At 48.2% G+C, this 72,089-nt stretch overlaps 1 protein-coding gene and 1 long non-coding RNA gene across 2 annotated transcripts; both read left to right on the forward strand.

The window, feature by feature from the left end:
* Positions 1–4,157: 4,157 nt before the first annotated feature.
* On the forward strand, positions 4,158–8,027 carry LOC140723746 (uncharacterized). Its single transcript, XR_012097955.1, has 3 exons — positions 4,158–4,246; positions 5,251–5,342; positions 7,786–8,027. It is a non-coding gene; the product is annotated as an uncharacterized lncRNA (long non-coding RNA).
* Positions 8,028–26,694: 18,667 nt separating this feature from the next.
* LOC140723750 (oxidized low-density lipoprotein receptor 1-like) lies at positions 26,695–41,906 on the forward strand. The gene is made up of 6 exons (XM_073038294.1): positions 26,695–26,804; positions 30,829–31,044; positions 33,985–34,127; positions 34,616–34,680; positions 40,955–41,048; positions 41,715–41,906. Exons 1-6 carry the CDS (start codon positions 26,696–26,698, stop codon positions 41,832–41,834), a joined length of 747 nt encoding a protein of 248 aa, XP_072894395.1. The 5' UTR covers position 26,695; the 3' UTR covers positions 41,835–41,906.
* Positions 41,907–72,089: the final 30,183 nt, after the last annotated feature.

Consider the following 72,089-nt stretch of genomic DNA (forward strand, 5'->3'; position numbering starts at 1 on the left):
GTAGGGGCCAGCGATTGGAATTATGATATTACAGTCATTAGCGGGAGGTGGTTGCAGGGCGGGCAGGACAGTTAGCTCAACATTCCGGATTTTGGTTGAGGAGGAAAGAATTCAAGGGAGATGGACGGCTTTAACTGTCACATCAGATACATTGACAAACACAGGGGAAGAGAGGATTAATGTGGCTGTTTCGCTCTGAGTCTGACTGACGGAGTCGTTGTGACAGAGCCTCGCGTTTGTTTGAACCACAACCAATCAGGGAAGCGGATTCATCAGCAAAGACTAAAACACATGAGACAGGACTCACTGTTGATGGATTTGTTTTCAATGTATTTATTGTTTCCTTCAATTAGAGCAGTAGGCCATGCCTGGCAGGAGAGTTGAATGCTCCTATTGCAGGACGTGGGACGACAGGGAGACCTCAGTGTCTCTGACGACTTCACCTGTGAGAAGTTCATCCCGATTGAGCTTCTCAGAATCGGCGTTAAGGGGTTGGAACTGGAACTGGATGAATCCAGGATCATTCAGGAAGCTGAGGGGTGATAGGGAGGACATATTGGGAGGAAGTTAGACCTAATGTACAGATCAGAGGAAATTGGGTGACAGTCAGGATGATGAAAGGGGTTGAACAGCTAGACCTAGGGTAGACTGCCCCCTGTGGCCAACCCCCTTAATAACAGGTCTACCAACTTGTATACTTTTGGATGGGGGAGGGGTGAAATGACCAAGTAGAAGGAAGTATCTCAGGTCAGGTCTCTGGCACTGGTTTTGGCTCTGTGATTCAGGAGTAAAGGGGGAGCGCGAGATGAGGAGAGGTGTGATGAGAGGGGGTCATTTGTTAGGGAATGAGAAAAGACTTTCTGTGTGTGATAGAGGGATTACTGGATGGTATTTTGCCTCCCGAGTGTCGGGGACACTACCACTCTGAGCGGGTCCTCAGCAATATATAAGTGGGAGGGTGAGCAGACGAAGTTCGTTACGTGCTGATGTGGCCAGAAATAGGAGGGCAACACCTACTAACACGTGGCTAAGGTGTCGAGGTATGAATGATGGCTTCTGATAGTTGGAACATTGGGTTCTCTTCTAAGGAAGGTGTGACCAGTGTATGAGGCCAGTTTCAATACAATCCCAGTTGAATTTTCATTCAATCTTACATGAACAGGCATAAATGCAGCCAGACGAAACAGCGTTACTCCAGGACCAAGGTGCGGAAACACCTATAATATATAAGGCTTAAAATAGGCCATAACGCAGCTTGAGTCCCGGGGTCCACAGAATGCGACCGAAATCTGGATTCGATACCAACAAAGGTAGTTTTCTGCCGAGCGAACACTAGAGGGCGGCACATACACCTGCCCGGCGTCTGCGCCACAGCGCCCCAACGTGGCGCAGCCCCTTCATTTTCTCCGCCACCGAGCAAATCTCACCGTTTCCACCTGGACTGGACTGGAACTCAGCGGGAATTTCTGTCATTAAAGAGGAGGAGGGGTGGGGATTGTATCAGAGATGCAGGGGCATGAAAAACAGAATGCCAAAACAAATAGCGGAGTGTTTGTTGAGGCAGATGTGAGTGTTTGTTGAGGCAGATGTGGTTAAGACCACAGACAAAGTGAGGAAAGCAAAGATTGAGCCTGCAGGGAGTCATGTTCTGAGCTGCCCCCTGTTTCAATGCAGGAAGTATTGTAGGAAAGACCAATGAGCTCAGGGCAAGTGTCAATGGCTGGAATTATGATAGTGTAGACATTAATGAGACTGCGTTGCAGGGCTGGCAGGAGCATCCGCTCAACATTCCCGGTATCGGGTGTATTAGTCGTGATGAAGCAGAAAGCATTCAAAGACGAGGGGAGGCTTTACTGGTCACATGGGATTCATTGACAAACTCAGGGAGAGAGGGGTTCATGTGCCTCTTTGACAGGGACGTTAATGTGCAGGGAACGCAGGGAGATGGTTGTTGTGCAGTCAGAAGTGACTTACACAATTGGTATATCACAGCATTGTGGGCCGAAGGGTCGATCTGTTAAGTGATTTTCGTTCACTGCTCTGCAAGAGGAGCAAAAGACAGATTTCAACTCATCGAGTGGGCAGACAATGGGGTGTGTTAAGTCACGGACTTTGACGATAGATTGTTAAACACGAAGTACTAGAACTTTACAAACAGCATAGGCAGTGAACGAGCCATACAGCTGTCACTGCGACACCTACACACCCCTCACCATGACATGGACACAGCCCGGACCGGACGCTAAGCGACTTCAAACCGTGACACCCACACGCATCTCGCCGTGATGATCTGCGTTACAGGGTTGGAACTGGAACTGGATGATGGAACGGGAATCATTCGGGAAGCTGAGGGGGTGACAGGGAGAACATATAGAGAGGTAATTTCACCCAGGGTGTAGGATACAGGAAACTGGGGTGACAGACTGGAAGGAGAAAGGGGTTAAACAGCCAGAAGCAGTGCAGAGACCACTAGTGGCCAACCCGCTCAATAACAGATAACCCCCTTGGATACATCTGGATAGGAGGAGTGATGTGCAAATGGCCAAGCAGGGGAAAGTCTCGCCGGTCAGGTCTCTGGCACTGAGTATGGTTCTGTGGCTCAGCAGGGAGGCGGGTGAAATCTGACGAGTTGTATCGATAGGGTTCTCATTGTTCGGGGGACGGAAAAAAGGTACTGTGGACGAGAACGAGATTCCTCGATGGTATGCGGTCGTTATCGTCACCAGTATATAGCAGCAAAAGGGACTCTGTTCTCCAAACTCATGTGTGTGCAGGTGTGTCCAAAATTAGAAAATTAGAAACACACACACACACACACACACACACACACACACACACACACACACACACACACACACACACACACACACACACACACACACACACACACACACACACACACACACACACACACACTTATGCAGCTTGAGACAGCTTGGGCATTTTTAATGTCACTGCATTCTAAAATTGTTCACAAAACAGATTGTATTCTGCCGAGCGAACACTGGGGGGGGGGGGGGGGCAGCACGGACTCCTGCCTAGAGGCCGCTCCACACCTTCCCCACCTTGCTCAGATCCTTCATCTCCTCTCCCATGAACAATTTTCTCAGTTTATACCTGAAGTGGAATCGAACTAATATCCCAGCGGTAAGGTTTGCCATTAGAAGGGGAGAGTGGTGGTATAAACTAGAGTTGCAAGGACATGTAAATAAGAACGCCATTACAGATAGTTGAGAGGTTGTTGGGACAGTTGTTGTCAAGACTTCTGAAAAAGTCAAGAAGCAAAAGGTTGAGCCTTCTGGGACTCATGTTCTGAGCTGCGTACGTTTCAATGCAGGAAGTTGTGTTTGAATGGCAGATGCGCTCAGGTCAGGGGACAACGTCTCTCTAAACCTGACACGGCAGATATTAGTGAGATTTGTTTGCAGGCGGGGCAGTACCGTTTGCATAAGCTATGAACCAGACACACAACCCTCGCTGTGACACGGAGATGTCCTTCAATGGGACACTGAAAGTGTTTCGGCCACAACCCACATCTGACATGAACACGCCCCTCATCGTGACACTGACACACTGACAGGCTCTGCACCACAGCAGGATCTCACCACTCAGCGATACCAACACAGAGTCAGGCACTGACCCGTAACACGAATACAGTCCTCCCCGTATGCATAACACCCTCCCTCTCCAAAACCGCTCCCCCATCCGTTAACCTACTCCTGCACTATTCGCAGTCACCGTCACACAGACTGCAGTACACCACTCCCGTCTCCGTCACCCATCCCTAGCCTGCAAGCAACCCCGTCTCCGTGACCCACATCCTCTCCTGCACACTTCGCCGTCTCCATCATCGCGTACGTACCAATCTCCCCATCTCCGTGATCCAGTCCACCCGCTAAACACCCCCATCTACGTCGCCCACCCCCACTCTCCTCCTACTCTGTGATATAGGCAATTGTGCGGAGTGTGAGGGAGAGATGACGGCTTGTATTTCACATCCCCCCGTACCATGGCTATCGATCGCCAGGATCTGAATCTCTCCACAACTCTGTATGCACAGGCCGGTCATGTGCTTCCACACCACTTGCATCAGTGCCTGCAAACTCACCACCCTTTCCCTGGCCTCCTCTCTCCTCCCCTTCCTTCCTCTAACGGCAGCACACAGTCCGCTCACACACACACACGCACCATCCCCGAGAGTCACACACGATTCAAGACTACTGGAAAGCCGAAATGCTGGGTATTGGTGAGTGGGGAGACCGGAGGAGGGAGAGAGCTGCGCACTTTTGCTGACTCCAGTAGGGTGTGCTGCGACGGTGCGGGAGGTACTTCACATGTCTGACCCCGGGAGTGTGATGGGATAATATTTAGGGAGCTTCGCTGGTTATCAGACCCAAGGACTGTGCATTTGGACGGTGTGGACGGAGCCTCACTCTGTGTCTGATACCGGACTGTGTGTTGAAACAATATGGAGGGAGTTGCACTCTGTGTATGATCCCGGGGGTGTGTGATGGATCGTTGCGGAGGGAGCGTTACTCAGTGTATGTTTTCAGGAGTGTGTGATCGGATTTTATGGAAGGATTCTCACTCTGTCTGTGACTCCTGGCCATGGGTCAGTGGATTTCGGCGTTTAAACAGACTCAGTTCAGAGATAGGGAGCAAGAAAATGGCGCCTCACACGTTCTGCTCCAACGGCTGAATCTGAACAACCTTTCTGTGGCCACACTCTCCTCCCCTTCCTTCCTCTTTTCACAGCACACCATTACTACTCTATGATTCTTTTTTTATTTGTAATATATATTTTTTTTATTTTTGGAAGGTCACTGTACAGAATAATAATGGATTACGTTTTCCTCCTTTTTGCTTTTGTATCTTACCCCTAAACAAACCTCCCCTCACCCGCCCTCCACGAACATACAATGACAGCTAATTTATTTACAATACAACACTTCACAAATACAAGTACCGACATTTCACAGCAATACCGCCACACTACTTCAAGACGAAGTCCCACACACATCTACAGCATCTCGCATGATCCAGAATACACTCATATTAAAATTCCTCAACCACCCTGTGAGGTAAACCATATGCTTTTAAAAGGGAAGCAACTTGCCAAGTACAATCAAATGCCCTCAACTAGTAGGTAATTCCTTAAGACTCCCAAAATATGACAAGAAGGGCCCCCATTTCGAATAGAACTTGCTCACCGACGCCCTCAGAGTGAATTTAATCTTTTTCTAATTTCAGAATAAAACGTTACGTCCTCTAACCAAGCAGCAGCAGATTGGGGAGTGGCAGATTTCCAGACCAGCAAGATTCTCCTACGGACCAAAAGCGATGTAAGTGAAATGATATCCGACTGGTTTGCATTTAAATCCAAAACATCAAATACAAATACAACTATAAGCGGGCAAGGTCTCGGTGTAACCACAAAACCTCAGTGATAATTTTAAAACCTAGTGCCCGGTAGCCATCAAGCCGAGGGCAAGATCAAAATGCATGCACTAAACCAGCCGGAGGGAAGGAACACCTGTCACAGACAGCGTCTGTCCCAGGATATATGTCAGCACGCCTGGCTTTACTTAAATGTACCGTGTAAAACTTTAAATTGTATGAGCCCGAGTCTAGCACAGGATGACGAGGAATGAACCCTATTCAGTGCTTTTGCCCAATATTCCTCAGCCAGATCCACACCAAGGTCATCCTCCCAGCTAGTCGTAGTTTTCTTTAGATTTTGAACACCCAAAGACATCAGCTGCGAGTATCGTACAGAGATCAACCCTTTATTATTAAAGCTATGAGTGAGTTTGTCCCACAACATAGCAGGTGGTAGATCAGGAAAAGAGGAAAAATTTTCCTTGGCAACGTGGAGAATCTGCAGGTATTGAAAAAAAAAATGATTATGCGGAAGGCCATATGTTCTGCACAGGTTATCAAAACTATTAAATATATTTTCAGTGCACAAATCCTTAATGCACATAAGACCATTCAAACCCCATTGTCTAAAAAGTGAATCGAGTGTGGAGGGAAGAAATAGATGGTTTCTATGAACGGGGCCCAAAACTGAACTGATGTGAACGTACAGTGGCAGCGAAATTGACTACACATTTTGAGGGTTGAGAGCACGACAGGGTCAGATGTGAATTGAGAGGATTTCAATGGGAATTTTCTATGACCCCTCTCCTAACACCTTGAAATAATGTAGTTGACTTAAGTGCAATAGAAAGAGGCTTAACTGCAATTGCAAAAAGATTCTGTGATTCTTAAGTGGGTGAGTGAGCGGCTCGACGTCCTGGTCCATATATGTTCCAATGAAATCGGTATGTATGGGGAGGTGGTTCTGCAGAGTGAGGTCAGGGATTTAGCTATTAAATTAAAGAACAGGACCACCACCCGTCCCAGTGTGTCCAGACACAGGAAGACCATACAGTTCAGCACGTGGCTCAAGCTGCGGTGCAGGTGGGAGGACTTGAAAATTCATTGTGTTTATTCCAAGGAACGTGAAATTTCTACAGAAGAGATAGAAGACGGTTTACACGTAAACTACAAAACACAGTCAGAACAGACAAGACAACTTGTCTAAGTGAGGCTTTATGGGTGGAAATATAGAAACATAGAAAACTTACAACACAATACATGCCCAGCCCACAAAGTTGCGCCCAACATGTCCCTACCTTAGAAATTACAAGGCTTGCACATAGCTCTCTATTTTTCTAAGCTCCATGCACCTATACAAAAGTCTCTTAAAAGTGAATATTGTATCCGCCTCCACCAGCATTGGCGGCAGCCCATCCCACACTCTCACCACTCTCTGCATCTAACACTTACCCCTGATATCTCCTCTGTACCTACTCCCCAGCACCTTAAACCCGTGTCCTCTTGTGGCAAACATTTCAACCCTGGAAAAAGCCTCTGATTATCCACACTATCAATGCCTCTCATCATCTTATACACCTCCATCAGGTGACCTCTAACCATCCGTCGCTCCAAGGAGAAAAGGTCGTGTTTACTCAACCTATTCTCATCGGGGATGCTCCCCAATCCAGTCAACATCTTTGTAAATCTCCTCTGCAGTCTTTCTATGGCTTCCATATCCTTTCTTCAGTGAGGAAACAACAACTGAGCGCAGTACTCGGCGCGGTCTGGCCAGTGTCCTATATAGCTGCAACATTACCTCTGTGCACCGAAATTCAGTTCCATGAATTAAACCCAATACACCATGCGCCTTCTTAACCACAGAGCCATCCTGCGCAGCTGCTTTGAGCGTCCTATGGACTCGGACGCAAAGATAATCGCCAAAGTCTCAGTAACCTCCTCCCTTATTTCCCAGAGTAGCCTTGGGTACGTCTCATCTGGTCCCGGCGACTTATCCAACCTGATGATTTCCAACAGCTCTAGCACATCCTTTTTCTTAATATCCACAATCTCAAGCTATTCAGTCTGTTGCAAGTCGTCACTACTATCACCAAGATCCTTTTCCATAGTGAATACTGAAGCAAAGTATTCATTAAGTACTTCTGCTACTTCCTGCGGTTACATCCACACCTTTCCACTGCCTCACTTGATACGTCCTATTCTTTCACGTCTTATCCTCCTGTTCCTCATGTACTTGTAGAATGCCTGGGGGTTTTCCTTAATCCTGCCACCAAAACTTTGCATGGCCACTTCTGGCTCTCATAATTTCCACCTTACGCTCCTTACAGTTTGCCTTATAATCTTCTAGATCTCTAACATTACCTTGCCCTCTGAAACATTTGTAAATTTCTCTTTTCTTTTTGACAGAGTTTCGCCTCTCTCTGATCACTTCCGAACGAGACTACCAGACTCTTGGGGAACAATATCTTGGGAGATGAACAGGACCAGGTGCCAATATCGACTAAAAGGCCTTGAGTTGTATCCGACCCTTGAATCCAGGACAATCGCGAATTCCCTTCGGGACCTCTGCCAGGCCACCTGTCTCAGGAATGCGTGCATCCTCAACCACAGCAGCTCTGTCCCCGAAAGCAAATTATTCTGCCGACGTTGACCAGCAGTAAAGGTGAGGTAAAATCCCACATTCCCCCTAATCTCAACTACAACAGCTCTGTCCCCAAAAGCAAATTAATCTGCCAACTGTTGACCAGCATGAAAAGTGAGTTAACATCCTTCATTACCCCGCTCCTAATCTCAAGTGAGTGAGAGAGAGAGAGAGAGAGAGAGAGAGAGAGAGAGAGAGAGAGAGAGGGAGAGAGGGAGAGAGAGAGAGAGGAGAGAGAGAGAGAGAGAGAGAGAGAGAGAGAGAGAGGAGAGAGAGAGGAGAGAGGAGAGAGAGAGGAGAGAGAGAGAGAGAGAGAGAGGAGGGAGAGGGGACAAGAACCACTGAACCGTCCGAACAAACAAGACTGGGGTCAGAGACAGTGTGAAACTCGGTGCACATTGTCCCATCACACAGCCACAGGGTCAGACCCAGATGGAAGATTCCTCCCCCTCACACACTCTTGGGGTCAGGCACAGAGTGAAACTTGCTCCATACCGTCCCATAACACACTCCCGGGGTCAGACAAGGTGAAGCTCCCTCCACAAACCGCTTGAACCCCATTCTCAAAGGAGAAAGAGAGAGACATACAGAGAGAGACAGAGAGAGGGAGAGAGACAAAGGGAGAGAGGAGAGAGAGAGAGAGAGAGAGAGAGAGGAGAGAGAGGAGGAGAGAGAGAGAGAGGAGAGGAGCGAGGAGAGAGAGAGAGAGAGAGAGGCTTGCTCAGTCTCGATCTGGTGGTGTGTCTTGGGTTGGTGTGGTGGTGGGGCGTCATACCTATTGTCTGACCCCGAAAGACTAATCTTCTGCAGATTATCGAGGATGCAACTATGAAAATGGACAGGGTTGTGTACCTGAACTTTCAGAAAGCCTTTGATAGGGTCCATAGGGATCAGTGGGCAAAATTAGAGCACATGGTATTGGGGGGTTGAGTACAAACATGGATAGAAAATTGGTTGGCTGACAGAAAACAAAGAGTAGGGATTAACAAGTCATTTTCGGAATGGCAGGTGGTGACTAGTGGGGTACCGCAAGGCTTGGTACTGGGACCGCAGCTATATTCAATAAACATTAATGATTCAGGTGAAGGGATTAAAAGTAGCATTAGCAAATTTGCAGATGACACAAAGCAGGGTGGCAGTGTGAAATATGAGGAGGATGTTAGGAGAATGCAGGGTGATTTGGACAGGTTGGTTGAGTGGGCAGATGCATGGCAGATGCAGTTTAACGTGGATAAATATGAGGTTATCCATTTTAATGGCAAGAACAGGAAGGCAGATTACTATCTGTATGGTGTCAAGTTAGGAAAAGGGGAAGTAAATCGAGATCCTAGGTGTCCTTGTTTATCAGACATTGAAAGTAAGCATTCAGGTACAGCAGAGAGTGAAGAAAGCTAATGGCATGTTGGCCTTCATACCCAAGAGGAATTGAGTAGAGGAGCAAAGAGATCCTTCTGCAGTTTGCCCAGGGCCCGGGTGAGAACACACCGAGAGTATTGTGTTCAGTTTTCGTCTCGAAATTGAGGAAGGACTTTCTTGCTATTGAGGGAGCGTAGGTTCACGAGGTTGATACCCGGGTTTGCGGGGACTGTCAGGTGTTGAAAGATTGGAGTGACTGGGATGGATACACAGGAAATTAGAAGGATGAGAGGGGATTTGATTGAAACATATAAGATTATTAAGGGATTGGACACGCTTGATGCGGGAAACATTTTCCCGTGATGGGGGAGTGCAGAACCAAAGGCCACAGTTTAAAAATAAGGAGTCGGCATTTAGAACGGAGTTGAGGAAAAACTTTTTCACCCAGCGAGTTGTGGATCTATGCAGTGCTCTGCCTCAGAAGGCAGTGTAGGCCAATTCTCTGGATGCTTTCAAGAAAGAGTTAAAATAGAAGTCTTAAAAATAGCTGAGGCAAGGGATATGGGAAGAAGGCAGGAACGAGGTACTGATTGTGGATGATCAGCCACGATCACAGTGAATGGCCGTGCTGTCTCGAAGGGACGAATGGCCTACTCCGGCACCTGTTGTCTATTGGACTATTGTCTGTTTCTAAAGGAATAGATTTATAGAGCAGGGATGTGATGTTGAGGCTCTATAAGGCACTGGTAATACTCACTTGGAGTACTGTGTTCAGTTTTAAACTCCTTATTTAAGAAAGGATGCGCTGGACGTTGGAGAGAGTTCAGAAAAAAATGACTAGAATGAGCCCGGGAATGAGAGGGTTAACGTATGAAGAACAGTTGATCGCTCTTGGGACTGTACTCCTGGAGTTTAGAAGAATGAGGGGGGACCTCACAGAAACATTTCGACTGTTGAAAGGCATGGACAGAGAGGATGTGGCAAAGTGGTTTCTCAAGGTGGGGGGGGGGGGGGTGTTCTTATTTTGTTTTTCAGCCAGAGGGGTGGTGAACCTCTGGAATTTGTTATCACGGGCGGCAGTGCAGGGCAAGCCATTGGGTGTATTTAAGGCAGAGATTGATAAGTATCTGAGTAGCCAGGGCATCAAAGGTTATGGTGAGAAGGCGGGGGAAGTGGGACGAAATGGATGAATGGATCAGATCATGTAAAATAAATCGCGGAGCAGACACGAAAGGCCGAATGGCCGACCTCTGCTACTTTGTCTTATGGTCTTATGGTCTTAAGTGCATCCAGCTGCAGCTTCTAACACTCCGCGTTGAGGAGTTAGAGATGGAACTGGATGAACTCAGGGTCATTCGGGAAGCCGAGGGTGTGATAGAGAGGACATATTTGGAGAAGGTTAACCTGCACTGTAATTCGAAAACAATCGAAAACATCACCCCGTATGCATAACACCCTCCTTCGGCAAAATGTCCTGCCCAACTCCGTCAAACTCTCTGTTTCCTGCACTACTCCCCGTCTCCAGTACACCACTCCCTTCTCCGTCAACCATCCCTGCGTTCCAAGAAACCCCGTCTCCGTGACCCAAAACCCCCTCCTGTACACTTCGCCGTCTCCATCATCCCGTACGTACATATACGCCCCTCTCCATCTCGGTGATACACTCCACCCGCTAAACGCTCCCCATCTACGTCGTCCCTCCACCCTCCTCCCACTCTGTGACACAGGCAATTTGTGCGGAGTATGATGGAGAGATGATGGCTGGTGTTTCACCTCCCACCGTCCCATGGATATCGATCGCCAGGATCTGAATCTCTCCACAACTCTGCATGCACAGGCCGGTCATGTGCTTCGCACCACTTGCATCAGTGTCGGCATTCTCACCACCCTTTCCCTGGCCTCCTCTCTCCTCCCCTTCCTTCCTCTAACGGCAGCACCAATCCGCTCACACACACACACCATCTCCGAGAGACTCACACAGTTCAAGACTACTGGAAAGTCGAAAATCTAGGTATTGGTGAGTGGGGAGAACGGAGGAGGGAGAGGGTTTCGTACTTTTGCTGACTCCGGTAGGGTGTGCTGTGATGGTGCGGGAGGTACTTCACATGTCTGACCCCGGGAGAGATATGGGATAATATTTAGAGAGCTTCGCTGGTTATCTGACCTTGGGAGTTTGTGTTGGGACGGTGTGGACGGAGCTTCACTCCGTGTAAGATTTCCGAGTGTCTGTTGGGACAATGTGGAGGGAGCTACACTCTGTGTTTGACCACGGCAGTGTGCCATGGATCGTTGCGGAGGGGAGCGTTAATCAGTGTATGTTTCCAGGAGTGTGCAATGGATTGTATGGAGGAATTCTTGCTCTGTCTCTGAGTACTAGTCGTGGGTCAATGGATTTCGGCGTTTAAGCAGACTCCAATCCTAGATAGGGAGCAAAATATGGTAACTCACATGTTCAGCTCCAACGGCTGCAATCTGAACACCCTTTCTGTGGCCACGAATCCTCCCCTTCCTTTCCCTTTTCTCAGCACACCATTCCTTCTCTATGATTCTTAAGTGAGTATGTGAGCAGCATATATGTACAAATGGGAAGCTGGTTTTGCAAAGTGAGGTCAGGGATTTAGCTATTAAATTAAAGGAGAGGACCACTACCCGCCCCAGTGTGCCCAGATATATGACAACCATACAGTTTAGCACGAGCTGTGGGTGGGAGGGCTCCGAAATTGGAATCATAGAATTTTTCTCCATGGAAGTTGGGATTTGTATAGAAGAGATGGAAACGGTTTACACATAAACTAGAGGAGAACTGATATCCCAGCGGGATGGTTTGTCAGGACTGTGCATGAGAGTTTTTTGGAGAGTTGCTGAACTTGAGTTGTGGACATTACTGAGAATTGGGGTGTAGGAGGGAGCAAGCAGGACAGCACGATCTTTCGGGTTTCCCTATTTTAGTCGTGAGAAAGAGGAAGAAATTGAAGGATGAGGGGTGACATTACTAGTTTGAGAAATTTATACTGCAGTGGACAGTCAGGGCAGGCGAGGAAAATTCGACTAAGTGAGGCTTTACGGGTGGAAATGATGAATAAGACATTTATGGCAATGTTGCAACATAGAACATAGAATAGAACGACCCATTACAGGCCCTTCAGCCCACAATGCTGTGCCGACCCTTAAACAATGCCCCCCCCCATATAAACCCTACCTTAAATTCTCCCATACACCTGTCTAGTTGTCTCTTAACTTTCACTAGTGTATCTGCCTGCACCACTGACTCAGGCAGTGCATTCCACGCACCAACCACTCAATGAGTGAAAAAAAATACCTTCCTCTAATATCCCCCTTGAACTTCCCACCCATTGCCTTAAAGCCATGTCCTCTTGTATTGAGCAGTGGTGCCCTGGGGAAGAGGCGCTGGCTGTCCACTCTGTGTATTCCTCTTAATATCTTGTGCAACTCTATTATGTCTCCTCTCATCCTCCTTCTCTCCAGAGAGTAAAACCATAGCTCCCTTAATCTCTGATCATAATGCATAGTCTCTTAACCAGGCAGCATCCTGGTAAATCTCCTCTGTACCCTTTCCAACGGTTCCACATCCTTCCTATAGTGCGGCGACCAGACTGGACTCTATAATCCAAGTGTGGCCTAACCAGGGTTTTATAGAGCTGCATCTCCACATCGCGACTCTAAAACTCTATCCCTCGACTTATGAAAGCCTACACCCCATAGGCTTTCTTATTTACCCTATCTATCTGTGAGGCAACTTTCAGGTATCTGTGGATACGTACCCACAGATCCCTCTGCTCCTCCCCACTACCAAGTATCCTCCCATTTGTACTCTGCCTTTGAGTTTGTCCTTCCAAATTATACCACCTCACATTTCCCCGAGGTGAACGTATCTGCCACTTTTCACTGGGAAATGAATAATCAAGCGTATACGTCCAATCGGAAGGACAGACAGGTGGGCAGAGGGGGCGGGGTGGCTCTGCTGGTGAGGATTGAAATTCAGTCCCTTGCAAGATGTTACATAGAAACAGGCGATGTAGCGTCAGTATGGATAGAACTGAGAAATTGTGGAGGGCAATTTGTCATCACCTTTGTTCCTGATGTTTCTTACATTGTCGTACACGCACTTTAGCCCTTCTACCTAACTACCTTTACAACCTTTATTCTGTTTCTCTTTCCTCAAATGCCAGATCTGGCTTTACTCCATGCACTGTACTTGCAGCTCTCGCATGACCTCTATCCTTCTCCACCTCACCATCTGCTGCGAACACTCTGGTTCCCATCCCCCTGCAAATCTAGTTTAAACCCCCTGGTGCAGTACTAGCAAACATTCGCGCAAGGATGTTAGCCCCCACCAGTTCAGGTGCAACCGGTCCCGTCGGTACAAGCCCCACCTTCCCTGGAACTGGGCCCAATAGTCCAGAAACATGAAGCCATCTTTCTTCCACAAACTCCTTAGCCACGTATTCAGCTGCATTAGTTCCTGTTTTTGGCCTTACTAGTACGTGGCACGGGTTGCAATACTGAGATTGCAACCATGGAGATACTGTCCTTCATCTTTGCACCCAACTCCCTAAACGGCCGCAGGGGTGATTTACTCATTCTGTCTATTCTCTTTCCCCCTGCTAACAGTCACACAGCTACCTGCCTCCTGACATTTCGGGGTAAATGTCTCCCTGTAACTCCTGTTTATTTCTGCCTTAGCCTCCCGAATGATCCGAAGTTTATCCAGCTCCAAGTCCAGTTCCATAACTCGGGTTGTCAGGAGCTGCAGCTGGATGCACCTTTTGCAGGGGTGGTCATCAGGCACATTTGTGCTCGCCCGGACTTCCCACATCCTGCTAACGGAGCACTCGACTGCCCTAACTGTTGCCTCCATTACCTACTCCTAAAATAATTAGATTAATTAAAGGAGATTACCCGGCGTTACCTCACTGGGAGCAAGCTAGTCCTCAGCATCTGCTCGGCAAAGCCTCTGGAGCCAATGCCTTCCTACCATGACTTCCTCCACTGCGTTCCCCGCTCCGTTAACCTGTTCGCTTTTTAAACTCTCCCGCTGCCTCACGGGCCGACATTCACGCGCTTGCGCAGTCGTGCCCCGTTCAAGCAGCCGAAGTCATGCTTTGGAGAGATGATGTGGTGGCCATTACAGAGACTTGGATGGCTCAGAAACAGGAATGGATACTTCAATTGCCGACCGTTAGATGTTTCAGAAAGGCAAAAGAGGTGCGGGCGTGGCACTGTTGATCAGAGATAGTGAAACAGCTGCAGGAAAGGTGGACGCCATTGAGGAATTATCTCGGAGATTCTTAGGGTGAAGATTGGGAGCAGGAAAGGTTCAATAACTTTACTGGGTGTTTTTTATATATATAGGCCGCCAAATTGTAACAAGAATATCGAGGAGCAGATAGGGAAACAAATCCTGTAAAGGTATGATAATAACAGAGTAGTCCCGATGGGAGATATGAATTTCCCAAATATCGATTGGCATTTCCCTAGAGCAAGAGGTTTAGATGGGTTGGAGTCTGTTAGGTGTGTTCAGGAAGGTTTCTGCACAGAATATGCAGATAAGCCTGCAGGACGAGAATCTTCTTGATTTGTTATTGGAAAATTAACCTGGTCAGGTGTTAGATCCCAGTGAGATCTCACTATGGAAAAGGATCTTGGTGATCGTTGTGATGACTTGCAGCAGACTGAAAAGCTTGAGCACGTAGATATTAAAAAAGTGGATGTGCTGGAGATTTTGGAAAGCATCATTTGGATAAGTCGTTGGGACCCAATGAGATGTACCCAAGGCTACTCTGGGAAGTAAGGGAGGAGGTTACTGAGACTTTGGCGATGATATCTTTGCATCATCAATGGGGACGGGCGAGGGTCCGGAGGATTGGTGGGTTGTGGACAATGTTCCTTTATTCTAGAAAGGGAGTAGATGCAGCCCAGGAAATTCCAGACCAGCGATTCCTATCTCAGTGGTTGGTAAGTTGATGGAGAAGATCCTAAGAGGCAGGATTTATGCACATTTGGGGAGCTATAATATGTTTAGCAACAGACAGCATAACTTTGTCAAGGGCAGGACGTGTCTTATGAGCTTGACAGGAGCCCATGGAATTACGGGAAAGTTACATACGTAGATAGAGCGTTGGCTGATTGGCAGGAAACAGAGAGGGTGAATAATGGGTTCAACAGGGCTCTGTGTTGTGGCCGCTACGTTTTACGTTGTATAGCACCGATTTGGATTAGGTAATAGATTGCTATCCGGCAAAGATTGCTCATGATTCAAAATGGGTGGAGGGGCAGGTAGTGTTGAGGAAACAGAGAGTCTGCAGAGAGATGGATAGATTGCGAGAACGGGAAAAGAAGTGGCAAATGAAATACAATGTTGGAAAGTGCACGGTCATGCACTTTGGTAGAAGAAAGCTTGCAGAGAGATTTAGGCCAGTTAGAAGAGGGTGCTGAACGATGGCAGATGGAGTTTAATGCTGATAAATTTGAGGAGCTACATTTTGGTAGGAATAATCCAAATAGGACAGACATGGGAAATGGTAGGGCATTTGAAGAATGCAGTAGAACAGAGTGATCTATGAATAATGGTGTATAGCTCCCTGAAGGTGGAATCTCATGTGGATAGGTTGGTGAAGAAAGCTTTTGGTATGATGACCTTTATAAATCAGACCATTGAGTATAGGAGTTGGGATGTAATGTTAAAATTGTACAAGGCATTGGTAAGGCCGAATTTGGAGTATTGTGTACAGTTCTGGTTACCGAATTATAGGAAAGGTATCAACAAAATAGAGAGAGTACAGAGAAGGTTTACTAGAATGTTACCTGGGTTTCAGCACCTAAGTTACAGGGAAAGGCTGATCAAGTTAGGTCTTTATTCTTTGGAGCGTAGAAGGTTGAGGGGGGACTTGATAGAGGTATTTAAAATTATGAGGGGGATAGATCGAGTTGACGTGGATAGGCTTTTTCCATTGAGAGTAGGGGAGATCCAAACAAGAGGAAATGAGTTGAAAGTTAAGGGGCAAACGTTTAAGGGTAACACGAGGGGAATTTCTTTACTCAGAGAGTGGTAGCTGTGTGGAAAGAGCTTCTAGTAGAAGTGGTAGAGGTAGGTTCGGTATTGTCATTTAAATTAAAATTCGATATGTATATAGACAGGAAAGGAAGGGAGGCTTATGGGCTGAGTGTGGGCCAGCGGGATAGGTGTGTGTAAGCGTCAGCACGGACTAGGCTTATGGCCTTTTTCTCTGCTGTAATTGTTATATGGTTATATGGTTAAATAAACGTGCAGAATATAATTTAAATAAGGAGAGAATTCAATATTCTGAGATTTAACTGGACTTGGGGGTCCTCGTGCTGGATACCCCTAATGTTAACCTTCAGGTTGAATCGGTGGTGATGAATGCGAATGCAATGTTGACATTTATTTCTAGAGGAATAGAGTACAGGATCAAGGATGCTATGTTGAAGCTCTATAAGGCACCGGTAAGACCTCACCTGGAGCACTGTGTGTAATTTTGGGCTCCTTATTTAAGAAAGGATGTTTGGACGTTGGAGAGGGTTCAGAGAGGATTCACTAGAATGATTCCGGGAATGAGAGGGTTAACATATGAGGAACGTTTGACCGCTTTGGACTGTACTCCTCGCAGTTTAAAAGAGTGAGGGGGGGAACTGATAGAAACATTTCTAATGTTAAAAGGCACGGACAGAGTTGATGTGGCAAAGTCGTTTCCCATGGTGGGGGAGTCCAGTACGAAAAGACATGACTTAAGGATTGAAGGGCGCCCATTCAGAACAGAGATGCGAAGATTTTATTTCATTATCCAGAGGGTGGTGAACCTGTGGAATTTGTTGCCACGGGCGGCAGTGGATTTCAAGTAATTGGGTGTATTTAAGGCAGAGATTGATAGTTATCTAAGTTGCCAGGGCATCAAAGGATAAGGTGAGAATGCGGGGGAGTGGGACTAAATGGGAGAATGGATCAGCTCATGATAAAATGGCGGAGCAGATTCGATGGGCCGGATGGCCGACTTCTGCTCCTTTGTCATATGGATGCAAAACTGGGCTGAGAAGTGGCAGATTGCGTTCAACCCAGGTAAGTGCGAGGTGGTTCATTTGTGTAGGTTTAATATAATGGCAGAATATATTACTAATGTTAAACCTTGCAGTGTGAACGATCAGAGGGATCTTGGAGTCCGAGTCCATCAGACACTCAGAGCGGCTGCGCAGTTTGACTCTGTGTTTAAGAATACGATGCAGTGGTAATCATCAACCGTGCAATTGAGTTTAAAAGCGAGAGGTAATGTTACAGCCCTATAGCAAACCGGTCAGACATTCCCCCCGCCCCCCTTTGGAGAACTGTTCTCAGTTCTGGTCAACACACTACAAGGATAATGTGGAATCTATAGAAATGGTGCAGAGGAGTTTTACAAGGATTTTGCCTGGGTTAGGGAGGGTGCCGTTTAGTAATAGTTTCAGTGAACTCGCAGTTCTCTCCTTGCAGCGACGGAGGATGTGAGGTGACCTGAAAGAGGTGTATAAATGATGGGAGGCATTGATCGTGTGGATAGTTAGAGACAACGCCACCAACATTACTCTCTTCGGGAAGGTTATTCACAGCTCCCTGTACATTATCATGCAAACCGCCATATAGCTGAACGCAATCGAACTGCTCAGAGAGGTGTTCGCGGGTTCCACATCATCCTCCAGTGTAGTCTGCAAACTGGACTTGTCAAAAGCCTTGTTAAATTCCATGAAAGTCACATCTACTATCCGTGCGTGATCTACCTTCCCCGGTCAAATCAGACCGACAACTCTCCCTGGGTCTCACGCCATCTGATAACTCCCTCCCCTTCGATGTTCCACGCTCCCAATCTCCTCCGCTGTTTCCCTCTCTCACCACTCCAGTTCATGTCCGTCTCTCCCAACCTTCCATCTCCCAGGGTGTCCACCATCTGGGATATTCTTAATGGACATGTCTATGTTTATTACACATACCAATGCAAAAAATAGCTCCTACACAATCAAATCAGCCGGTCATCTCTCCCTGGGTCGCACATCATTACTCCCGAAGGATTTACCCTGTTTTACCGATTTGGACTGTAAAAGAATCCATCCCGGGGTCAAACAGAAATAAAGACACAGACTTCGGTGTACGGTTAAACCTTGAATAGGTGATCACGTTGTCTTACGACTCCGCCAATGTCAGGTTATGTTTTAAATTTATACAGTGAATTTTGGGCAATAGCCAACAGCCAAAAATATTCAGTGAGCGATTTCAAGAAGCACTTGTTAGATATCAGACAGTCTACGAATGCTTCTGGTCGGTGTACAAAATTAGAACTGCACGTCTGCAGTCAGTTCCTCTTTTACCAAAACAGTGTTGGATAAAAGTTAACATTACCTCATTCTTGGTATGAAATGCTGCTAGCTTTTGTCAGCTTGCACAAGCAAGGCAGCCTCTGCATCTTATCCTGTGACCTTCATGAACTCAATCTTCAGCCAGTACAGCTTGGTAAAAGCATTTGCTTTTTTCACTTTCAGACAAAGTAACTTATCATGAGAACGTAGGATTTAGAAGCAAAATTAGACCATTTGTCTCATTTAGTCTGCTGCACCATTTCATAGTGCCTGATGCGATTTACCTCTCAGCCTCAATCCCCTCCCTTCTTCCAGTATTCCTTCAAGCCCTGACCAATCAAGAACCTCTGCCATAAATATAAAAAAAATGAAAGGTTTGGCCTCCACGGCCGCCGGTGGCAAATAAATCCACAGATTCACCACACTCTGGCTAAAGTAATTTCTACTTGTCTCTGTTCTAAAAGGACGCGCCGCTCTTCTAAGTCTTTGCCCTCTGGTCTTCGACTCCCCCACCATATAATCTATCCGCTCCACACCCACTCGATCAAGAAATTTAAAGATTCAATAGATTTCAATGGAGTCTCCCTTCTTCCTTCTAAATTCCAGTGAGTGCAGGCCTAGAGATATCTACCACTTCTCATATGACGCCCTTCAATCATGGAATCATGTTTGTGAACCTCGTTTGAACCCTCTCCACTTTGAGCAACATATTTCTAAGATACGAGGCCCAAAACTGTTCACAATACTCCACGTGAGGCCTCACCAGTGCTTTATAAAGTCTCAGCATCACATCTTTCCTTTTATATTCGAGTCGAAATGCTGACATGCATTTGCCCTCCTCACCACAGACTCAACCTGAGAAGGTTACATCATCGGCACAACATTGTGGGCTGAGGGGCCGGGAATGTGCTGTAGATTTCTATGTTCAACCTGCAAATTAAACTTTGGGGAATCCCCACAAGGACTTTAAAGTCCACTTGAATCTCTGATTTGTTTTGTGTTTTCTCTCCATTTATAAAATATTCAACCCTTTTAATTTGTCCTTAAGATTGACCAAACATCTTTCAACACAGCGGTACATCTGCCATTTCTTTGCCTTGTCTAAGCACTTCTGTAGCCCGTCTACTTCCTCAAAACTACCTGCCCCTCCACTTCCCCGCATACCGTCTGTAAACTGTGGAGCCATGTTCATGGAGCTACATACACGGACAGTAAGATCCCTTGCTCTTGGACACTGTCTTGTCTTTAATCGTGTTCTATATCTTTCTATTTGTCCGGGTTGAACTCATCTGCCATTTCTCCAACCATATCTGCAAGAGATTTCAGCAGAGCAGCAATTGCTTTCCTTTCTAGGAAAAGATGAGGAAGGTGCAGGACATGTGTATTCCAAAATGAAGAAGTTCTCAGTACTCAAGAAGAAGTCAACTTTGGCCGAAAAGGGAACTCAAAGCTCCTGTAAAAGCTAAAGAAAGGGCTTACAAGAAAATAAAAATTAGTGGGAATGCAATCATCGGTTCGGCTCGCGGCTTCATCCGGGTGATGGTAGCCCCCGGCCCGAGAAACTTACGAAATCTCCTTTGGGTGGATGTTGTACGATGTTTAGAAACAGTACACAATATGAGAATAAACGATTCAGCTTTAAATTTGTATTTTGACTATATGGTTAGTAAAGCAACATAAAAAATAAGGAAGGGGCACATTCTTATGAAACGGTCTAATAGTCCAAAGCTGGAGCTCACAGTGTCGTCCATCTGTTCCCTTCGACCTCTTCCGAGCTTAGGCGACCCTCGGATCCACTCTCCTCAGTCCGCTCCGTCCAGCGGTCATAGAAACATAGAAACTCAGAATGTCTAGATCACAGTACAGGCCCTTCGGCCGACAAACTGTGAGAACATGTCCTTACCTCCGAACCATCCAGCCTTTTTACAGAATGGACTTCCAAATTACCTGGGTTTGCCAATAGCTCTCTAATTCCCTGAGCTCCATGTACCTGTCCAGGAGACTGTTAAAAGTGGCTGTCGTATCGGGCTCCACCACCGTGTCCGGCAGCGCATTACGCGCACTCACCACTCTCTCCGAACAAAAATAAAAATACCCCTGACATCCCCTCTGTACCTACTTCTAAGCAGCTTTAAACTGTGCCCTCTCGTGCTATCCATTTCACCCCTGGGGGAAAAAAGGCCTCTGACTATCCACACGATCAATGCCATCATCATCTTATACACCTTATCAGGTCATCTCTCATTCTCCGTCGCTCTAAGGAAAAGATGGCCGTGTTTACTCAATTTATTCACATAGGGCAGACTCTGCAATCCAGGCAACATCCTTGTAAATCTCCTCTGTACCCTCTCCACGTCTTTCCTGTAGAGAGGCGACCAGAACTGAGCACAGTATTTCCGATGGGGTCTGACCAAGGTCCTTTATAGCTGCAACATTACCTCTCGGCTCCTAAACTCCATCTTACGCTTGATGAAGACCAATGCCCCATATGCTACCTTAACCAAAGAGACAACCTGCGCCGAAGCGTTGAGTGCCCTATGGACTCGGACCCCAAGATCCCTCCGATCCGCACACTGTCGAGAACATTACCATTACTACTATATTCTGTCATCTTATTTTGACCTACCAATATGAACAAACTCCCACTTACCTGGGTTGAACTCCATCTGCCACTTCTCAGCCGACTTTTGCATCCTATGAATGTCCTGCAGTAAGCTCTGACTGACGTCAAAATTGGGGGTATCAACAGCAGCCCCAACCATTCTATCATTCGCATTTTAAGAAACCACACTTCCACATTCTCATCCAGGTCATTTATAAAATCAGGAAGAGTAAGGGTCCCAGAACAGATCCCTGAGGAACTCCACTGTTCGCCGGCCTCCATGCAGAACATGACCCGTCCACAACCTCTCTTTTCCTTCTGTGGGCAAGTCAGTTCTGGATCCACAAAGCAATTCACCCTCGGGTCCCATGCCTCCTTACCTTCTCAATAAGCCTTTCATGGGTAACTTATCAAAATCTCGGTGAAATCAATATACACTACATCTACTGCGCCACCTTCATCAATTTTTCTCAGTCACATCCCGATAAATATTCAATCAGTCTCGGAAGGCACGACCTGCCTTTCACAAATCCTTATGGCTTACTGATCAGATTAATCACATTATGCCTCTACAAATGTTCATAAATCCAGCCTCTCAGGATCTTTTCCGTCAACTTACCAACCACTGAAGTACGATTCATTGGTCTGTAAGTTCCTGGGCTATCTCTACTCCCTTTCAAAAATAAAGGAACAACATCCGCAACCCTCCAGTCCTCCGGAATCTATCCCGTCCCCATTGACGGTACAAATATCATCGCCAGAGGCTCAGCAAACTCCTCGCTCGGATCGCACAGTAGCCTGGTCGTCCTTTCCCGGTGACCCATGCAACCTGATACTTTCTAAAAGCGACAGCATATCGTCTTTTTTATTATCTACATGGTCATGCTTTTCACTCCGCTCTATGTCACCCTGACAATCGGCAGAATCCTTTACCCTAGTGAATACTGAAGCAAAGTATTCCTTAAGTCTCTCTGCTATCTCCTCCGGCTCCATACACATTCTTTCACTTTCACACTTGATTCGTCCTAATCGCTCAAGACCTATCCAGTTGTTCTTCACATACTTATAGAATGTCCTGCGATTTACATTAATCCTATCCTCCAAAGCATTCTTATAATCCCTTCTGGCTCTCCTAATTTCTTTCTTAAGCTCCTTCCTGCTAGCTGTACAATCTTTTAGATCTTTGTCATCAAGTATTGTTTTGAACCTCTCGTAAAGCCTTATTTTCTTCTTCATTAGATGTATAGTAGCCTTTGCACGCCACGGTTCCTGTAGCATACCATCCTTTCCCTTTCTCATTGGAACGTACCTATGCAGAACTCTACGCAAATACGCCCTGAACAGGCAAGTGTGAGGCATTGCACTTTGGAAGGAAAAAACGAGTTAGAACTTACAAGGTAAATGGTAGGGAACTGAGAAATGCAGTAGAACAGAAGGATCCCGGAATGCAGATAGAAAATTTCCTAAAAGTGGCAACACATGTCGATAGGTTAGTATAGAGAGTTTTTGGTATGTAAAACTTTATAAATCAAAGTTTTGATATCGGGCCTTTATAAATCAATGTATTGAGTATCGGAGTTGGAATGTGATGATGATGTTGTATAAGACATTGGCGAGGCCGAATTTGGAGTGTTGTGTGCAGCATTCGTCACCGAATTACATCAACGATATTAAATAAGGTTGAAAAAGTGCAGAGAAGGTTTACAAGGATATTGCCGGGACTTGAGAAACAGAGTTACAGAGAAAGGTTGAATAGGTTAATACTTCATTCCGTGGAGCGTAGGGGAATGAGGGGAGACTTGATAGAGATGTATAAAATTATCATGGGTATAGATAGAGTGAATGCAAGCAGGCTTTTTCCACTGAGGCGAGGGGAGAAGAAAAACAGAGGGCATGGGTTAAGGGTGAAGGGGGGAAAATTCAAAGGGAACATTGGGGGGGACTTCTTCATACAGAGAGTGGTGGGAGTGCGGAATGAGCTGCCAGATGAAGTGGTAAATGCGGGCTCACTTTTAACATTTAAGAAAAACTTGGACAGGTACATGGATGAGAGGTGTATGGAGGGATGTGGCCCAGTTGCTGGTCAGAGGGACTAGGCAGAAAAATGGTTCGGCACAGCGAAGAAGAGCCAGAAGGCCTGTTTCTATGCTGTAATATTCTGTGGTTCTATGATTCTATTAGTCCCCCTCCAGTTCAGCTGCAACCCGTCCCGTCTGAACAGGTTCCAGATTCCCTGGAACAATGCCCAATTTTCCAGAAACATGAAGCCCTTCCTCCTACACTAACTCCTTAGGCATGTATTTAGCTGCATTATCTTCCTATTTATAGCCTCACTAGCACGTGGCACGGTTCACAATATTGAGATTACCACCGTAGAGTTTCTGTCCCTCAACTTTGCACTAAACTCCTTAGACTATCTTTGCAGGACCTCGCCCTCCTTCCTATTCACTTCTTTGGTCCAAACATGGTCCACGACATGTCCAGCACACAGGCTTGCTCTACTTCGAGCTCATCCTGATCAAGATCCTTTTCACTTGTGAATACTGAAGCGAAGTATTCATTTAGGAATTCCCCAACCTCCTCCGCTTCAAGGCACATGTTTCCCTCTTTATCCTTTAGCGGTCCCACCTTCGTTCTTCTCATCCTCCTATTCTTCACGTACGCATAGTACGTCTTGGGGTTCTCCTTAATCCTACATGCCAAGTCTTCATGCCCCCTTCGAGCTGTCCTAAGTCCTTTCTTTAGGCTCCTTGCTGGCGACAATATATTTCTTATAAGCCTCCCCTATTTCCTACTTCTGATATCTCACATATGCTTCCTTTTACCTCATGACGAGTTGCTTCACGTGTTTCGTCGCCACGGTTCCCTTTTCCTACCATTTTTCCCTTGCTTCAGTGGGACAAACCTATCCTGAACTCAGCTCAAGTGGTCCCTAAACTTCTCCCACATTACTTTTGTGCTTTCCACTTTGAACATCTGGTTCCAATTTACTCTCGCTAGATGCTGCCTCATCACTTCAAAGTTAGCCCTTCCACAGATAAGCACTTTACCATTTCGTCTGATTTTATCCCTCTCCATAGCAATGCTGAATTTAAAGGGGTTGTGGTCACTCTCACCAAAATGCTACCCCACCAAGTGGTCTGTCACCTGACCAGGTTCATTAACCAGAACTAGATCCAGTATAGCCTCTCCTCTCGTCGACAGGTCCACATACTGTGTCAGGAATCCTCTTGAACACACCTGACCAATTCAGCTCCATCTATCCCCCTGCATTCAGGAGGTGCCAGTCAATATGAGGGAAGTTGAAATCACCCATAACTGCTACCCCGTATTTCCTGTTCCAATCTAAAATCTGCCTATCTATCTGTCATCGGTGTCCCGAGGACTATTTGGGGGCCTATAGACTACTCCCAGCATAGTGATTGATCCCTTCCTATTTCTGACTTCCACCCAGACTGACTCCGTGGACACTCCTTCTGCAGCGTCCTCACCTTCTATAGCCGTGATACTATCCCTGACCAGCAATGCCACTCCCCAACCCTTTTCTGCTCCCATCCTATTCTTTTTAAAACACCTGAACCCCGGGACCTGCACCATCAAATCCTGCCCTTCCTCCAACCAAGTTTCAGTAACGGCCACAACATCGTAGTTCCACGTACGACTCCATGCTCCAGGTTCATTCTCCTTGTTCCTAATAATCCTAACATTGAAATAGACAAATTTGAACCCCTTTAACTGGCTACAATTATGTTTTGTCCCCTGTCTATCCTTCCTCATCAACTCAGAAGTCATAGCATCATGCCCTTGTCCTTCTACCTTAATCCCTGCACTCACATTCTGATTCCCACTCCCATGCCAAAGTAGTTTAAACCCTCCGTAACAGCTCTAACAAACCTGCCCGCCAGGATATTGGTCCCCCTGGGATTCAAATGCAACCGTCCTTTTTGTATAGATCACACCCGCCACAAAAGAGGTCCCAATGATCCAGAAATCTGAATCCCTGCCCCCTGCTCCATTCCCTCAGCCACGCAGTTATCCTCCACTTCATTCTATTCCTATTCTCACTGTCGCGTGGCACAGCTAGCAATCCCGAAATTACCACCTTTGAGGTCCTGCTTTTCAACTTCCTTCCTAACTCCCTGTAGTCTTCTTTCTAGACCTCTTCCCTTTTTCTACCTATGCCATTGATACCAATATGTACCACGACCTCTGGCTGTTTTCGCTTCCACTGCAGGATACCTAGGACGCGATCAGAAACATCACGGACCCTGGCAGCAGGGAGGCAAACTACCACCTGGGTTTCTTTCCTGCGTCCACAGAATCGCTTGTCTGATCCCCTGACTACAGAGTACCCTATCACTACTACCTTCCTCTTTTTTTTCCCTACCTTTCTGAACCACAGGGTCAGACTCTTTGTCAGAGTCACGACCAATGTCGCTTCCCCCAGGTAGGCTGTTCCCCCCCCCACCCCGCAACAGTACTCAAACAGGTGTTCTCATTGTCAAGTGGTACATATGCAGGGGTACTCTCTAGTACCTTACCATTCCCCTTTTCTCTCCTGATTGTGACCCATTTCTCAGTCCCCCGTGGCCCCGGCGTATCCACCTGTCTGTAACTCCTCTCTATCACCTCCACACTCTCCCTGACCAGACGTAGGTCATCGAGCTGGATCTCCAGTTCCCTAACACGGTCCCTTAGGAGTTGCATCTCGATGCACCGGGTGCAGATGTGGCCTTCCGGGACGCCGGGAGACTCCAGGACTTCCCACATATGACACCGACCACAGAAAACTGGCATCACACACATACTACCCCCTTTTGCAATGAACAACTGCCTCACCTCGTCCCGTTACCGCCGGGGCCCGTGGACCCAAAGCCCTTTCATTCTTCTGCCCTATATTATATTATATTATATTATATTATATTATATTATATTATATTATATTATATTATATTATATTATATTATATTATATCATATCGTTACGAGAGACACAGGGAGACCAGTCAGACGGTGTATTAGTCTAGAGCGGCGGAGACTGAGGGGGGAGGAAATACAGGTCGATATCATTATGAGAGATACAAGGAGACCAGACAGACGGTGTATTAGTCCAGAGCGGTGACAGGCAGGAGCGTGTACAGGGATTGGAGGGAGATGGATATTGCTTAGGCAGAAAGGATTTCACTGGTTTAGCACAAAATTGTGGCCGAAGGGCCTGTTCTTTACTGTGATTTACGTTCATTGCTCTTCAGGAGGGGAGATACTGATTTGAACTCAGGGAGTGGGAAAAGCAGGGGTGGATTTGATCAGGGAAAAGGACGATTAACAAAGTCAAGGAACGATTTTTCCACAGACGACATGGGAAGCGATCAACCCGCAAGGAGAGACCGATCAGACTCAAGCATCTGGTTAATCTGCGTTTTAACAGCGGCCCTCATTATCACGGGTATCTGCTGGAGGATTCATGGTGAGTTTCACTAAGGTCGCAACGACCAATCCGCAGAGAATAAAAATGGCCACTGTAACAGCGACACATTCCTAACATTACACCGAAACACCTTCACTCTGATACCAAGACACCCCTCACTGTAGTACTGAAGGGCCACTTACAATGACTAGACACATCCCTCACCGTGACCTCGACAGAACACCCATCAGCACATCGCTCAACGTGATACCGGCACACAACTGACAGCCATAGTGCCATAGAACGTTACAGCACAGAAACAGGCTTTTCGGCTCTTCTTGGCTGTGCGGAAACATTTTTACTGCCTAGTCCCACTGTCCTGCCCCAGACCATATCCTTGTATGCTCCTTTCATCCAGGTACCTGTCCAAGTTTTTCTTAAATGATAAAAGAGCGACTGCATTCACCACTTCAAATGGCCGCTCATTCCAGACTCCCACCACTCTCTGTGTGAAGAAGCCCCAATAATGTGCCCTTTAAATGTTTCCCCCTTCACCCTTAACCCACGCCCTTTGTTTCTTTTGTTCTCCCTTAACCTCAGTGGGAAAAAAGCCTGCTTGCATTCACTATACACAACGTAATTTTATAAACCTCTTCCAAATCTCCCCTTTCTTCTGTGCTCCAGAGAATAAAGTCCGAAAGTATCCAACCTTTCTCTGTAACTCAGTTTCTCAAGTCCTGGTAACATCCTTGAAAACATTCTCTGCACTCTTTAAACCTTATTAATATCCTTCCTCTAATTACGTGAACATAAATGCACCCAATACTCCAAATTCGGCCTCATCAATGTCTTATAAAACGTCGCCATAACAGTCCTTTGATTCATCAAGGACAATGTGCCGAAAGCTCTGTCTGTGACGCAAATTTTAGGGAATCATGTATCTCTATTCCCGGGATCCCTCTGTTCCACTGCACTCCTCAGTGCCCTACCATTTAACTTGTATGTTCTACCTTGGTTTATCCATCCGAGGTGCAATACCTCACACTTGTCTGCAGTAAACTCCATCTTCCATTTGCCATATCATTCTTCCAGCTGGTCCAAATCACTCTGCAAATGTGCTGATCCAATTCAGCACATTATCATCCAGATTATTGTTATAGATGACAAATAACATTGGACACAGCACTGTTCCCTGTGGAACACCACTAGTCACAAGCCTCCACTCAGAGAAGCAATCCTCCACTACCAGTATCTGACTTCCCCCATTGAGCCAATGTCTAATCCAATTTACTACCTCACCATGTATACCTAGCGACTGAAACTTCCTAACTAACCGCTCACGTGGGACCTTGTCAAAGGCCTTACTGAAGTCCATGTAGACAACACCCACTGCCTTCCCTTCATCCACTTTCCTGGTAACCTCCTCGAAAAACTCTAATAGATTGGTTAAACCTGATCCACCACGCACAGGACCATGTTGACTCTCCCTGATAAGTTCCTGTCTGTTGATCCTATCTCTTAGTACTCCTTCCAATAAGTTACATCCGACTGACGTCAAACATACCGGCCTATAATTTCCCGGATTTCATTTAGAACTGTTTCTAAATAACGGAACAGCATGAGCTACCCTCCAATCCTCCGGCACTCACCCGTGGATGCCAACATTTTCAATATATCTGCCACGGCCCCTGCAATTCTAACAATAGTCTCTTTCAAGGTCAGAGGGAATACTTTGTCCAGTCATGGGGATTTATCGACTCTGATTGCCTCAAGACATAAAGCACATCCTCCTCTGCATCTTTGTTGGCTCCGTGACCTCACTACTTGTTTGCCTTATTTCCATGTACTCCTTGCTAGTTCCTTAGTAAATACAGTTGCTAAAAAAAAATCTTCCCCATTTCTTTTGGTTCCATACATTGCCGACAACTCCGTTCATCAAGAGGACCAATTTTATCTCTTACTATCCTTTAGCTCTTAATATACCTGCAGAAGCTCTTTGGAGTGTCCTTCACCCTGACTGCCAAAGCAACCTCGTGTCTTCTTTTAGCCCTCCAGATTTCTTAAGTATTTTCTTGCACTTTTTATACTCCTAAAGCACCTTATATGCTGGGTTTCCCATAACTCTCTTATCTCTCTCTCTCTTCTCCTTTATCAGGTTTCCAATATCCCTCAAAAAACAAATTCCCTTTTTCAAATTCACTTTGCCTTTAATCCTGACATGAAGTCACAAACTCTGCACTGTCAAAATTGCTCCTTTGAAGGCCTTAGTGCTGTCCCACAAGGATCGGTTCCGGCACCCCTACTTTTCGTGAATTTTATTAACGACCTGGATGTGGGGGTAGAAGTCTGCGTTGGGAAGTTTTCAAGCAACACGAAGTTTTCGTGGTGTTGTGGATCACGTGGAGGATTGTCGAAGATTGCAGAGAGACATTGATAAGATGCAGAAGTGGGCTGAGAAGTGGCAGATGTTCAACCCGGAGAAGTGTGAGGTGGTACACTTTGCAAGGACAAGCTCTAAGGCAGAGTACACTGTAAATGGCAGGATACCTGTTACTGCGGAGGAACAGAGGGATCTGGGGGTATATTTCCACAGATCCATGAACGTTTCCTCACAGGTAGATAGGGTAGTTAAGAAAGCTTATGGAGAGTTAGCTTTCATAAGTCGAGGGATAGAATTTAAGAGTCGCGAGGTAATCATGCAGCTCTATAAAACTCTGGTTAGGCCACACTTGAAGAACTGTGTCCTCTCTGGTCGCCTCAGTATAGGAGGGATGTGCATAGGTAACTGTACAGAGGAGATTTACCAGGATGCTGCCTGGTTTTGAGAGTATTCATTATGATCAGAGATTAAGGGAGCTAGGGCTTTACTCTCTGGAGAGAAGGAGGATGAGAGGAGACATGATAGAGGTGCACAAGATATTAAGAGGAATAGATAGAGTGGACAGCCAGCGCCTCTTCCCCAGGGCACCACTGCTCAGTACAAGAGGACATGGCTTTAAGGTAAGGGGAGGGAAGTTCAAAGGGGATATTAGAGAAAGGTTTTTTACTCAGAGAGTGGTTGGTGCGTGGAATGCACTACCTGAGTCTGTGGTGGAGGGAGATACACTAGTGAAATTTAAGAGACTACTAGACAGGTATATAGGGGAACCTGAATAGGGCGGTTATATGGGATGCAGGGTTTAAGGGTCGGCACAGCATTGTGGGCCGAAGGGCATTGACGTGCTGAAATATTCCATGTTCTAGGTTCTGTAAAACAGACACACACCTAACCGTGATAAAAACACGGACCCTACCGTAAGAAAATCAAGACTTGTCCTGACACCGACACGCCGTTCACCATAACATCAGCAATCCTGTCGCTTCAGCACGTTCACGACCTTCAACGAGACACATTTACACTGCTAACCGCGAAAAGGACACACACATGGCAATCACACTGACCGCAACGTACTCCTCACTAACATCGACATGTCCCTGACCGTGTTATTGATAAACTCCTCAAGGCGATCTGAAACACACTCTTCAGAATGACACCGGCACGCTCTTCACCGTGACACTGAGTTGCCGTATACCGGGACAACTTCACGCTCCTCAGCGTGAACCGCTCTGCACCGCATCGTGACAAAGACTCACGCGTCACTTTAACACCCTTTAGCAAGACAGTATCACCCTCAAAATAACACCGATGCACCTCTCACCGAGGAAATTTCCCGCACCTCACCCTGACATAGGAAAACCCCTGAACGTGATACCGACTCCTAAATTCACACTGACTCCAACATAGTACTCTCCGTGACACCGTCACACAGCTCAGCGTGACCCTCTCACACACACCGTGGCCACGACATGTCTCTCACCGTGACAGAGACAAAACCAGACAAGAACGGACACATATACTCTACCACCGTGAAACCACTGGACATTGATATACCCTTCAGCGTGACACAGAAACGCCTCTCACTGTGACCCCAGCACATCCTTCACTGTGACACCCTTCACCGTGACACTGACACAACACTCTCTGTGACCCGTTCGGTAGCGTGACGCTGACTCACGTGTAAACATCCTTTACCATGTCTCTCAGTATCACAGATTCGTCAGTCTAAGATCACCACCGACCGAAACTACCATGAGTTAAACTCATCCCTTCAGTCCAAGCTTTCTGCGCTCAACTCTAATCAGTCCGATCTTAAAAGAATGCACAGCGATCTCCGTCACCAGCTCACTGAGGTGGAGACGAAGTACAGATCTGTCAACGAAACCAAGGCTCAAATCTGTGAATTGTTGACCAGCAGAAGAGGTGAGGCATCATCCCCTCTTTCACCCGCTCCTCATCACAGAGCAGGCATGGAGAGAGGAAGCGTCACTCTGTGCTTGACATCGGGAGTGGGTGAAGAGATGGTATGGAGGGTGATTCACTCTGTGTTTGACCCGGTGAGTGTGTGATGGGGCTGCGTGAAGACAGTTTCATTCTATCACTGAATCCAGGAGAGTCTGACGAGACGTTGTGGAGGTGGATTCACTCTGTGTCTAACAGCGGGATCGTGTGTTGGGACATTGCTTAGAGCGGTTCACCCCATGTCTGACCCCTGAAGTGTGTTATGGCACCATGGAGACTGACTTCAGTTTGAATCCATGAGTGTGTGACGGGACAGTACTGCGGGGGCCTCACTCTCTGTCTGATTCCGACAGTGTGTGCTTCTGTCTATGTCCGAATCCCAGAGAGAGGAATGGGAGGGAACAGACGGAGCATCACTCTGTGTCTGAATCCGGAAGTGAGCGATGGGACGGTGTGGAGGGAGTTTCACTGTGTCTCTGGCCCCGGGAGTGTGCGATGAGAAGGTATTGAGGGAGCAACACTCTGTGCCTGATTCCCGGTGTGCGTCATGGGATGCTAGAGAGAGAGGGCATCTGTGTATGACTCCGGGACTTTGTGAGAGGACAGTGCAGAGGGACGTTCATTCTATGTGACACCGGATTGTGTGAATGGATGTTGTGGAGTGAGTCTGAACCCGTCAGTGTGCCATGGGAGAGCGTTTGCGGAACCTCACTTTGTGTGAGAGCACAGCTGAGCGTGATCGGACGGTTGAGAGAGAGCTTCACTCTGTGACTCGCCAGGAGGTGTGTGATGTAAGGAGAGCGTAAGGAGGGAGATTTAGACTATGTTAGGCTCGGGAACGTGTGATGAGAAGGTGTGGAGGGAGATTCACTCTGTGTCTGACCCCGGGAGTGTGTGACGGGATGGTGTGGAGGAACATTCACTCAGTATCTGACCCGGAGAGTGTGTGATAAGACGGTGTGGAGGCAGCTTCCCTCTGTGTCTGACCCTGGATGTGTGCCATTGGATGGTGTGGGGGGAGCTTCGCTCTGTGTCTGACCCTGGATGTGTGCCATTGGATGGTGTGGGGGGAGCTTCGCTCGTTTTCTGACCCCTGTGTAATTTGAAGTCACCGACCTGAAGGAGCATCATACTGTGTCTGACCCCGGGAGTATGTGACAATAGGAAGGAATGGTTGGGGAAGTGTGGATGGAGGCTCACTCCGTGTTTATCGGCAGGACTGCGTGATGGAAGAGCATGAAGTGAGCCTCATTCCATGTTTGACCCAAGGAGTTTTTGACAGTCTGGTGGAGTGAAAGATTCAGTCTGAGCCTGACACCGATCGTGTGTGATGGGACAGTGTGAAAGGAGAATCAGTCTGTGTCTGAGACTGGGAGAGTATAATGAGTACGTGAGACAAGAGCTTCATTCTTCGTCTGCCCCAAGTGTGTGTGACGTGACAGTGAGGATGGAACCAAAATTTGTAGTCTGACCCGTCAGGAATGTGTGTGATTGAATGTCCTGCGGGGACCTTCACTCTATAACTGACTCCGGGTGCCTGTGGTGGGACAGTGATGAGGTAGTTTCTTTGCTAATCTTATCTCGGGTGTGTGCGATGGGACGGTGCGGAGAGAGATTCACCCTGTGTCTGACATGGCGAGAATGTGATGGGACGGTGTGGAGGGAGTTTCACTCTGTGTCTGACCCCGGGAGTGTGTGATGGGACGGTGTGGAGGGAGTTTCACTCTGTGTCTGACCCCGGGAGTGTGTGATGGGATGGTGTGTAGGAGATTCACTCTGTGTCTGACCCCGGGAGTGTGTGATGTGACCGTGTGGAGGGAGATTCACTCTGTGTCTAACCCCAGGAATGAGCATTAGGAGAGTGAGGAGGGAACTTCACTCTGTCTTTTACCGGAAGTGTCTGATGGGACAGTGGAATACGGAGCTCACACTGGGTGAAATCCCTGGGAGTGTGATGGAACTGTATGGAGCGAGTGTCAATCTGCGTCTGACCTCTGTCGACTGTGACAGGATGATGTGGAAGGAGCTTCACTCTGTGACTGACACAGTGTGCGCGTGATGGAATGCTATGGAAGGAGTATCACTTATATCTGACCCCTGGAGTTTGTGACGTGACGGTGTTGAGGGAGTTTCAGTCTCTGTGTCAGATCCCGGGAGTGTGTGGACGGAAGGTATGGAGGGAAATTCACTCTGTGTCTGACATGGGGAGTGTGTGATAGGACGATGTGGAGGGTGCCTCACTCTATGTCTGACCCCGGGAGTGTGTGATGGGACGGTGTGGAGGGAGCTTCACTCTGTGTTGGACTCCGGGTGTGTGTGATGTGAGGGTTTGGAGGGAGATTCAGTCGGTGTCTGTCCCCGGGAGTGTTTGATGGGTCGGTGAGGAGGGAGATCCACTCTGTGTCTGTCCCCGGGAGTGTTTGATGGGACGGTGAGGAGGGAGATCCACTCTGTGTCTGTCCCCGGGAGTGTTTGATGGGAGGGTGTGGAGGTAGATACACTCTGTGTCTGACCCCGGGAGTGTGTGATGGGAGGGTGTGGAGGGAGATTCACTCGGTGTCTATCCCCGGGAGTGTGTGATGGGAGGGTGTGGAGGGAGATTCACTCTGTGTCTGACCCCGGGAGTGTGAGATTGGACGGTGTGGAGGGAGCTTCAGTCTGTGTCTGACCCCGGGATTATTTGATTGGACGGCGTCTGTCTCCTGGCGGATTCACTGCTACTTGTTCGGAAATTCCAGAGCCAATTTGTCAAGGGACCGGTGGGGAGGGTGTTTCATTCTATACTTGACCAGGTGTGTGTGATGGGTCTGTGAGGATGGGTCCTCTTTTGAGTCTGACTCACAATGGATGTAATGGACGGTACACAGTGAGATTCACTGTTTCTTTTTTCCCAATTTCCAGAGCAAGCGTTTTCCCAGAACTGGATCAGAAATGAAGGCCCGTGTTATTATATATCCACGGTTTACACTTCCTATGATGAAGCGAAGCAGTATTGTTCGAAATCTGATTCTAAACTTCTTGAAATAAATTCAGCAGAAGAAGAGGTACGTGTCAGATCGACGGAAGATATATCCACACTAAAGGGAAGCTCCCTCCATACCGTTTGATGTCATACTTCCGTGGTCAGACGCAGAGTGAAGCTCCCACCTTCTCGTAGCAGCACATACTCCTGCTGTCAGAAACGGATCGAATCTCCTTCACACCGTTCCATCACACTTGTCCGGTGTCAGACACATAGTGAGATTCATTCTACACCGTCCCATCACACACTCTCGGGGTCTGACACAGAGTGAAGCTCCCTCCTCATCGTCCCATCACACACCCCCGGGGTCAGACACAGAGTGAATCTCCCTCCTCATCGTCCCATCACACACTCCTGCTGTGAGGCTCATTCCACACCGTCACATCATACACTTCCGTGCCATTCTCTTTCAACACCATCCCTTCACCCTCTCCTGGGTGCAGACATAAAGGGACGCACCGTAAATATATTTTGAATTCAATCATTAATGATAGCAATTTAATTTCACAGAATTTTGTTACTAAAACTGTCCGCGACCAAGGCAATTCATACTGGATTGGAAAATGCAAAGACTGGTGAGATTTGGGATCTTGCAAGTTTCTGAGAAGAAAGTGGGTCGTCTGTTTGATACACGCTGCGAGAAGCGAGTGGGCAGTGGATTTAATTTTAGGACTTGCACAGGCTGCGGGAAGGTTGTGTGCAGTGGGATTAGTTTGTGGTCAGACACGGGTTGCTAAAGGGAGTCGACAGTGGTATGCGTTTGCGGACAAACAAGGGCTGTGGGTTGAGAGTGGGCATTCGGGGCGTTTTGGAGACAGAGAAAGTTCTGCGGTGAGAGAATGAGCAATTGGATTTGAGGATCGACAAGGGCTGTTGGTACTGAGTGTGCAGTAAAATTAATATAACCATATCACTACATAACAATTACAGCATGGAAACAGGCCATCTCGGCCCTTCTGGTACGTGACGAACGCTTACTCTCACCTCGTCCCATCTAACTGCACTCCATAACCCTCCATCCCTTTCCTATCCATATGCCTATCCATTTGTTTAAATGACAAAATGGAACCTGCCACTACCACTTCTACTGGAAGCTCGTTTCACACAGCTACCACTCTCTGAGTAAAGAAGATCCCCCTCGAGTCGCCCCTGTACTTTTGCCCCCTTAACTCTCAACTCATGTCCTCTTGTTTGAATTACCCCTCCTCTCAATGAGAAAGCCTAACTGTGTCAACTCTATCTAACTCCTTCAAAATTTTAAATACCTCTATCAAGATCCCAATCAACCTTCTCCGCTTAAAGGAATAAAAATCTAACTTGTTCAACCTTTCTGTGTAACTCAGGTGCTGAAACCCAGGTAACATTCTAGTAAATCTACTCTGTACTCTCTCTATTTTGTTGACATCCTTCCGATAATTCGATGACCAGAACTGCACAGAATACTCCAAATTTGGTCACACCAATGTTTTGTACAATTTTACCATAACATCCCAACTCCAAAACTCAATGCTCTGATTTATAAAGGCCAGGATACAAAAAGCTTTCTTCACCACCCTATCCACATGAGATTCCACCTTCAGGGAACTATGCACCATTATTCCTAGATCACTCTGTTATACAGAATTCCACAATGCCCTGCCATTTACCATGTATTTATTATTTTGATGAGTCCTACCAAAATGTTGCAACTCACAGTTAACAGCATTAAACTCTATCGGCCATCTTCCAGAACACTCTTCAGGCTGGGCTAAATATCTCTGCAAGCTTTGAAAGCCTACTTCATTATCAACGACGGCATCTATCTTAGCATTATCTACATTCTTACTAATCCAGTTTACCACCCCATCAACCAGATCATTAATGTGTATGACAAACAACATTGGACCCAGTACAGATCCCTGAGGCATATCTCTAGTCAGCGGGCTCCAACCTGACAAACAGTTATCTACCACTACTCTGCAGCATCTCCCATCCAGCCACTGTTGAATCCATTTTACTACTTCAATATTAATAACCTTTCGTGCGGAACGTTGTCAAAAGCCTGACTGAAGTCCATATAGACAACATCCACTGCTTTACCCTCATCAACCTTCCTCGTAACCTCTTCAAAAAATTCGATAATATTTGTCAAACATGACCTTCCACGCACAAATTCATATTAACTCCTTCTAATCAGACCCTGCCTATCCAGCTAATTATATATTCCATCCCTGAGAGTAATTTCCATTAATTTACACACCACTGACGTCAGACTTGCAGGCCGATAACTGTTAGGTTTTCTCTTAGTAACTTCCGTCAAGGTCCTAGGGGAGACTCTGTCAAGACCTGAAGACTTATCCACTTTTATATTTTTTAAAAACTCCAGTACTTCTTCTTCTTCAATCATCATATTTCCCTTAACTACCCTGCTTGTTTGCCTCACCTTACACAATTCAATATCCTTCTCCTCAGTGAATACCGATGTAAAGTAATTGTTCAAAATCTTCCCCATCTCGTTTGATTCCACACATGGCTATTCCCTCTGATTCTCTAAGAGACCCATTTTATATTTCACTATCATTTTCCTATTAATATAACTGCAAAAATCCTTTGGATTTATTTTCACCCTATTTGCCAAAGCAACCTCATATCTTGTTTCAGCTTTTCTAATTTCTTTCTTAAGATTCTTTTTACATTCTTTACATTCCTTGAGCACCTCATTTACTCTATGCTGCCTGTATTTATTGTAGATCTCTCTCTTTTTCCGAACCATCAATATCCCTTCAAAATGATGGATGTCTCAAACTTTTAAACTTTCCTTTCAACCTAACAGGAACATAATCATTCTGTACCCACAGAATTTCAACGTTAAATGATCTCTATTTCTTTATTACATCCTTCCCATAAAACAAATTGTCCCAATCCACTCCTTCTAAATCCATTCGCATCTCCTCAAAGTTAGCCTTTCTCCAATCAAAAATTTCTACCCTGTGTCCAGTCATTTCCTTCTCCATAATTATATTGAAACTAATGATATTGTGATAACTGGACCTGAAGAGTTCCCCAAATCTTACCTCCGTCACCTGACCTATGTCATGCCCTAACAGGAGATCCAGAACTGCCCTTTCTCTAGTTGGTACCTCTATGTATTGCTGCAAAAAACTATACTGCATAGATTCTACAAACTCCAAACCATCCAGCACTTTTACAGAATTGGCTTCCCAGTCCATGTGTGGAAAATTAAAATCTCCCGCAATCACAACCTTGTGCTTACTACAAATATCTGCTATCTCCTTACAAATTTGCTCATCCAATTCTCGCTCCACATTAGGTGGTCTAGAATTGTTACAACACCTTTCCCATTCCTCAATTCCCCCCAAATAGCATCACTAGACGAGCCCTCTAATCTATCCTGAATTCACACCGCTGCAATATTTTCTCTGACAAACAAGGAAATCAACGAATACCTATTTGCCAATCACACCCATCCTGCAACCATAATTCACTAATTGCTACAGCATCATATTTCCAGGTATCAATCCATGCTCTAAGCTCATCCACATTTCTTACAATGCTCCTAACATTAATATAGATGCATTTAAGAAACTCTCCACCTTTCCTCTATGTTTTTCCCAAACGGTACAAACAAATTTATTATCTTTTTCTTCCTTCTCTCCTACATCTTCTGTCTGAGCGTACCCCTTCTCTATCACCTGCCTATCCTCACTCGCACACTGTCGACAAGCTTTCTCTATTTGTGAAATAACTCTCTCCTAGTTTCTTCAAATTGATTCACACCCCAACCATTCTAGTTTAAAGACGCCCCAGTAGCCTTAGCAAATCTTCCCGCCTGGTGGTATGTCCCCTTAGAATTCAAATGTAACCCGTACTTTTTGTACGGGTCACACCTGCCATAATGATGATCCCAGAAATTTGAATCACTGCCCCCTGCTCCAATTCCTCAGCCACGCAGTTATCCTCCATCTCATTCCATTCCTACTGTCACTGTCGCGTGGCACAGTCGGTAATCCCGAGATTACTAACATTGCGGTCCTTCTTCTGAACTTCCTTGCTAACTCCCTATGGGAACTGACATGGGCTGTGGGAAGAGAATGCGAAGTGGGAGTCTTTTGGTGGTTAACTCAGATCTTTATGGGAAGGCTAGGCATTGGGATTATTTTGGGGACTCGCACTTGGTCTTGGGGTGAGAGTGGGAATCGCAAGTATTTTGGGGACCAGCACGGGGCCGTGGGGAGAGAGTGGACCTATGGAGCTCTTTTGGGAATTGACCCTGGTTGTGGTAGAGAGTGAGGAGTGGGAGCACTTTGGGGCCTGGCACATGTCTGTGGGGAGAAAATGAGGGAGGGGTGTACTTTGGGGACAGACACAGATCTGTGGGGAGAGAATGGTTCAGTGGGAGTACTCTGGGGACTGAGACACGTCCGTGGGGAGAGCATGGGAGGCGGGAGATGTTTTGGTGACTGACACAGGCCTCAAAGAAGAGGGTTGTGGGATTATTTCGATGACCGGCACGGGGCTCTGGGGAGAGAGTCAGGCAGTGGGTGTAGTTTGGACTGACACTGATCTGTGGGGTGGGAGTGGTGAGTGTGAGTACTTAGGCAGAAAACACAGGCCTGTGGTGAGACAGTAAAGAAGTGGGAGCATTTTGAGGACTGACATGGGGCCTTGTAAGACACTGGCGCTGTGGGAATATTTTGGGGACTGACATGGACCTGTGAGGAGAAGGTTGGGTACTGTTATTATTCTGGACACGGACACCGATCTGTGGGTAGAGAGTTGGGCTGGGATTACTTTGGTGACTGACGCAGGGCTGCAGGGAGAGAGTGGGTGCCACAGGTCCATGGTGTCCACAGGTCACAAAAGAGGTCCCAATTATCCACAAACTTGAATCACTCCTCCCTGCTCCAATCCTTCAGCCATGCATTTATCCTCCACCTCATTCAATTCCTACTCTCACTGTCGTATGCCACAGGCATTGATACCAAGATTCCTACCTTTGCGGTCCTTCTTCTCAATTCCCTTCCCAAACTCCCGACATTAACCATTCAGGACCACTTCCCTTTTCCTACATGTGTCATTGGTACCGATATGTATCACGACCTCCGGTTCCTCACCCTCCCAGTTCAGGATATCCTGGACGCGATCGGATACATCCCGGACCCTGGCACCAGGGAGGCAAAGTAACATCCGGATCTCTTGACAGCGTCCACAGAATTGCCTATCTGACCCCTAACTATCGAGTCCCCGATTACTACTGCCTTCCTCTTCCTTTCCCTACCCTTCTGAGCTACAGGGCAGGACTCTGTGCCGGTGGCACGGCCACTGTCTTGTACCCCAGGTAGGTTGCCCCCCCAACAGTTTTCAAGCAGGAGTATTTATTGTCAAGGGATACAGTCACTGGGGTACTCTCTAGTAGCTAACTCTTGCACTTCACTCTCCTAACCGTGACCCACTTGTCTGCCTCCCGTGGCCCTGGTGTGACCACCTGCCTGTAACTCCTCTCTGTTATCTCCTCACTCTCCCTGACCAGACGAAGGTCATCGGGCTGCATCTCCAGTTCCCTAACACGGTCCCTTAGGAGCTGCAGCTCTGCGTACCTGGTGCAGCTGTACACGTCCGGGAGGCTGACAGACTCCAGGACCTTGCACATCCGACACCGAGAGCAGCAACCTGCCCTCACACTCATAATTTCCCCTTTTTAAAATTAAAAACTAAACCTACCTTGCCACGCCCGTTTCCGCCTAAGCCCGTTGAGCCAAAGCCCTTAAAGCCTTCACTCTGCTCCCGGCTCACTCCGCATTCCGCAAAACGACGCTGCCCGCTGAGGCTGTGTTCCTTTTAAATCTTCCCCGCTTCACTGCCCGACGTCACACGCCTGCACAGTCCCGCCTCTCTTAACTCCGATGAGAAGAAGAAAAAAATCAAAACGGCTCTCGCCGCACTCCCGTTCTGATCCTCAGACTATCTTCTCCAAATGTGTGAAATGACAAGTGCGTAGGAAGAGAGTGCGAATGGGGAGTCTTTTGGGGAGATCTTAATGGAAAGACTAGGCATTGGGATTATTTTGGGGACTAGCACGGGGCCGTGGGGAGAGAGTGGAGCTATGGGGCTCTTTCGGGAACTGACCCAGATTATGGGAGAGAGTGAGGTAGTGGTAGTACTTTGGGGCCTGGCACATGTCTGTGAGGAGAGAATGAGGGAGGGGTGTACTTTGGGGACAGACACAGATCTGTGGGGAGATAATTGCTCAGTGGGAGTACTCTGGGGACAGAGACACGTCCGTGGGGAGAGCATGGGAAGCGGGAGATGTTTTGGTGATTGACACAGGTCACGAAGAAGAGGGTTGAGCAGTGGGATTATTTCCGGGACCGGCACGGGGCTATGGGGAGAGAGACAGGCAGTGAGTGTAGTTTGGACTGACACTGATATGTGGGGTGGGAGTGGTGACAGTGAGTACTTAGGCAACAAACACAGACCTGTCAGGAGACAGTAGAGGAGTGGGACATTTTGAGGACTGAGATGGGGCCTTCGAAGACACTAGCGCTGTGGGAATATTTTGGGGACTGACACGGGCCTGTGAGGCGAAGGTTGGGTATTGCTATTATTCTGATCTCTGATACTTATCTGTGCGTAGAGAGTGGGGCAATGTATTACTTTAATGACTGACACATGGCTGCAGGGAGAGAGTGGGTCAGTGGGAGTATTCTGGAGACTGACACAGGGCTGTGCTGGGAAAGTGGGGTTGTGGGGCATGTTGGGGTGCCAAGGGTCGATGGCGAGGGACCGTATCAATGCTTTTGGGGACTGACAGCTGGAGGTGCGTTGAAATTGTTTACCCCTCCTTGACAGGGAAGTGGCTTCGAATGTCATGTTCCGGATGTACGGTGGATTCCCCGAGTGTGGTGTATGTAGATCGTACACTGAGCGTAAACCTTGCGATCAGGTTCGTTATCTCTTCATCTGTGAGAGGTCTGCACCGTTGTGCCCGGTTATTTCTGAAAAGATCCAGGATCTCTGTCAACAACCAGTGAGACCGACTTGAATATAACGATAAAACCCTCTTTCTCCTCCATTTCTCTTCACCACTTACACTACCCCTTCCGACGCGCTGCCCCTCACCCTTTCCCTATTCTCCTCTTTCCTTCAAATGCAATCTTGCTCAACATCTCGAACTCTCTTTACCGTCGTCGATCTAAAGTCTCTCTCCCATCCCTCTCTACTCCTGCCTCCTGTGTTTCATCCCCATTTTCCTCACCCCGCTTTCTTGCCTCCCCTTCCCCCCATTCCCCCTTCTATTCCCGGACTCTCCCTCGATTCTCTACTCCGTCTCTACCACTCTCCCCATCCCACTGTATCCCTTTAATCTAACCCAACTCGTTCCCCGCTTCTGTCTTTAGCTACTCTCACCTCAATCATGTGCGTTAATTCTCTCGATACCCTATTCCTGGGGAAATAGAGTGCACGCATTCGCCTGATATGTGTCCCTCGTGGTTTTCTACACCTCTGTAATGTCACGGTAAAAAGTCTCAGCATTTCCAGCCTCGCTCCATAACTCAGTCCCTCCTGTCCCGGCAGCATCCTCGCAAATCTCCCTCTGTAATCTTTCCAGTTCGTTGAGATTTTTCTCAGAGCAAGGCAAGCAGAACTGAACTCCATACTCCAGGTGCGGCCTGACCGACGTCATCTGCAACTGCAACGTCACCTCCGACTCCCGTACTCAGTGTCCTGACTGATGAAGGCCAGCGTGTCAAATGTCCTGTCCACCTGTATCGCATCTTTTCTGCCGGATTCACGGTCTGTTTTATTATCTGTGACGTAGACTACCTGAGTTTTTTTTTGAAGAATCAGTAGTGCACAAATATGTAAATTTAATGTCAAATGCAAAAAGCTAATAAATGCCGCAAAATGTGGAGGCGGTGCTGGTGCGTTCAAGAATATGCTGACGGAGGTGAAGAAGGTGTTCCTGGTTCATTGAGTTTTCAGACTCCAGTTCGTCGTCAACCCTCCTTCCCAGCCGACCATCCTCGTCACCGTCATCCACAACTTCCCCTGCAGCCTTCCCCGTTTCCGCCAGCGCCATCTTCTTCCACACACCCTGTCTCCATCACCCCTCCGTCCACTACACTCCGTACCGTCTCCTTTATCTCCTACTGCCCCAACTCCTCTCCCCGTCTCCCTAACCCGCTCCATCCCCTGCAGATCCTCCACGATTCCATTAACCCTCTCCCTCCTCCACACGTCTCCCTCTGTCTCTGTTTAGATGGAATAATGGGGAGAAAGGGGGAGAGGTGAAGTCTGGTGTTACAATACACAGCTCCCTTCCACCGGTTATCGATTTCTCTTTTCTGGGCCGCTGCACTGTTCTTTGTGAGCAGTTGGTTTGGTTCGCCAAAACATCATCCCACTGAAGGCTATCTCCGCACCGCGTCAGTGCTCCCACCACCCCCTCCTCCATTTCGCTCCTGTTGCCTGCACACCCTCTGAACAAACACACGCACTTTCTCCAAGCCGGAGTCACAATTCAAGACTGCACGAACGGCCGAGTTCTGGGAATTGGTGAGAGGGAAGGAGCTTCTGAACATAGGAGTTTCTGAAGGGAGCCGGGGGAGTAAGCTTCAGTTTGTGTCTGAACCCGAGTGTGTGGAAGTTTATCTCTTTGAAACTTCAAGGAGGAGTCTTGGGGAGAGATAACGGCCGTTGGTGTTTGTTCAGTTTAATTATTCTTTCTTTCTTTATAATCCCACCATCAAAGCAGAAGCAATCTCTGGCAGGAGAGTTGAATGCTCGCCTTGTGGGTTGTGGGAAGGCAGGGAGACCTCAAGAGTTCCTGACAACTTCGTCTGTAAAAAGTTCATCCAACTGAACCTTCTAACACACTGCGTTACAGCAGTGGAACTGGAACTGGATGAACTCGGGATCATTCGGGAAGCTGAGGGGGTGATAGGGAGGACAAATAGAGAGGTATTTACACTCAAGTTGTAGGGTTCAGGAAACTGCATGACGGACAGGAAGGTGAAAGGGGTTAAACAGTCAGCGAGAGTGCAGAGACCCCTAGTGGCCAACCCGCTCAATAAGAGGTAAGCCACATTAGATATTTCTGAATGGGAGGAGGGACCAAGCAGGGGAACTCTGGCAGTGAGTATGGTTCTGTGCCTCAGTAGGGAGGGGGTGAAATATTGCGAGCTGTCTCGTAAGGGTTGTCTTTGTTAGGGGACTGGGAAAAAGGTACTGCGGACGGGAACGAGATTCCTCGATGGTGTGCGGTCGTTATCATCACCATTATATAGGTAGGGAAAGGGAGCCGGTTCTCCAAACTTCTGTATGTGCAGGTGTGGACAAAATTAGAAAGAACATTCATTCTTGGTATTGACTGTGAGCCTCATACTGTGAAAGCACCACTGGGATAATTTTATTAATCAGTTCAGAAAGTTTATTTAATCAGTGGATAGAAAGTCCCAGTGGGAGAGTGCAAGAATTGATCTCATCCTATCGAACAGGACACGCCAGGGGACAAAGGTTTGAGTCGGGGATCACTTTGCGTCTGGTGATGGTATTTCCATTAGATACAAAGTAATCATGGAAAAGAATAGGTGTAACCTAGAGTTAAGTTTCTTTTTGAAGTTTCTAACAATACGAGACGCAAATAGACTTGATAGCCTGTATCTTTTACCCCCAGAGTGGAAATGTCTAATACCAGAGCACCTGCATTAAGGTGAGAGGGAGTAGGTTCAAAGGAGGTGAGTTTGGCAAGTTTTAGTTGTCACAGATATTGGCAGGTGATTGGAAAGTGCTGGCAACGCTGGTGGTGGAGGGAGATCTATAGAGGCGTTTAAGTGACTCTTCAACAGGCATATGGGAGTGCAGGGAATGGAGAGAGACGGATGTTGTGTCGGCAGCAGAAATTCAGTTTAATTGGTATATCACAACTCTTGGACAGAAGGTTCTGCTCTGTTGTGTGATTTACGTTCTCTGCTCTGTAGAAAGAGCAGAGTGATTTGAGCTCATCTGGTGGGAAGAGCAGAGGGTTGGGTACAAAATGGAACTTGACGATTTATCGACAGAGGGAACGATCAATTCACCGATGGCATAGGCCGTGAAAAAGACACACAGCGACCCCATCTTCAGAGGGACACTGAAAAACCCCTTACAGTGTTTCTGTGTCACCGACACAACCCTCGTCGTGATACTAACACGCCCCTCATCGTGACACCCACACACTGACAGACCCTGCACTGCAACTACGAAGCTTCCTCGCTGTGTGCATAACACACCCTCCCTCCACAAAACCCCTCCCCGAATTAATCAAACACTCCATCTCCGTTATTACTTCTCGTCCCTCCCTCATTCCCTCCACTACACCACTACCGTCTCCGTCACCCGTCCCTCCCTTAGAGGCTGCCCCGTCTCCGTGACACAGTCCCTACCCTGCACACATTCTCCGTCTGGGTTATCCCCAGTATTCACTACGCTCCTCCCCGTCCGCCTGACCCACCCCATCACTTAAACCCCAACCCGTCTTCGTCTATCTCTCCTTCTCCTGCACTACTCCCTGTCTCTGTCACACACTCCTTACACAACACCAATTCACTTTCAGTCAGCCCTCCCTCCCTTACAGGCTACCACGTCTCCGTGTCCTATTCCCTCCCCTGCACACGTCCCGTCTCCCTGATCCACTGCTTTTCCCACGACTCTGTTACTTCCACAGTCCCCTAAAGCTATCCACATCTCCGTTTCCGTCCCATTCGCCTCTTTTACTGTGTTCACAGGCAATTGTGGGGATTATGAGGGAGAGATGACGTCTGTTGATACACCTCCCGCCTTCCGCCGGATATCTCTCAGCAGCTCCTGAGCGCCTCCACAACTATGCATGCACAAGCTGGTCGTGTGATTCCAGCACTAGTTGAATCAGTGACTGCAATCTCACCACACATTCCCTGTCCCCCGCTCCTCCCTTTCTTTCCTCCTCCCTCAGCATACAATTCAGTCACACAAACACCATCTCCGAGAGTCACACACAATTCGAGTTTGCTGGAACGCCGAAGTGCTCGGTATTTGTGAGAGAGGAAAACGGAGGAGGGAGAGGGCTCCGTACTTTTGCTGACTCCGGCAGGGTGTGCTGCGATGGTGCTGGAGGTTCTTCACATGTCTGACCCCGGGAGTGTGACGCGATAATATTTAGGCTTTTGACAGGCTGCGTTCTGACAAAGATGTACGTGGCAATTTGGAGCTCAAGCGCTGCATAACCTCATTGGAAAAGGTTATGTGCTGCGAATATGAGAAGTTCTGAAGGAGAGAGGGACTTTGGTGTACAAGGCTTGGGTACACACACTGTGAATGGGACCGAAGGCGCCAGTGCTCTCAATGGGACACTGAAAAACGCTTCAGGTGACACTGCCACATGCCCCACCGTGACGGCGACACGTCTTTCATCGTGACACCAGTGCAAAGACATGCTCCGCCTCGTAGCACTGACACACTCCTCCCTGTCTCCATTACGCCCTTCCCTCTATAAACACTTCCGATCTCCCTGACTCACGCCCTTGCCTGCACAACTGCCATTCTCCATCATCCCTTAACTCCATCCACTAAGCCCCCCCCCCTACCCCCCGCTGGCTCAGTGATCAACTCTATCCCCTAGAAAACTCCACATCGTAGAGTTTACACCTGCCCCCTTGCACAGGTTATTAAACTCTCGGTTCTGAGTTTCTCCACAGATCTGAATGCACAGGCCGATCGTGTGGATCGACACCACTCGCTCCAGAGTCTGCAATCTGAGCACGCTGTCTGTTGGCTTCACACTCCGGCCTCTCCGCCTCTTTCCTCAGCAAACCATCGGGTCACACGCATACACAGTTCCCGAGAGGCACACACAATTCGGGACGAATGAAAGCCGAAGTGCTGGGTATTGATGAGAGGGGTGAGTGGGGGACGGAGGGAGTTTCACCTGTTTTTGACTCCGTTAGAGTATGAGGCGATGGTTCGGCGTTTAGTCAGACTCCAGACAGCGGCAGGGAACGAGAAAATGGGAACTCCCGCATTCTGCGGAGCGCATGGAAAACTGTACTTTACCGAAGTGATGGGGTTTGAGCAGCGAACAATCACGGAACGGGATACATCTGCAAGTGGAAACAAACACAAGGCAGCGGCAAGCGGAGCGGCCATTGTTGGAGAGGACAGTATCGGACTGGTCATTTGAGCCTTTATCATTTCGATGCATCAGCGAGGAGAGGCGAGCGAAAACTGGCATCAAAATGAGGAAATATATATATATTTATATTTGCCGTTTATTCATAGTTTCCTTCTCGATTATACTTAAGTTGGTGTGTGGGCAACCGTAGGTCATTGTTCATACAGGTACCAATGACATCGGTATGAATAGGGATGTGGTTCTAGAAAGTGAGGTCAGGAATTTACCTGTAAATTTGATGTCCCGGACCACTACCCATTCCACTGAGGCCAGACTAGCGCTAGGGTTTTCTTTGTTAGGGGGAACAGAGAAAAGGTACTGCGGACGAGAACAAGGTCACTCAATGGTATGCGACCGTTAAAGGTACCTGCAGGAAGAAGGAGACGGTTCTGTATGTGCTGGCGTAGTCAAAAAAGTAGAAAGAATATACAGTTTAACAGGTGGATGAAGCGTTAGGGTCGGAAACAGGGCTTCAGATATGTGGATCATTGGGCTCTCTTCCAAGGAAGGTTCGACCTCTACAGGCGAGAGTATTTCATTTCATTTCAATTCAATTCAATTTCAGTTTATGACGTCAAAAAGTGGAATAAATTAAAGGAGGAGGGGTAACATTACAGGGCAGAGAAAATGTCACCGCAGTGCTCTGTCAGGATAGGGCATGAGAAATCGTCAACATCAGGCCCTTATGGGTGGAAATGAGGGATAAGAAATTAATGACCATTTTCTTGGGGGTAATTTCTATATAATTACGAGAGACACAGGTAGACCAGACTGCCGGTATTTTTTTTTACTGGAGCGGAGTAGGCTGAGAGGAGAATAGATAGAGGTCTACATCATTTAGAGAGACAGAGATAGACGAGAGAACCTTTCTTACCTGGGATGGAAATGTCGAATACCGCAGAGTTTAAGGTGAGAGGGCATATGCTTATAGGAGCTGTGATGGGCAACGTCTTGCTTACACAGAGAGCGTGTGTGACTGGAATGTGCTGCCAGGATTTGTGGGTGAGACAGATCGATAGAGGTGTTTAAGTGCTTCTTTGACAGGCGCGTGGATGTACAGGGAATGGAGGGAGATCGACTTTGCGTAGACAGAAAAGATTTAGTTATTTGGTTTAGCACATGATTGCGGGCAGAAGGGTCTCCTTTGTTCTGTTGTCTCATTTCACTGCTCTGCGGGAGGGGAAGAGAGATAGATCTGAACTCAGAGGGCGGGAAGAGAAGGTGTGGGGTGGATCAGGGAATATGACGATGGATTGATAAAGACAAGGAACGAATTTTCACAGACGACATGGGCAGTGAACGACGCACAGGGAGAGGCTGATCAGACTCAAGCAGATTGTTTATCTGCGTTTTATCAGATACCTCAGTATCACGAGTATCTGCTGGAGGATTCATGAAGAGTTCAACACCGGTCACACGACTAAACAACAGAGGAAAAATACAGTCACAATAACAGCGACACATTCCCAACAATACCCCGAACCACCCTTCACCGTGATACCAACACACCACACACTGTGGTACTGACAGGCCCCTTAGCATTACAACGACCCAATATTCACCGTGATACCAACACTCCCCTCATTTAAGAAAAGGACAGTAAAACGCTTTATAATTATATAAAACGGAAACGGAGACCGGAGGTGTTTATGGAGGGAAGGGGATAATGGAGACGGGGAGGAGTGTGTCAGTTCTACGAGAAAGGGCGTGCCGGTAAATTGGTGTCACGGTGAAAGACGTGTCACCGTCACGGTGGGGCGTGTGGCAGTGTCACCGTAAGCGTTGTGCAGAGTTCCATTGAGGGCGCTGGCGCCCTGTTCCATTCAGAGTGTGTGTTACCAAGCCTTGTACACTAAAGTCCCTCTGTCCTTCAAAACCACACTATTCACAACACAATCCGTTCCCTTTTCCAATGAGGTTAAACAGCGCTTGGGCTCCAAATTACCAAGTACATCTTTGCCAAATCACAACTTGTCCAAAGCCTAAGTATTATCTCATCACACTCCCGGCGTCAGACATGTGAAGTACCTCCCTCAGCGTCGCAGTACACTCTATTGGACTCACAGTGCGAAGCTCCCTCCCTCCCCCGGTCTCCCCACTCCACCAATAGCCAGCACATCGGCCTTGCGGTACTCTCGAATTGTGTGTGAATCTCGGAGTTAGTGAGTGTGTGTGTGTGTGTGTGTGTGTGTGTGTGTGTGTGTGTGTGTGTGTGTGTGTGTGTGTGTGTGTGTGTGTGTGTGTGTGTGTGTGTGTGTGTGTGTGTGTGTGTGTGTGTGTGTACATAATGCGTGAATGTATTTTCTTCATAATCTACATATGCTTGCTGTCTTTCTATTTTATACATATTGTGTGTGCTTTGTGCCACGTGGAGCTGTTGGTATTGCAATTAACAGCCAGGTCCTGGCTGTATTCATTGGCACATCTGAAGTTCTCATTCCAACCCTAATGTTAAACTGAAAGTTCTTTTTATTTTTGGCTACACCTGCACATACATAAGTTTGCAGAAACGGCTCCCTCTTCGTCCCTATGTACTGGTGTCTATAACATAGGCAACTTAGAAACATAGAAAAATCTACAGCACAATACAGGCCCTTAGGACCAGAAATCTGTTCTGAACAATGTCCCTAACTTAGAACGACCCAGGGTTTACCCATAGGCCTCTATTTTTCCAAGCTCCATGCAGCCAGCCTGGAGTCTCTCAAAAGACCCTATCGTATCCGCCTCCACCACCGCCGCCGGCATCCCATTCCACGCACTCACCACTCTACGTAAAAAAAACTTATCCTGGCGACTCCTCTGTACATACTTCCAAGCACCATAAATAAATGCGCTTTTGTGCCATCCAGTTCTGCTCTGACAAAATGGGTCTGACTGTCCACGCGATAAGTACCTCTCGTTATCTTGTACACATCTATCTGTTCACCGCTCATCATTCCTAGCGACATCCTTGTACTTTGGGGACCACATACCATTGAGAAATCTCGTTCTCGTCCACAGTATCACTTTTCTGTTCCTCTAACAAGGAACACTGTATCGATACAGCTCGCCACATCTCACCCCATTCCTTTCTGAGCCATAGAACCATAGTCAGTGCCAGAGACCTGACCGTGAGACTTTCCTCTGCTTGGTCATTTGCACCTCTCTCCTCCCATCCAGAAGTATCCAACGTGGTCTACCTGTTATTGATCGGTTTGGCCACAAGGGGTCTCTGCATTGGTTCTGGCTGTTCATCCCCTTTCACCTTCCTGTCTGACACCCAGATTCCTGTATCATACACCTTGGCTGTAAGTACATACATCTCTATATGTCCTCCCTATCACCCGCTCAGCTTCCCGAATGATCCCGAGTTCATCCAGTTCTCGTTCCAACTCTGTAACGCAGAGTGACAGAAGGTGCAGCTGGATTACCTTCTTACAGGTGAAGAGGTCAGCGACTACAGAGGTCTCCATGCCCTCCCACATCCCGCAAGGAAAGAAGTCAACTCTTCTGTCAGGCATGCTTATTGCTCTTTCTAACTGTAATTATAAACGAAACAATTAATAAAATGAAAAACACATTTGCCAACAGTTTTGTGCCTTCTCTCACCGGGGACTCTCCTCCTTACAGCATCAAATTGATAAGCCCTCCATCTTTCACTTCAAATACTGTTTACTCTAACAATGGCTGCTGCGATTGCCCACCTCTTTACTCCGAGGTACGCCTCCTCTGCTCCGGTTCATCACACGGATACAGATTCAAACAATGAACGAAATTCACCCCACACCGTCCCATCACCCAGACAAGGGGACAGGCACAGATTGAAGCTCCCTCCCCCGGTTCCGTCATACACTCCGGGTTCAGAAGCTGCTTTCCTCTCACCACGCCCAGCACTCCGTCGTTCCAGTAGTCCTTCATTGTGTGTCTGTCTCGGAGAATATGCGTGTGTTTGTGTTCAGATGTTGAGCAGGGAAGAGCAGAGAAGTGGGGGAAGTTGAGAGGAGAGTGGTCACTGGAAGAAAGTGGTGTGGAACCGCATGACAGGCTTCTCCACACAGAGCAGTGAAAAGGATCAGAACCGAGAGATCGACATCCGGAGGAGGGGGTTGGGTTTTGTAACACAAGATGTCACTTCTCCCCCTTCCTCCCCAGAATTCCAGACGAACCGAGGGGTGTTGAGGAGCAAGATGGAACCGTGGAGAGTGTAGGGGACGGAGCGGGTCAGGGGGACGGGGCGAGGAGATTGAAAGGAGGAGATAACGGAGACGACAAGGAGTGTAGGGGATAGAATGTTGTTGGAGACGGAATTGGTCAAAGAAGATGGCGGTGATAAAAATGAATGTAGAGAAGATCGTTATCGGGTTTAGGGTGTGAGGGTGTGGTAGTGTAACACCAGACGTCTCCTCTCCGTCATACTCCCACAATTACCTGTAAACCCAGAGAGGGAGGAGAGCGGAGGGACGACGTATTTGTTAGGGGATTGAGGAGGTAACGGAGCCAGGAAGGTGGGAGATACGGGAGGAAGGACGTGTGCGAGGTGGGGGGAGAGGGCCAATGTGTCACGGAGACGTGGTAGCCTGTAACGGAGGGAAGGATGACTGAAAGTGAATTTGTTTTGGGTAAGGAGTGTGTGACAGAGACAGGGAGTAGTGCAGGAGAAGGAGAGGTTGACGAAGACGGGATCGGGTTTAAGCGATGGGGTGGGTCAGGCGGACGGGGAGGGGTGTAGTGAATGTTGTGGATGACCCAGACGGAGAATGTGTGCAGGGCAGGGGCTGAGTCCCGGAGACGGGGTAGCTTCTAAGGGAGAAACGGGTAACGGTGACGGGAGTGGTGTAGTGGAGGGAATGTGTGACGGGGACGATGAGTAGTGAAGGAGAGGGAGTGTTTTACGGATACGGGGAGGGGTATTGTGGAGGGAGGGTGTTATGAACACAGCGAGGATGTTTCCCTGTTGCAGTGCAGGGTCTGTCAGTGAGTGGGTGTGACCATGAGGGGCATGTTGGTATCACGAAGAGGGTTGTGTCGGTGACACAGAAACACTGTAAGGGGTTTTCCAGTGTTCCTTTGAAGATTGTGTCGCTGTGTGTCTTTTCCACGGCCTTTGCCTTCAGCGAATTGGGCGTTCCCTCTGATTGCCGATAATTCGTCAAGTTCCTTGTTCTACCCAACCCCCTGCTCCTCCCACCCGATGAGCTGAAATCACTCTGCTCTTTCTGCACAGCAGAGAACGTAAATCACACGACAGAGCAAACCCTTCGGCCCGAGAGTTGTGATATACCACTTAAACTGATTTCCTTCTGCCGACATAACATCCGACTCCCACAATTCTCTGCCCACCCGCGTGCCTGATAAAGAGGCACTTAAACTCCTCTATGGATTTCCCTCCACAGCCAGCGCTGCCAGCACTTTCCAAACACCCCCCAATCTCTGTGAAAACAAAAACTTGCCAAACTCATCTCCCTTGAACATACCCTCTCTCACCTTAATGCAGGTCCTCTGTTATTAGAGATTTCCATCCTGGGGGAAAAAGATACAAGCTATCTGGTCTACTGGCGTCTCGTATTGTTATAAACCTCAAAACGAAACTTAACTCGACGTTACACCTTTCCTTTTACATAATTACCTTGTATCTAATGGCACTCTCATCACTAGATGCAAAGTGATCACCGACACAAACTTCTGTCCCCTGGCGTGTCCTATTCGATAGGATGAGATCAAGTATTGCACTCTCTAATTGGGACTTTCTATCTACTGATTAAGGAACGTTTCCTAACTGATTAAGATAACTATCCCAGTGGTCCTTCCACAGTATGAGTCTCACAGTCAATATCAAGAATGTTAAAATCACCCAATGTCACAACCTGATGTCTCTTACAACAGACTCCGAACTCTCCACAGGTTTGTTCCTCTAAATCCCCAGGACTGTTCGGTAGTCGATAATGAAGCCCCATGAACGAGTTCATACCTTTCTCATTCCTCACTTCCACCTTTAAAACCTCTGACTTCCACTCAAATCAAATTTCCCGCCACTTTTCCTTTTATTTGGTTCATCTCTCTCTCACACACACACACACACACACACACACACACACACACACACACACACACACACACACACACACACACACACACACACACACACACACACACACACACACACACACACAGAAACAGTGAGTGAAAATCTCTGCACAGCGTCCCATCCAACACTCCTGGGTTCAAATACAGACTGAATATCCCTCCGCCCCTCATCATAGACTCCCGGGGACTGAAACAGAGTGCATCTCCCTCCGTGCCTTCATAGCACACACTTCCGGGGTCAGACTGAATAAAGCTCCCTCCACACCATCCCATCACACACTCTCGGGTTCAGACACCGTGGAGCTCCATCCACACTGATCCATCACATAATCCCGGGGTCAGGCACAGAGTGAAACTCCCTCCACACAGTCGCACCACGTGCTCCTGAAGTTAGACACTGGGTGACGCATTCTCCGGACCGTCCTATCGCACACAAACGGGTTCAGAAACAAATTGAAGCTTACTCCCCCGGATCCCTTCAGAAACTCAGATTTTCCGAAGCTCCTTCCCGATCACCAATCCCCAGAACTCCGCCGTTCAGGTCCTCTTGAATTGTGTGCAGGCTCGGAGAATGTGCATGCGTTCGTGTTCAGAGGGTGTTGCGGGAACAGGAGGGAATTGCAAGAGGCTGTGGTTTTGGTGGGAACACGGACATGGTGGTGAGATAGCAATCACTGGGATGAAGTTTTATCGAACCAAACGATCGGCCTGTTCACACAGAACAAGGCAGAGGCTAAGAACCGTGAGATCGATATCCGGTGGAAGGAGACTGGTGTAACACCGGACGTCACCTCATTCCGTCCTCCATATGAACAGAGAGACGGAGACGTGTACAGGAGGGAGAGGGTTAATGGAACCGTGGAGGACCTGCAGTGGTTGGAGCGGGTCAGGGAGACGGGGAGAGGAGTTGGGGAAGGAGGAGATTACGGAGACGGCACGGAGTGTAGGGGACGGAGGGGTGATGGAGACAGGGCGTGCAGAAGAAAATGGCGGTGGCGGAATCGGGGAGGGCTGTAGGGGACTTCCTGGCTGACGGTGACGAGGATGGTCGGCTGGGGAGGGGGGTTGACGACGAACAGGAGACTGAAAACTCAATGAACCAGGAACACCTTCTTCCCCTCCGCCAGCATATTCTTGAACACATGAGCACCACCTCCACATTTTGCGGCATTTATTAGCTTTTTGCATTTGACATTGATTTTACATATTTGCGGCCTACTGATTCTTCAAAAGAACAAATCTCAGGTGGTCTAAGTCACAGATAATAAAACAGACCGTGAATCCGGTAGAAAAGATGCGATCCAGGTGGACAGGACATTTGACACGCTGGCCTTCATCAGTCAGGACACTGAGTACGGGGGTCGGAGGTCACGTAGCAGTTGCAGATGACGTCGGTCAGGTCGCACTTGGAGTATGGAGTTCAGTTCTGCTTGCCTTGATCTGAGAAAAATCTCAACGAACTGGAAAGATTGCAGAGGGAGATTTCCGAGGATGCTGCCGGGACAGGAGGGGCTGATATATGGAGCGAGGTTGGGAATTCTGAGACTTTTTTCGGTGACCTTACAGAGGTGTACAACATCACGAGGGACACAGATAAGGCGAATGCGTGCACTCTATTTCCCCAGGACTGGGGTATCGAGAACATTAACACACATGATTGAGGTGAGAGTAGCGAAAGTCACAGCGGGGAGCGAGCTGGGTTAGATAATAGAGAGACAGTGCGATAGGGAGAGTGGGTAAAGACAGAGTAGATAATGGAGGGAGAGACCTGAAACAGAAGGGGGCATTGGGGGAGAGGAGGCAAGAAAGCGGGGTGAGGAAATTGGGGATGAAACAGAGGAAGCGGGAATGGAGTGGGATGAGAGAGAAACTTTAGAGGGACAAGGGTAAACAGAGGGCAAGATAGTGAGTAAGATTGCGATAGAAGGAAGGTGGAGAATAGGGTAAGGGTGAGGGGCAGCGGCGCGGAAAGGGTAGTCCGAGTGATTAAGAGAAATGGGGAGAAAGAGGGTTTTATCATTATATTCAAGTCGGTCCCACTGGTTGTTGACAGAGATCTTGGATCTTTTCAGAAATATCTGGGCACAAAGGTGCAGACTTCTCACAGATGAAACGCTTAAGAACCTGACTACAAGGTTTACCCCGACTCTGCCAAGTACATACACCGCAATTGAAATCTCCAGCGTTCATATAGTACACGACATACGAAGCCACATTCCTATCAAAGAGGGGTAAACAATTTCATCGCACCTTCAGCGGTCAGTCCCCAAATCCACTGATACCCTCCCTCGCCATTGACCTGTGGCACCCCAACATCTCCCACAACCCCACTTTCCCATCACAGCACTGTTTCAGCCACCAGAATACTCCCACTGACCCACTCTCTCCCTGCAGCCCTGTGTCAGTCATTAACGTCATTAAAGTAATCGCTTGCCCCACTCTCTACCCACAGATCGGTGTCAGACACCAGAATAATAACAGTACCCAACCTTCTCCTCACAGGACCGTGTCAGTCCCCAAAATATTCCCACAGCGCCAGTGTCTTCCAAGGCCCCACGTCAGTCCTCAATGCTCCCACTTCTTTACTGTCTCCCCACAGGCTGTGTTTTCTGCCTAGGTACTCACACTCACCAGTGTCAGTCCAAACACTGATCAGTGTCAGTCCAAACTACACCCACTGCCTGACTGTCTCCACACAGCCCCGTGCAGGTCCCCTAAATAATCCCACAACCCTCTTCTTAGAGACCTGTGTCAATCACCAAAACATCTCCCGCTTCCCATGCTCTCCCCACGGACGTGTCTCAGTCCCCAGAGTACTCCCACTGAACCATTCTCGCCCCACAGATCTGTGTCTGTCCCCAAAGTACACCACTCCCTCATTCTCTCCCCACAGACATGTGTCAGGCCCGAAAGTGTTCCCACTGCCTCACTCTCTCCGAAAACTTGGGGCATTTCCCAAAAGAGCTCCATAGCTGCACACTCTCCTCACGTTCCCGTGCCATTCCTGAAAATACTTTCACTTCCCACTCTCAAGCCAATGCCCCGTTGCAGTTCCCAAAATAATCCCACTGCCTAGATTTCTCCGTGAATATCTGTGTCAACCACCAAAAGACTCCCACTTCGCACTCTCTTCCCACAGCCCATGTCAGTTCCCACATTTGGAGAAGGAAGTCTGAGGATCTGAACGGAAGTGAGGCGGAAGCCATTTTGATTTTTCATCTTCTCATCGGAGTTAAGAGAAGCTGGACTGCGCAGGCTTGTGACGTCGGACAGTGAAGAGGGGGAGATTTAAAAGGAACGCAGCCGTATACAGCGGGCAGTCGTTTTGCGGGCAGCGGACTGAGCCGAGAACAAAGAGAAGGCTTCAGGGCTTTGGCTCAACGGGCTTAGGCTGAAAGGGGCAAGGCAAGGAAAGATCTGTTTTTTTTTTAATTTTTCCTGTTATTTGAGGAAAGTGTGAAGGCAATTTGTTGTTCTCGGTGTCGGATGTGGGAGGTCCTGGAGACTCCCATCCTCCCGGACGTCCACATCTGCGCCAGGTGCGCCGAGCTGCAGCTCCCAAGGGACCGTGTTAGGGAACTGGAGCTGCAGCTCGATTACCTTCGTCTGGTCAGTGAAAGAGGGGATATGATAGAGATGAGTTACAGGAAGGCGGTCACACCAGGGCCACGGGAGGCAGACAGGTGTGTCACGGTTAGAAGCGGGAATGGGAAGAGCCAGGTACTAATGGTACACCAGTGGCTGTACCTCTAGACAATAAGTACTCCTCTTTGAGTACTGTTGGGGGGCAAACTACCTGGGGGACACGACAGTGGCGGTGCCAGCAGCACAGACTCAGGCCCTGTAGCTCAGAAGGGTAGGGAAAGGAAGAGTAAGGCAGTAGAAATAGGGGACTTGATAATTAAGCGGTCAGATTGGCGATTCTGTGAACGCAGTCATGAGACCCGGATGGTAGTTTGCCTCTCTAGTGCCAGGGTCCGGGATGTTTCTAATCGCGACCAGGATATCCTGAAGTGGGAGGGTGAGGAGCTAGAGGACGTGGTACGTATAGGTTCCAATGACATAGGTAGGAAAAAGGGAAGTGGTCCGGAAAGGAGAATATAGGGAGTTAGGAAGGGAGTTGAGAAGAAGGAGTGCAAAGGTAGTAATCTCGGGATTACTGTCTGTGCCTGGCGACAGTGAGAGATGGAACGGAATGAGATGGAGGATAAATGCGTGGCGGAAGGTTTGCACCAGGGGGCAGAGATTCAAGTTTATGGATTACTGGGACCTCTTTTGAGGCAGGTGCGACCTGTACAAAAAGGACGGGTTACACTTGAATTCTAGAGGGACAAATAACCTGGCTAAGGCTTCGGGGAGTTTTTAATCTAGAATGGTTGGGGGGTGGGGGGAATCAAATTGAAGAGACTAGGGGAGAGGAGTTTGGTTCACAAATAGAGAAAGCTAGTAGACAGTGTGTGAGGGAGGATAAGCAGGTGATAGAGAAGGGGTGCGCTCAGACCGAAGATGTAGGGGAGAAGGAAGAAAAATATAATAAAGTTGTTTGTACCGTTAGGGATAAACAGAGAGGAAGTTGTGGAGAGTTTCATAAATACATCTATTTTAATGCTAGGAGCATTGTAAGAAAGGTGGATGATCTTAGAGCTTGGATTGATAACTGGAAATATGATGTTGTAGCAATTAGTGAAACATGGTGGCAGGAGCTGATCGATTGTGTATTTGTGGAGTACATACACAACGTTGGAAGAACTCAGCAGGTCAGGCAGCATCCGTGAGAAAAGAGTAGCCTACGTTTCGGGCCGAGACCATTCATCAGGAATGGGAAGGGGGGAGAGAGGGCCGAAGCCCAGTACTAGACACACGGGAGGGGGTAGGGACTAGAGGCGCCAGGTGGAAAACCAATCAGAGGAAAGATAAAGGGGGGAGGGGGAGGGGATAAGCATGAAAGAACTGTAGAGATAAAGAAACAGAAAGTTGAAGGGGGAGAAAGGCAGAGAGGGACCTGGGATAGGGGAAGGGGGAGGGGGAGGGTATTACCGGAAATTGGAAAATTCAATGTTCATACCACCAGGCTGGAGGCTACCCAGACAGTAGATGAGGGGTTACTCCTCCAACCTGAGTTTGGACTCATCATGGCAGTAGAGGAGACCATGTATGGACATATCTAGATGGCAATGAGAGGCAGATTTGAGGAGGGTGGCAACCGGCGAGACCCGACGCAGATTAGGACACAATAGACAGGTCCAGTCACAATAGACAGGACCTCCAGTTTGCCACCCACTTCAACTCTGCCTCTCATTCCCATCTAGATATGTCCATACATGAGGCCATGTGTGCATTGTTTGAATTTCCAGCATCTGCTTATTTCCTAGTGTTTGATAGATATACAGGGTCTGATTAGGAGCAGTTAACATGTATTTGTGTGTGTTTGGTCATGTTTGACAAATCTTACTGAGTTTTTTGAAGAGGATACTAGGAAAGATGACGATGGTGCAGCAGTGAATATTGTCTATATGGACTTCAGTGAGGCATTTGACAAGGTTCCGCAAGGAGGGTTAGATAGTAACGTTCAATCGTTAGGTATTAATATTGAAGCAGTAAAATGGATTCCTAACTGGATGGGAGATGCCAGAGAGTAGTGGTGGATAATTGTTTATCGGGATGGAGGCCGGTGACTAGCGGGGTGCCTCAGGGATCTGTACTGGGTCCAATGTTTTTTTTGTCATATACATTAATGATCTGGATGATGGGGTGGTAAATTGGATTAGTAAATATGCAGATGATACTAAGATAGGTGTCGTTTTGGGTAATAAAGTAGGTTTTCAAAGCTTGCAGAGAGATTTAGGCCAGCTGGAAGAGTGAGCTGGAAGATGGCAGATGGAGTTTAATGCTGATAAGTGTGAGGTGATACATTTTGTTAGGAATAATACAAATAGGACATACATGGTAAATGGTAGGGCATTGAGGAATGCAGCAGAACAGTGTGAAACAGGAATAATGGTGCATAGTTCCCTGAAGGTGGAATCTCATGTGGATAAGGTGGTGAAGAAAGCTTTTGGTATGCTGGACTTCACAAATCAGAGCATTGAGTACAGGAGTTGGGATGTAATGTTAAAATTGTACACGGCATTGGTGAGGCCAAATTTGGAGTTTTATGTACAACTCTGGTCACCTAATTATTGGAAAGAAATCAACAAAATAGATAGAGTACAGAGGAATGTTTCCTGGGTTTCAGCACCTAAGTTACAGAGAAAGGTTGAACAAGTTAGGCCTTAATCTTTGGAGCGTACAAAGTTGATGGGGGACTTAATAGAGGTATTTAAAATTATGATGGGATATAAAGAGTTGACGTAGATAGGCTTATTTCCATTGAAAATAGGTGAGATTCAAACAAGAGGACATGTTGAGAGTTAAGGGGCAAAATTTTAAGGGCAACAGGAGGGGGAAATACTTTACTCAGAGAGTGGTAGCTGTGTGGAACGAGCTTCCTGTAGAAGTAGTAGAGGAAGTTTCGATTTTGTAATTAAAATAATAGATAGGTATATGGACAGGAATGGTATGGAGGGATATGGGATGAGTACAGGTAGGTGGAACGAGGTGAGAGTAAGCTTTCGGCACGGACTAGAAGGGATAGATTGGCTGTATCCGGGCTTTAATTGTTATATGGTTATATTAATGTTTCTTCGCACTCTCTACCAACAGCTCGTGTCGATCCCCAAACAAATCCAATTGCCCATTCTCTCACCGCAGAACTTTCTCTGTCTCCAAAATGCCCCGATTGCACACACTCTCCCCACAGCCCTTGTCAGTCAGCAAACTTATACCCATGCCCACTCCCTTTATCAACCCGTGTCTGACCACAAACTAATCTCACTGCTCGCAACCTTCCCGCAGCCAGTGCCGGGCCCCAAAATAATTCCACTGCCCACTCGCTTCTCGCAGCCTGTATCAATCCGACGACCCACTTTCTTCACAGAAACCTGCAAGATCCCAAATCTCACCCGTCTTTGCATTTTCCAATCCAGTATGAACTGCCCCGGTAGCGGACTGCTTTGTCAACAAAATTCTGTGAAATTAAATTGCAATCATTAATGATTTAATTCGAGCAAAATTTAACGAGCGTCCCTTTATGTCTGACCCCAAGAGAATGTGAAGGGATGGTGTTGAAGAAGCTTCACTCTGTGTCTGACCCCGGGTGTGTGTGATGGGACGGTGTGGAGGGAGATTCATTCTTTGCCTGATCCCGGGAGTGTGTGTTGGGACGATGTGGAATGAGCTTCACTCTGTGTCTGACCCCGGGAGAGTGTGATGAGACAGTGTGGAGGGAGCTCTCTGTGTCCGACGACGGGAGTTTGTGAGGTGAGGGTGCGGAGGGGGGCTGCACTCTGTGTCTGACCCAGGAAATAGGTGATGGGACGGTGTGGAGGAGATTCACTCTGAGTCTGACCCCGGGAGTGTGTGATTGGACGGTGTGGATGGAGATTCACTCTGGTGTGGATATATCTTCCGTCGATCTGACACGTACCTCTTCATCTGCTGAATTTATTTCAAGAAGTTTGGAATCAGAGTTCGAACAATACTGCTTCGCCTCATCGTAGGAAATATTGAATATGGATATAAAGTAGCACCTGTCTTCATTTTTAATCCAGTCCTGGGAACACGCTTGCTCTGGAAATTAGGAACAAGGAACAGTGAATCTCCCTGCGTGCCGTCCATTACATCCGCTGTGTGTTAGACACAGGACAGGGATCCCTCCTCACCGTCCCATCACACAGATCTGGTCAAATAAAGAATGAAATACCCTCATCACCGGTCCCTTGACACATTTTCGCTGGAAATTCCAAACAAGTAACAGTGAATCCCCTACCTCCGTCTATTGCATCCGCCGGAAGACAGACATAGAATATTGATCCCTACACGCCATCCAGTCACACACTGCTGGGAATAGTTACAGACTGAATCTCCCACCCCCCACCATCATCACATCACACAATCCCGGGGTCAGACGCAGAGTGAATCTCCCCCCACATCGTCCCATCACACACTCCCGGGGTCAGTCACAGAGTGAATCCCCCTCCAAACCGTCCCATCACACACTCCCGGGGTCAGACACAATGAATCTCCCTCCGCACCGTCCCATCACACACTCCCGGTGTCAGACACAGAGTGAATCTCCCTCCACACCGTCCCATCACACACTCCCGGGGTCAGACACAGAGTGAAGCTCCCTCGAAACTCTCCCAGCACACACACCCGGCGTCAGACACAAAGTGAAGCTCCCTCTACCCGGTCACATCGCATAGTCCCGGGGTCAGATACAGAGTGGAACTGTCCTGAATGAGCTGGGAGAAATCGAAGAAAAACTGCTGTTTTAAGTTCGTGAGATACTTTGTAGATGGCTCGAAACGTCTCTTGGACATTTATGGGAGCGGCTGGGTTAGTGTGGAAGCTTCCTTTGGAGTTTTTCTGCCAGTTTGGACTGGCTTCGTTGACGGCTGCCAACTGCGTAGCACCCAGCTGTGGCTGCTGGCAGCTCTGAAGGAAGCCGGATCGCTCCAAAAACTGGAGGCAAACACCGTTGTTCCCCCACTGACATCGGGACTACCTCCTTCCACCTTCACCGTCGTGACCCTCGTTCGGTGTAGGAGCCGAAGCATCGTTTGAGACGTATCGACCTTTCACGGCCTGGTAGTTCTGGTGGACCGACGGAGCTTTTCCCGTCTTTGGAATTTCTGGCGCCGGGCCAGCAAGGTGCTGTTGAGTACAAACTCTCCGGCCAGTCACTCAACTCGCTCTGGAATTTTATAACCAGCACCGGCATATCATTCTCGATTCGGACACAGCGGCAACATGCCGGACCGGACTCCAGGGAGTCGCAGGCCTTCGGGGAGTTATGCAAAGGCGGCTGCCGCTCCAGCCTCGGACAAAGCCCTATTTCGTTCGGTGAAAGTGGAACGCGCGGTGCAGTGCATTTTGCGTCCTGAAATTACCCTGAATAGATGCGGGGAGGCCATGGAGGACTTGTTGGGGAGGGATGGCATTTTGGCCATCGAGAAAGATTTCGGGAAGGCAGTATTTTATCTGAGGAATGATAAGTTGGTGCATAGGGCTCTCAGTAGGGGGATCACGGTGGAAAATACCTTTTGACAGATGGAGCTCGTGACAAATCCCACACAACGCAACACCCTCGGTCACGGTTAACCCCTCCATCACCAACGAGGACCTATTTCCCACACTAGCACGCTTGGGGCAAGTAAGGTCAGAAATAAAATCAGGCACAATTTGAGGTATTACATACTGTAATCTCTTTCCGGCGTCAGGTATTCATGCAACTGGAAAGAGAGGATGACAGTGAGGGCCGGATTACTGTCCGGCACGAGGGGGTAGACTATCAGGTGTATTGGAGCTCTGAGCGCCTACGGTGTCATGTGGGCTGGGAGGTTGGGGCACTTTCAGAGTCCTAACATTCGAAAACCTAGGGAGACCACTTCGGGAACCAGTGCCCCAGCTACCTCTGTCCCTGATCCCATTCCTGCGCCTACACCTGCGCCTGCCCCTGTTCCTGCCCCTGCCACTATTCCTAAGTCTGTTTCAGTCCCTGCTCCTACCTCTGTGGTTCAGTCGGGTGATCTTGAGGCTACGTGCAGGGAGGTTCAGGCGTGGGACGGGGTGGAGCCTGTAGGGGGCAAGAAAGTGAAGAAGAAATCCAAATACCTTAAGAAGTCAGCCCCCGAGAAAGCAGAGCTCACTCCCATCTGCCCTGAAGTGGAACGGAAGGCTCGGGGAACTGTACAGTTAGACGGGTGGGATGGAAGCGGGGATTACCGCTCCGTCGGTGAATCCCGCACCTGTGTGCTCTTCCGGCTTGAAGAGCAGAAGGGAATGTTCCCCCAGGAGGGCAAGGATTGCAGATGCGGGGGAGTCCCAGAAAGGGGTAGGAATCCGGGTGGAGGTTGTGTCCAACCCTGAATCCACAGATGTAGCCACCAGTCCTGTGGTAGGTGGTGTGGTTGTGCAGAAAGCTCGTGCTAGCCCTGTTTGCACAACTAAGGCAGACATGGAGCCCTCCAACCAGGACCCTGTAGTAAGCGCCTCCCTGGAGGCAAGTGTATTAACTAATATGGGCGGAAAGGAGACCAAGCTCTCTCATTGTCAGCATCAGCCTGCCGGTGAATCCCTTGGACCAGAGCTGCTGGGGTCCACCTCATACCTGTCTCCTGGGGAGGTTGATATAGCCTGCATGCCGACCCCATCAACTAATTGCCTGCAGGGAGTCCCTCGGGATTATCCCTCCATCGTCGTATCTGTGGATAAGACTGATGCGATGGTGGAGCGGGCATGTATGAGTGAGGTACCCGATGCGCAGTGTGGGTTGCAAGTGCAGCCACCTTCTAGGAGGAAGGTATCTGCAGAGAGGGGTTGAAGGGAGACTCATTTGATAGCGGGACAATGGACATTCTCACCTCTCCTGAGAAATCCCCATTGTTACCTGTGGAGGAGATCAGAGAGTTCATTCAGTCCTCTGAGGGTGCAAAGCATCGGCCTAAACTAGCCTCGCTTCGCTGGTCTAGCATACCGAGGCTGGTGAAGTCCCTGCGAGTCATCCTCAGAAGGATGGGGAAGGGGAACAGGAATGTTGCGTCGGGGAATGACAGACGGCAGCTGAAATCCTTTCTGGATGACCTGGTGAGGGACATCAGGGTGGAAAGCAGTCTCGCTCCTTCGGGAAATGGTGGGTCACAGGGTAGCGATGGTAGCAGTCGGGCCCGGAAAGAAAATAATATTCTTGGTTTTCTTCGGGATAGTGTGGTTGAGAGCGCCTCCGTTCTCAGCGGGAAGGGTAGTGGCGCTGAGGCCTATTGTGCTCTCGACATGAAACTGACCATAGCGAGTCTTAATATAAATGTTAGTAGGGGCTCTCTACGCAGATATAACAATCTCTCAGTCCTCAGGGATGGACGATATACGGTGAGCTTCCTGCAGGAAACCCATACCACTCCGGGGGACGAGTCCGCTTGGCTCCTGGGTTGGCAGGGCAGGGTCTACATGAGTCACCTTAGCGCCTACTCTAGCGGGGTGGCGATCCTGTTGGCCCCAAACTTTCGGCCAGAAATCGTAGGAGTCCAGGATGTTGTGCCCGGCCGTCTGCTCCACCTGGCTGTGCGCCTCGATGGAGTACCACTGCATTTTATCAACGTGTATGCTCCGAGGCGCGGGGTGCTGCAGACGCGCCTATTCTGTCAGCTGTCCACCTTGCTGAGTTCCGTCGATCCTGGGGACTGCGTCCTCCTCGGGGGAGTTTTCAACTGCATCCTCCAGGTGGTGGACCGCTGGGGCCTCCAACGCGACCCACCATCGGCGAAAAAGTTAAAGGAGCTAGTCGGTTCCTTTGACTTGGTGGACAGCTGGCGGAATCTTCACCCCGACTCTAGCGCCTTGTCGAGAAGATCTAGACTGGGTTGTTCCCGGATGGACCGCCTGTATATCACTCGGGCTTATATCTCCCGCGCGTCGGCGTCTTCCATGCAGCCGATGTCGTGCTCGGATCATCACCTTGTGTGCATGGAATTTACTTGTCTGCACCCTCGTGTGGGATCTGGGTATTGGCACTTTAACAACCAGCTGCTGGAGTACTGCCGATTCCGTGATTCGTTCCGCGCGTTCTGGGCCACCTGGAGAAAGAGACGGAGAGAGTTCCGCTCCCTACGCCTGTAAACTATGGGGTCGACAAAGAGGCGGGGCTCTGAGATTGAGAGGCCTGAGAGAACGTTGCTTGACCTAGAGTCCCGTCTTGGTCCGTCCGCTGGAGACCAACAGCTATGGCAGGAATACCAGGAGAAGAAGGACGTACTAAGGAATCTGCAGCTTCAGCAGTCCCGAGGTGCATATGTGAGGTCGCGGATCCAAATGCTGCAATATTTGGACAGCGGCTCACCGTTCTTCTACTCGTTGGAGAAGTGGCTGGGAGTTCGAAAACAGCTGGTGGAGCTACTGGCTGCTGTTGGCTCCTCCATCATGGACCCCGATGAAATTAACAAAGAAGTCCGCTCATTCTATCGGTCTTTGTTCTCACCAGATCAGTCAAATGAAGAGGCGTGCAATGAGGTTTGAGAATTTTGGCTAAGTTCAGCCCAGAGGACGCAGCGCGTCTGGACGCTCCCCTGACTCGGGAGGAGCTGTCAACTGCCCTTCGGCAACTCAGGAGGAGTAAGTCCCTGGCTTAGATTGTCTGACTGCAGAGTTATATCAGGCTTTTTGGGATGTCCCGGGGGATGCTTACAGCCTTGTTCTAGGGGAGATCCTAGCCACTGGGGAAATGCCCCTCTCATGGCGGAGAGCTGTTGTGGTCCTACTGCCCAAGAAGGGAGACCTTCGCCTCCTAACGAACTGGCGCCCGGTCTCCCACTTCTGCACAGACTACATGATCTTCACCAGGGCAATGACCAACCCTCTTGGGTCAGTACTCAGACAGGTGATCCATCCTGACCAATCCTGCACAGTCCCGGGCCGCTCCATCCAGGACAATGTCCACCTAGAAGGGGACCTGATCCAACTGAAATAGGAGACTGGGTCCCCGGCAGCTTTTCTTTCTCTTGACCAATAGAAAGTGTTTGACCAGGTAGACCACAGTTTCCTGGTGGGCACTCTGCAGGCCTTTGTGCTCGGACCACACTATACCAGGAGAAGAAGGACGTACTAAGGAAGCTGCAGCTTCAGTAGTCCCGGCTCCGATACTATGCCGCAGAATGCCTTGTTAAGATCATTGGATCACTGGCAGCGCCCATTCCCTTCAGAAGAGCAGTACGTCTAGGGTGCCCCATGTTCGGTCAACTGCTAAAAGACAGAGTGAAGTGTCCTCCTCACTCTGCCAATGCTCATTCCTGGGGTCAGACACAGAGTGATGCTCCATGCATAGCATCCCATCGCAAACACACTGTGTCAGACATAGAGTAAAGCTCAGTCCACACTGTCCCATCACACACTCCAGGGGTCAGACACAGAGTGAGACTCACTCGAAGCTGCCCCATTATACGTTCCCGGGGTCAAATACAAGCTACGCTCACACACTCCTGTCAGGCGTTCTCATCGTCAGAATCAAACTGAAGCTCCTTCGCACCGTTCCATCACACCGTCCTGCTGTCAGAATCAAATTGAAACTCTCGTCACGGCACCCAATTACACAGTCGCGTTACCCGTCACGAGGTGTAGCTCCCTCAACACCGTCCCATCGCAAACTTCAGGAGTCAGTTACAAGCTCCTTTCCACCATCCTATCACAGGATTTAGCTCCCTCCGCGATTTCCAATCACGCAACCCGTTGCCAAACACTAAGGGAATCTCCTGCGACACTGTCCCATCACATAATCCAGGAGTAACTTGGAGTGGAACACCCGTATACTATTACGTCATACCCACTCGGGGTCAGACACAGAGTAAAGCTCTCTCTCGCTCCACAGCCCCATCACACACTCATGGGTTCAGACTGCACGAAGCTCACTGTAAAATCACACGCTCTTACGGAGAGACACAGAGTGAATCTCCCTCCACACCGTCCCATCACCCACTCCCGAGATCAGATACAGAGTGGAACTTCCTCCACGCAGCCCCATCACACACTCACCGGGCCAAACACGATTTGAATCACCCTCCATACCATCTCTTCACACACTCCCGATATCAAGCACAGAGGGACGCATCCTCTCTCCACGCCTGCCCTGTGATGAGGAGCGGGTGAAAGAGTGGGAAGATGCCTCACCTCTTCTGTTGGTCAACAATTCACAGATTTGAGCCTTGGTTTCGTTGACAGATCTGTACTTCGTTTCCATCTCAGTGAACTGGTGACGGAGATCAGACAGATTAGAGTTGAGCGCAGAAAACTTGGATTGAAGGGTTGAGTTTAACTCATGGTAGTTTCGGTGGCAGGTTTCCTTAGACTGACGAATCTGTGATACTAAGAGAGATGGTGAGGGATATTTAGCGTTTACAGTGACACGTGAGTCAGCGTCACGCTACCGAACGGGTCACAGAGAGTGTTGTGTCAGTGTCACGGTGAAGGGTGTCACAGTGAAGGATGAGCTGTTAGCACATTGAGATGTCGGCGACACATTGAGGGGCGTGTCTGTGTTAAACTAGGGGGTATATCAATATCCTGGTGACGTCACACCGAGGTAAATGACTTAGTGAGGGAAATTTCAGAGTCAGAGCTCTGGTAGTGTCACGGTGGAAGGAGTATCGGTATAATGTGTGGGTGCTGGTCTCATTGTGAGGAGTGTGTCTGTGTCAACGTAAGAGGCATGTCATGGCCACAGCGTGTGTCCGATTGTCACGTTGAGGTGTGTGGCTGTGTGATGGAGTGGACTATGTCGGTGTCATTGTGAATGTAGGTGTCTGCATCACGTTAAGGGGCTTACCTGTGTCAGGGTGAGGTGAGGGTAATTGCCTCAGTGAGAGCTGCATCGGTGTTATGTTGAGGGGCGATACTGTCTCAGGGAGGGGTGTTACTGTGACGTGTGAGCCCTTGTGTGGAGCTGGGCGGGTCACGTGGAGCAGCCTGTGGGTGTCTCAGTGTCCGGTGAAGAGCTTGTCGGTGTCACTGTGAGGTGTGTTTCTGAGTCTCCTTGAGACAGGTTCTCTGGGAGAGATCTGGGTGAAAAATCTCAGATATCTTGGCTTCAACGTTGAGTTTAACTCATGGACTGCCAGTCAACATTGGCGTTGGGTCCTGTTAATCTTCTGATATTCTTCTCAAAGGAATTTGTGCTTTAGGTCAGAGATGATTCGAGATGGTGAAGGATGTTTGGCGTTCATAGTGTGTCAGCGCGGGTCACGGAGAGTGGTGTGTCAGTGTCACGATGAGGGTGTTACAGTGAGCGGTGTCTTGGTGGCACAGTGAGGAGTGTTGGACCCACCGTGAGGTACGTGTCTGTGACACCCTGAGGGTTATATCAGGTTACCAGCGAGTTTTTTTTTGTGTCACGATGGGGGTTGCGTCAGTATCGCGGTGATAGTTGAATCCCTGTCACAGCGAGTCGGTGTTTCAGTGAGAGACGTGTAGCTGTCACTGTGATAGGCGTTTCTGGGTCCATGTGAGTGGTGTACCGGTTCACATCGCGGTGTATCTCTATGTCACGGTGAGAGATATGTCAGGGTCACAGTGCGAGGTTTGACGGTGTTGCAGCGAGAGACTCGTCGGTGTCATGGAGTTTGGTGAATTGGTGTGACAGTGGAAAAATGCCGATGTTACGGTAAGGGGTGTGTCTGTGTCACGGTGAAGGACCTGTTGTGGTCACGGTGGATGTGCCGATGTCACAGTAAGTGTAGTGTCGGTGTCACGGTGAGGGGTGTGTCTTTGTGACGGTGAGGGTTATGTCGGTGTTTCGGAGGAGTGGTTGTTACCTTCATGATAACAGGTGAGTCGGTTTCAAAGTGATGGACGTGTCTGTGCCACAGTGAGGGGTGTGTCCACGTCACAGTGCGTGACCTGTCGGTGCCACGGCGAGAGGCGTGTCTGTGTTACAGTGAATCGTTATTACATTAGGTTGTGTGTTGATACCAGGTTGAGGGATATGTGAGTATCATGTTGAGAGATGTGTTGGTGGGGGTTGTGTCGGTGTCACGGTGAGGTGTGAGTCGTGGACATGCTGAGATACTCGTCAGTACCACAGTGAGGGGTGTGTTGATATAACCGTAAAGGGTGTTTTTCTGTTGAAATGTTGGGAATTAGACCCTGTTACTAGGCAGAAGGCTGAAGAACAGGACCTCAGGGGTGGCGTTCTTAGGATTGCTGCCAGTGATTCGTGATAGTGATGGTAAGAATTGGAGGAAATGGCAGTTGAATGCGTGGCTGAGGATCTGTTGCAGGGGGAAGGTTTTTAGATTTTGGACCATTGGGATCTCTTCTGGGGAAGGTGGGACCTGTACAGATTGGATGGGTTGCACCTGAACTCGAGGGGGAGCAATATCCTTGCTGGTAGGTTTGCTAGCATGGGTCGGGAGGGTTTAAATTAATTTGCAAGGGGGATGGGACCCGGAGCGGTAGAGCAGTGAAAGTAGTGCATGGAGTAAAGCCAGCTCTAACATGTAGAGAGGCTTTGAGGGAAGAGGAGCAGAACAAAGGTTGTAAAGGTAGTAAGGTAGAAGGGCTAAAGTGTGTGTACTTCCAATGCAAGACACATCAGGAACAAAGGTGATGAACTGAGAGCTTGGATGCATACATGGAATTATGATGTAGTGGCCATTACGGAGACTTGGCTGGCACCAGGGCAGGAATGGATTCTCAATATTCCTGGATTTCAGTGCTTTAAAATGGATAGAGAGGGGGGCAAAGAGGAGGAGGGTGGCATTACTGGTCAGGGATACTATTACAGCTGCAGAAAGGGTGGGTAATGTAGCAGGATCCTCATTTGAGTCAGTATGGGTGGAAGTCAAGAACAGGAATGAAGCAGTCACTCTACTGAGGGTATTCTTTCTGCCCCCTGGTAGCAGCAGGAATACCGAGGAGAAGATTCAGAGGCAGATTTTGGAAAGGTGCAAAAGTAACAGGGTTGTTATCATGGGTGAATTTAACTTCCCAGATATTGATTGGAACTTGATTAGTTCCAATGGTTTAGACGGGACAGAGTTTGTTAAGTGTGTCCGGGATGGATTCCTGTCACAGTATGTTGAAAGGCCGACCAGGGGAATGCCATACTAGATCTTGTATTAGGTAACAAACCGGGTCAGGTCACAGATCTGTCAGTGGGTGAACATCTGGGGACAGTGATCACCTCTCACTGACCTTTTGCATTATCATGGAAAAGGATACAATCAGAGAGGACAGGAAACATTTTAATTGGGGAAGGGCAAATTATGAGGCTATAAAGCTAGAACTTACGGGTGTGAACTGGGATGATGTTTTTGCAGGGAAATGTACGATGGATATGTGGTCGATGTTTAAGGATCTCTTGTAGGATGTTAGGGATAAGTTTGTCCCGGTCAGGAAGATAAAGATCGGTAGGGTGAAGGAACCATGGGTGACGTGAAGTGGAAAATCGAGACAGGTAGAAGAAGGCAACATACATGAGGTATAGGAAACTTGGACCAGATGTGTCTATTGAGGAATATAGGGTAGCAAGAAAGGAGCTTAGGAAGGGGCTGAGAAGAGCAAGAAGGAGGCATGAGAAGGCCTTGGCATGCAGGGTAAATAAAAAAACCCCAAGGCATTCTTCAATTATGTGAAGAACAAAAGGATGACAGGAGTGAAGGTAGGACCGATTAGAGATAAAAGTGGGAAGTTGTGCCTGGAGGCTGTGCAAGTGAGCGAGATCCTCAATGAATACTTCTCTTCGGTATTCACCATTGAGAGGGGACGATGACGGTGAGGAGAACACGAGTGAGGTTGATGTTCTGGAGCATGTTGATCTTAAGGAAGAGGAGCTGTAGGTGTTGTTAAAATACATTAGGACGGATTGGTCCCCGGGGCCTGATGGAATATTCCCCAGACTGCTCCACGAGGCGAGTTAAGAGATTGCTCTGGCTAAGATCTCTATGTCCTCGTTGTCCACGGGAATGGTACCGGACGATTGGAGGGAGGCGAATGTTGTCCCCTTGTTGAAAAAAGGTAGTAGGGATAGTCCAGGTAATTATAGACCAGTGAGCCTCACCTCTGTGGTGAGAAAACTGTTGGATAAGATTCTTAGAGATAGGATTTATGATTTATAGATAATCATGGTCTGATCAGTGGACTGTCAGCATGGCTTTGTGAAGAGCAGATCGTGTCTAACAAGCCTTATAGAGCTCTTTGAGGAGATGACCAGGCAGATAGATGAGGGTAGTGCAGTGGATGTGATCCAAATGGATTTTAGTAAGACATTTGACAAGGTTCCACACGGTGGGTTTATTCAGAAAATCAGAAGGCATGGGATCCAGGGAAGTTTGGCCATGTGGATTCAGAATTGGCTTTCCTGTATAAGTCAAAGAGGGTCGTGATCGAGGAAGTACATTCAGATTGGAGGGTTGTGACTAGTGGTGTCCCACAAGGATCTGTTCTGGGACCTCTACTTTTTAATGACTTTTATTAACGACCTGGATGAGGGGGTAGAATGGTGGGTTGGCAAGTTTGAAGACGACGCTAAGGTTGGTGGTGTTGTAGATAGTGTAGAGGATTGTCAAAGATTGCAGAGAGACCTTGATAGGATGCTGGAGTGGGCTGAGAAGTGGCAGATGCAGTTCAAACCGGAGAAGTGTGAGGTGGTACACTTTAGAAGGACAAACTCCAAGGCAGTGTACAAAGTAAATGGCAGGGTACTTGGTAGTGTGGAGGAGCAGAGGGATCTGGGAGTATATGTCCACAGATCCCTGAAAGTTGCCTCACAGGTTGATAGGGTAGTTAAAAAAGCTTATGGGGTGTTAGCTTTCATAAGTCGAGGGACAGAGTTTAATAGACGCGATGTAATGATGCAGTTCTATAAACTCTAGTTAGGCCACACTTGGAGTACTGTGTCCAGTTCTGGTCGCCTCAGAAAAGGAAGGATTTTGAAGCATTGGAAAGGGTACAGTGGAGATTTACAGGATGCTGCCTGGTTTAGAGAGTATGGATTATGATCAGAGATTAAGGGAGCTAGGGCTTTACTCTTTGGAGAGAAGGGGGATGTGAGGAGACATGATAGAGGTATACAAGACATTAAGAGGAATAGACAGAGTGGACAGCGAGCACCCCTTCCCCAGGGCACCACTGCTCAGTACAAGGGGACATAGCTTTAAGGTAAGTGGAGGGAAGTTCAAGGGGCATATTGGCGGAAGGTTTTTCATCAGAGAGTGGTTGGTGCATGGAATGCACTGCCTGAGTCTGTGGTGGACGGAGATACACTGTTGAAATTTACGAGACAACTAGACAGTTATATGGAGGAATTTAAGTTGGGGGGTTATATGGGAGGCAGGGTTTGAGGGTCGGCACAACATTGTGGGCCGAAGGGTCTGTAATGCGTTGTACTATTCTATGTTCTATGTTACAGTGGCCATATTTATTAGGGCTTTGGTCGCCGAAGCTTAACTCACCATGAATACCCCAGCAGATACCCGTAATAATGAGGGCCGCTGTTAAAACGCAGATTAGCCATATGCATGAAGTAAATCTCTCTCTCGTTTTGGGTCGTTCGCTGCCCATACCGTCTGTGGAAACATTATTCCTTGTCTTGTCAATCCATCGTCATATTCTGTGATCTCCCCCCTCCCCCCGCTCTTCTCTCCCTCTGAGTTCAAATCACTCTCTTTTTCCTCATACAGAGCCGTGAGCGTAAATTACAGATCAGAGCAGACCATTCGGCCCGGAACTGCTATACCAGTTCTACTTTATACCAGAATCGGTTTTACCTTCAGCATGTTCATTTCCTTCCAACCCCTGCACATACACGTGTTTGAGAAAGAGCCGATTAAACGCATCTATCGATTTGCATTCACCACTACCCCTGGACGAACAATTCAGTCACCCATGCTGTCTGTCTAATCAAAACCTTGCCCTCACCTCTCCTGAAAAAATACTTCCTCTGCCAGTGAGAGAGGGGGTAAGAGGATGCAATGGATGTGCGCACAGAAAGGTTAAGAAGGCAGGGGAAGAGGAAGAGCAGGAGAGGGTGAGACGGCAGAGCGTTTGGGCAGTGAGAGAGTGAGAGAGATTGAAGGGTGAGAGTGGGAAGAAAGAGGGATATGAGGGAAACAGAGGGAAGAGAAGGGGTTGAGAGATGGAGGGAGGCAAGAA

Source organism: Hemitrygon akajei, unplaced genomic scaffold (genome assembly GCF_048418815.1).
Source record: "Hemitrygon akajei unplaced genomic scaffold, sHemAka1.3 Scf000132, whole genome shotgun sequence".
Lineage (NCBI taxonomy): Eukaryota > Metazoa > Chordata > Chondrichthyes > Myliobatiformes > Dasyatidae > Hemitrygon > Hemitrygon akajei.

Excerpts from the sequence above, each read along its gene's own strand:
- LOC140723750 (XM_073038294.1), top strand. The coding sequence starts at position 26,696 with ATGGGAAGCGATCAACCCGCAAGGAGAGACCGATCAGACTCAAGCATC. Across the intron at positions 31,045-33,984 it reads ATTGTTGACCAGCAGAAGAG|AGCAAGCGTTTTCCCAGAAC; the intron begins GTGAGGCATCAT and ends CCCAATTTCCAG. Across the intron at positions 41,049-41,714 it reads AGCGTAAACCTTGCGATCAG|TTCGTTGAGATTTTTCTCAG; the intron begins GTTCGTTATCTC and ends TAATCTTTCCAG.